The 72,089-nt window shown below is 44.5% G+C and overlaps 1 protein-coding gene across 1 annotated transcript; it reads right to left on the bottom strand.

The window, feature by feature from the left end:
* Positions 1-16,396: 16,396 nt before the first annotated feature.
* LOC139385812 (leucine-rich repeat and fibronectin type III domain-containing protein 1-like protein) lies at positions 16,397-71,699 on the bottom strand. Its single transcript, XM_071131054.1, has 5 exons — positions 71,624-71,699; positions 32,683-34,056; positions 28,266-28,914; positions 17,619-17,672; positions 16,397-17,384 (listed from the first exon to the last, which is right to left on the bottom strand). Exons 1-3 carry the CDS (start codon positions 71,686-71,688, stop codon positions 28,356-28,358), a joined length of 1,998 nt encoding a protein of 665 aa, XP_070987155.1. The 5' UTR covers positions 71,689-71,699; the 3' UTR covers positions 16,397-17,384; positions 17,619-17,672; positions 28,266-28,355.
* Positions 71,700-72,089: the final 390 nt, after the last annotated feature.

Below are 72,089 nucleotides of genomic sequence, written 5' to 3'. Positions count from 1 at the left end.
GTGCTTTGAGAGGCTAGTTAAGGATCAAATCACCTCTACCTTACCTGACACCCTAGATCAACTTCAATTTGCTTACTGCCCCAATAGATTCACAGATGATGCAAACACCATCGCATACTGCCCTATCCCATCTGGACAAGATGAATACTTATGTTCATTGACTATAGCTCAGCCTTCAACACCGTAGCACCTTCCAAGCTCATCATTAAGCTCAGGGCCCTGGGTCTGAACCCCGACATGTGCAACTGTGTCCTGAACTTCCTGACAGGCCGCACCCAGGTGGTGAAGGTAGAAAACAACACCTCCACTTTGCTGATCCTCAACTCAGGGGCCCCACATGACTGCATGCTCACCCACCTCCTGTACTCCATTTTCAGCCATGACTGCATGGCCACAGATGCCTCCAACTCAATCATCAAATTTGCAGACGACACTGATTACCAACAATGACGAGACAGCCTACAGGGAGAAAGTGAGGGCCCTGGCAGAGTGTTGCCAGGAAAATATAACAAAACGAAGGAGCTGATGTGGACTTCAGGAAACAGCAGAGGGAGCATGCCCCTAATCACATCGACGGGACCACAGTGGAAAAAGTGGAAAGCTTCCTCGGCATACACATCACTGACAATCTTAAATGGTCCACCCACACAGACAGTGTGGTGAAGAAGGCGCAACAGCACCTCTTCAACTTCAGGAGGCTGAAGAAATTTGGCTTGGCCCCTAAGACTCTCAGAAACTTTTACAGATGCACAATTGAAAGCATGCTGTTGGGCTGTATCACCGTCTGGTATGGCAACTGAACCGCCTGCAACAGCAGGGCTTCGCAGAGGGTGGTACGGTCAGCGCAATGCATCACCGGGGGCAAACTACCTGTCGTCCAGGACACCAACAGCACCCGATGTCACAGGAAGGCCAAAAAGATCACCAAGGACAACGACCACCCAAGCCACTGCCTGTTCTCCCCGTTACCATCCAGAAGGCGAGGTCAGTATAGGTGCATCAAAGCTGGGACCGAGGGACTGAAAAACAGCTTCTATCTCAAGGCCATCAGACTGTTAAATAGCCGTCACAACCCGGCTACTCAACCCTGCACCTTAGAGTCTGCTGCCCTAAACACATAGACGTGGAATCCCTGGCCACTTTAACAATGTATCACGAGTCACTAGTCATGTTTACATACTGCTTTACACATCTCATGTGTATATACTGTACTCTATTCTACTGTTTTTTAGTCAATGCCACTCCGACATTGCTTGTCCTAATATTTATATATTTAATTATTTTACTTTTAGATTTGTGTATTGTCGTGAATTGTTAGATGCTACTGCACTGTTGGAGCTAAGAACACAAGCAGTTCGCTACACCCAGTAATAACTACGATGTGACCAAAAAAATGTCATTTGATTTGACCTCCTTGATGTCAAGATAACAGATTTAGGAAAACAGGCTCAATGCATTGCCTTCATGCGCTCCCTACAACCCCCTAAATTGGGCCAATCGAGAGTTTAATTTGTGTCTACCTAACTCCTGAGCGGCGCAGCGGTCTAATGCACTGCTTCTCGGTGCTAGAGGCATCACTACAGACCCTAGCTTGATTCCAGGCTGTGTCTCAACCGGCCGCGATTGGGAGTCCCATCGGGCAGCGCACAATTGGCCCAGCATCGTCCGGGTTTGGCTGGGGTAAGCCATCATTGTAAATAAAAAATTTGTTCTTAACTGGCCTGTCTAGTTAAATAACAATAAAATAAAAAAGCGATCCATCTTTGATTAGCTTGAGCCGTTCAGGGTTTCTCCTCGTTAGCTACCATTAGCCTGAGGTCCAGGCATCCTCTCTTCAAGTTGCTAATGATAATTACAGAGGAGTGGCTGTCAATGCTAGCCTTGCAGATGAACGCTCTTAAAATGGAGGCCACTGAGTCACTCCACTCAGAGTTATGCTAAATGTGTGTGTGTGTGTGTGTGGGGGGGGGGGTTACGTTTTTCCGTATTAGTGGACAATGACCTATGAAGGCCTTGCTTTTTTGACTCTACAATACAAATGTAGATAATTATAGGTCAGAGGTCGTATGGTATACCTCTTACACCTTCTCTCAGTCAATGTCACTATGCTGCTGCTGGTGCTGACTGGAGACATCAAGTACATGCAAGTTGATACCTGGCTGGCAACAAGACATATATCCCATTCCCTAAATCAGTGTTTCCCAACCCTGGCCCTCCAGTACCCCAAACAGTACACATTTGTGTTATAGCCCTGGACAAACACACCTCATTCAGCTCATTGAGGGTTTGATAATTAGTTGACAAGTTGAATCAGGTGTGCTTGTCCATGGTTACAATACAAATGTGTAATGTTGTGGGTACTCGAGGACCAGGGTCAGGAAACACTGCCCTAAATCACTCTTTGGTCAATACATTGTGCTTTTGAAGATAAGTTTTAAATGGTCACTTCGATCTAGCTGTATGGCCTAGTCCACAGAGATTCCCTGTTTCATTCAATGGGAAAGACAGACCCTCCTGCCAAGCCTTTTAAACATGCACATATGTCTTCCTGAGAACATCCATGTTCTCTCTCTCTCAATTCAACTTAAGGGCTTTATTAGCATTGGACACAAGTATGTTTACTTTGCCAATGTAAGTGAAATAGATAATAATCAAAAGTGACATAAACAATACAAAATTAACAGGAAACATTACACTCACAAAAGTTCCAAAAGAATAAAGACGTTTCAAATGTCATAGTATGTCTATGGGGTGGCAGGTAGCCTTGAGGTTAGCGTTGGACTAGTAACCGAAAGGTTGCAAGATTGAATGTCATTCTGCCCCTGAACAAGGCAGTTAACCCACTGTTCCTAGGCTGTCATTGAAAATAAGAATTTGTTCTTAACTGACTTGCCTAGTTAAAAAAAATATATACATGCAAATCTAGGGTGGAGTGGTGGGCCAGGTAGACATTAAGTTTTGGGGCACAGTCTTGTAAAATGCTTGCATTTACCTGCTGGAAGGTTGGCAGGGTGAAAGTATTTTCGTGGTAGCAGGGTGCACTTGTGCGTTGGGGAAAGTGGAAGAGGCTTTTTCAATCATTCCCTTGAGTGTTGTGGTCACTCTTTACTCTTTCATTTTTGCCCGTGTGAATGATTATGTGGCTGGGGGACTCAAGTCTGTCCTCTGACAACAGCTCTAGGGCATGCCTAGTGTTTGGGCACCAGATTTTAGCCACTTTGTGGAAAAAGTTTATCCTCTTTAATCTATTTGCCATTTGAGTCAAGGAGGAGCACAATCTCTGGATTTTGTGTCCTCAATGGATGTGTGGGGGATGTCAAGAGAGCTATCAGGGGAGCTGACAGGGGGGCTGTTGGGAGGGTGTAGGGAGTGTTGGGTTGGTGGGTCCTGTGTTGTATGTCCCATTGCGGTGCTGAGGTTGTGGTCTAGGTCTGAGGTGGGCTGTTCTGCTCTCTGTCACACACACCTCTCTCTCTCTCTCTCTCTCTCACTCTCTCTCAATTCAATTTCAATTTAAGGAGCTTTATTGGCATGGGAAACATATGTTTACATTGCCAAATCAAGTGAAATAGATACTAAACAAAAGTGAAATAAACAATAAAAGCATAACAGTAAATATTACACTTACAAAAGTTCCAAAATAATCAAGACATTTCAAATGTCATTGTCTATATTCAGTGTTGAAATGATGTGCAAAATAGTTAAGTACAAAAAGAAAATAAATAAACATACATATACTGTACGTTGCTATTGGTGTTTGTTTCTTCACTGGTTGCCCCTTTCTTGTCACACCATAATTTGCAAATACATTCATTAAAAATCCTACAATGTGATTTTCTGGATTCTTTTCTCATTTTGTCTGTCATAGTTGAAGTGTACCTATGATGAAAATTACAGGCCTCTCTCATCTTTTTAGGTGGGAGAACTTGCAAAATTGGTGGCTGACTAAATACTTTTTTGCCCCACTGTATATGTTTTTGCGGTTTGTTCTTTGTTATAGAGCCAAAAATATTGGAGAAGTGGTTTATCCATACATCTCTGTTTTGGATAGATTTTGTGTTATTTGTTTAGAGTATTACAATTTTCCCTGAAGAGGTTAGATTCTTCAATTACATTGAGCTGATTTCTAACCGGCTGTTCCTGTAACGATTCTCTTGTGGTGAAGGACAGTCGGACCAAAATGCAGCGTGATGATGATTCATGATATTTTAATGAAGGAAAAAACTATACATGAAGAAACTACAAAATAATGAAATGTGAAAACCGAAACAGCCCCATCTGGTGCAGAGACAGGAACAATCACCCACAAACACACAGTGAAACCCAGGCTACCTAAATATGGTTCCCAATCAGAGACAATGACTAACACCTGCCTCTGATTGAGAACCATATCAGGCCAGACATAGAAATAGACAAACTAGACATCTAACATAGAATGCCCACTCAGCTCACACCCTGACCAACCAAAACATAGAAATATACAAAGAAAACTATGGTCAGGGTGTGACAGTTCCTTCTTATTCCGTACTGTATTTCTGTATTGTTTTAGTGATTCACCATAGTGAAGGGGTAGGCTCAGGTTTTCGGGGTATCAATGTTTTTGGTTGGATCGGTTTCTCAATTTCTTTCTTAGGTATTTGCATTCTTCATCAAACGATTCATCATTATTGTTAATTGTCTTAGGTTTTCTGCTTGAATTTTTTAGATTTGATAGGGAAACTGAGAGGTCAAATATGCTGTTTAGGATTTTTACTGCCAAGTTTACACTTTCACTATTACAGTGAAACATTTTGTCTAGGAAATTGTCTAGAAGGAATTGAATTTGTTGTTGCCTAATTGTTTTTGGTAGATTGCCACACTATTTTCCTTCCATCCATAGCATTTCTTAATATTATTAATTTTCTTTGGCTTTGATGCTTCTTGATTGAGCAACGCTCTGTTCAAGTAGAGTGTGATTTTGCTGTGGTCTGATAGGGGTGTCAGTGTACTGACTGTGAATGCTCTAAGAGGCTCTGGGTTAAGGTCAGTGATAAAGTAGTCTACAGTACTACTGCCAAGAGATGAGCTACATGTGTACCTACCACAGGAGTCCCCTCGGAGCCTACCATTGACTATGTACATACCCAGCGTCTGACAGAGCTTCAGGAGTTTTTGTTGGTTATGTTGTCATAGTTGTGTCTAGGGGGGCAAATGGGGGAGGGAATGCTGTCACCTCCTGGTAGGTGTTTGTCCCTCTGTATGCTGAGGGTGTCAGGTTCTTGTACAGTTTTGGCATTTAGGTCACCACAGACTAGTACATGTCCCTGGGCCTGGAAATAGTTGATCTCCCCCTCTGGGATGGAGAAGCCGTCAACGTTAAAGTATGGAGATTCTATTGGGGGAATATAGGTAGTACACACGAGGACATTCTTCTCTGTTGAGATCATTTCCTTGTTCATTTCTAGACAGATATAAAATGTTCCTGTTTTGATACATTTAATAGAGTTGGTTTGGTCTGCTCTATATCACATTAGCATACCCCCTGAGTCTCTTCCCTGTTTCACACCTGGTAGTTTGGTGGATTGGACTACCAGATCTCTGTAACCTAGAGGGCAACCAGTGGGTCCGTATCCTCTGTACCATGTTTCTTGTAGGATGACAATGTCTGTATTTGTTCTGGGTTCCTGCTCTGTAGGCCAAAGGCAGATGACCTCAGACCTTGTATATTCCAGGATGAGATAGTAAAAGCTTTGCGTTCCATAGTGTCTAGTGTAGTGTTTGTGTGGTTTAGGCCCAGACCATTACAGTAGGTCTCTCTCAGTATATCTCCATCTTCTCCCTATGTTTCTAAAACCCCCAGGACATTGAGATCATTGTGTCATTTCTGTGTGAGTGTAGTATGATGGATAAGAACATTAAAATGTGCCTCCCTTGTATGTCACAGTGTGCCTCAGGGTAATGGTGCGTTTGTGAGGCTATGTTTGTCTGAGTGTGTGAATCAATGTAGCCCCACACAGACACACACATGGACACACGTGTAGAATGAGCTCATATTGTCACACCTCTCAAAGGCTCTGCATGTGCTCCACAAACCATCTGTGTGATTGCAGTGTAGATTATAATGTACAGTGCGTCCCTCCATGTGTGTATCACTAATAGGAGCGTGAGTCTGCTGAGGGGGCTGTAGGCTGTAGTCCAATTCTTTGTGTTCTTCAGATGGCGGTTGGCCCCCATACGGGCCCTAACAGGGGGGTCAGGCTCCCGGGGCCAGAGCATCCATCATCCCACTGGTGTTTGAGGCCGGCTCTGTCGACAACACCAATTATTCTGAGGAGCCTATCGACAACACTCGCACACTGGGCCTGTCTATGTCTCACTTCTTTTGTCTTGTGCTCACAGACAGAGAGCAACTGATTACTAATGATGATTTATTAGTTTTTTTTTTCAACTTTGTTGTTTTTGACTGTTTTATGGGCCGCATCTTTTAATTGTCTCTTTTTCGACATTTTGTTTCATAAGGTCTTTGTGAATTAACATGTTCCAACAACGTGCTGTTATTAACGAGTTGACAACAATTGAGAAACGTTCAAATTGAAAGATTTGGAGGCACGGAATTGCCAGCGTATTCCCTCTTTGTGATAGTCACAGAAGTGAAACACTTGTGGATATAGCTCCTCAGAGACCCCCAAAGATGTGGATGTTATTCCAGCTCCCTGTCATGCCCCCTGGGCGTATGGCACGTCACAATAGAAAACATGCACACTTGTGTCCCGTTTCCAAAACACACTGAAATTAATGACCAATTAGCTTAATTATGCCTCAGTCTGCTTGTGGCATAAGAGGAATGTAACAATGGCCATAGTTATCACAGCTCAGGAGAAGACCCAGATGCAGACAGTTTTGAAGTAACAAAAGTTTATTACAAAAACAAGGGCAGGCAAACGAATGGTCAAGGGTAGGCAGAGGTCAGTAATCCAAGGCAGTGTCACAAGCTACAGAACAGCAGGCAGGCTCAGGGTAGGCAGAATGGTTCAAGAAATACATAGAGCACAACAGGTGTATGGGAAAACCACTGGTAGGCTTGACGAGACAAGACGAGCTGGCAACAGACAAACAGAGAACACAGTTTAAAATACCCTGGGGAAGATGGGCGACACCTGGAGGGGGGCGGAGACAAGCACAAAGACGAGTAAAACAGATCAGGGTGTGACAGTAGTGTTTCTGTGCCCTTCTCCTGTGGTATCCAAAATAAGAATGCTGAACTCTTTTGGACCATTTGCAGTTGCTTTCATGTATGATGTGTCTTAGATCTCCAAGGGAGGCAAAGTAATGCCTCTCGCGTTGTTTTCCAATTGGTTTGAGTGTCAAGTTGATTCTTATACTCCTCATTGGTTTTCTTTTTGATGTATTTCCAGTGGTTGATTATTGTTTTAGTTCATTATTTCATCAACTCACGAAATTAATGAAGTACAATATGTTTGAACAGGACTTAAAGTATTATCACGCATACATTAGTAGGTCTACAACCCAGACAGAACTATGTCCTGATGTTAGCTTTCGCAACTTCAATTCCTATGGAAGATATAATAGGAGGGTAGATGCATAGAAATATAATGAATAGAACAGGCTTGGAAGCTCTAAGGCTGGCAATTTGATTGGTAAACTCATGGGTACACTCCGAATGACTGCCTGGTATTGTGATGCAATCATTTCCATGGTAATTTGGAATGTTATATCAAATGACACCATGGTAATGTAGAATTTTCATTCAAACGATGCTAACTTATGTGGCTTATGCAATGGAATGTATTTGTTTTAACGTCAGTCGAGTTGACTCAACAAATCACAGAACAGATTGAAGGGTACACTTCCTGCTTTTACTTCCTCCCACGGGGCTGTAATAAAATGACGCCGAAGAGGATGGCTGACGTTTTACATGCCCGTAACCAATTGTGCTATTTTGTTCGTATTTTTTAAGCTATTTGTAATTTATTTTTAAAACTTATTTCATACATAATGTTGCTGCTACCGTCTCTTATGACCAAAATTAACTTCTGGACATCAGAACAGGGATTACTCACCACAAACTGGAAGAAGCTTTTTCTTTAACGAGTCCGACGAGAAAGATATACTGCTCTCCCTGGAACAGGCCCAGATCCACATCATTTGTGTGAAGAAAAGACATAGGAAAATAGGATGCAAATCAGGCTGCCTTTTGAGAATCTGTAGACGAGTGAGTAAACTCCCACTGCCATCAATTCTACTTGCTAACATGCAATCATTGGAAAATGAAATGGATGACCTACAATTACGATTATCCTACCAACAGGATATAAAGAACTGTAATATCCTATGTTTCACCGAGTCGTGGCTGAACGATGACACAGACAATATAGAGCTGGAGGGATTTTCAATGCACCGGCAGAACAAAGAAGCTACGTCTGGTAAGACAAGGGGTGGGGATGTGTGTCTTTTTGTCAATAACAGCTGGTACGCGACGTCTAATATTAAAGAAGTCTCGAGGTATTGCTTGCCTGAGGTAGAGTACCTTATGATAAGCTGCAGACCACAATATCTACCAAGACAGTTCTCATCTATATTATTCCTAACTGTCTATTTACCACCACAGACCGATGCTGGCACTAAGAGCACCCTCAACCAACTCTATAAGTCCATAAGCAAAAAAGAAAATGCTCACCCAGAAGCGGTGCTCCTAGTGGCCGGGGACTTTAATGCAGGCAAACTTAAATCAGTTTTACAATTTTTTTACCAGCATGTCACATGTGCAACCAGAGGAAAGAAACCTCTAGACCACTTTTACTCCACACACAGAGATGCATACAAAGCTCTCTCTCGCCCTCCATTTGGCAAATCCGACCATAATTATATCCTCCTGATTCCTGCTTACAAGCGAAAACTAAAGCAGGAAGTACCAGTGACTCGCTCAATATAGAAGTGGTCAGATGGTGCGGATGCTACCCTACAGGACTGTTTTGCTAGCACAGACTGGAATATGTTCTGGGATTCATCCAATGGCATTGAGGAGAATACCACCTCAGTCATCAGCTTCCTCAATAAGTGCATTGACGACATCGTCCACACAGTGACTGTATGTAGTACATACCCAACCAGAAGCCATGGATTACAGGCAACATCAGCATCGAGCTAAAGGCTAGAGCTGCCGCTTTCAAGGAGCGGGACACTAATCCGGACGCCTATAAGAAATTCCGCTATGCCCTCAGACGAACCATAAACAAAACAAAGCGTCAATATAGGATAAAGATTGAATCCTACTACACCAGCTCTGACGCTCATCGGATGTGGCAGGGCTTGAAAACTATTATGGACTACAAAGGGAAACCCAGACGTGAGCTGCCCAGTGACGCAAGCCGAGGCAAGCAACACTGAAGCATGCACGAGAAGAACAGCTATTCTGGATGACTGTGTGATAACGTAGCCAATATGAGCAAGAACTTTAACTTCTTGACGCTACCCATCCCCTTATCGGGATCATTTTCGTTAGCAACCGCTGAATAGCATAGCGCATATTCATTATAATATTACAAAAAAATATTCGTATTCATGAAATCACAAGAGCAATATTGCACAACACAGCTTAGCCTTTTTTAATCCACCTGTCGTCTCAGATTTTGAAATTATGCTTTACAGCGAAAGCAATCCAAGCGTTTGTGTAAGTTTATCGATAGTACAGCATAACATTATGTACACTAAGCATTAAGTAGCTAGGTTACAAAAATCAGAAAAGCAATCAAATTAATTGTTTACCTTTGATGATCTTCACATGTTTTCACTCACGAGACTCCCAGTTACACAACAAATGTTCCTTTTGTTCCATAAAGATTATTTCTATTCCCAAAATACCTCTGTTTGTTTATCGCATTATGTTCAGAAATCCACAGGAAAGAGCGGTCACGACAATGCCGACGTATATTCCAAATAATATCCATAATGTCCACAGAAACATGTCAAACGTTTTTTATAATCAATCCTCAGGTTGTTTTTAAAATATATATTTGATAATATATCAAACGGGTGTGTAGGTTTTTCAAAAACACCTGGAGAAACAATGGCCGCTTTACTCTGTAGCGCAAAACTCACTCTGAGAGCCCCCACCTATCCACTTACGCAATGTGATCTTTCACGCTACTTTTTCTAAATAAAAGCCTGAAACTATGTCTAAAGACTGTTGACACCTTAGGGAAGCCATAGAAAAATGAAATTGGTTGATATCCCTTTAAATGGAGGATACGCATGCATAGGAACAGAGAGGCTTCAAAATAAGAGACACTTCCTGATTAGATTTTCCCCAGGTTTTCGTCTGCAATATCAGTTCTGTTATACTCACAGACAATATTTTTACAGTTTTGGAAACTTTAGAGTGTTTTCTACCCTAATATGACAAGTATTTGCGTATTCTAGTTTCTGGTGCTGAGAAAAAGGCAGTTTCAAATGGGTACATTTTTTAGCCATAAATGAAAATATTGCCCCCTACACGCAAAAGGTTAACAGGTTAACATTCACAAAGCCGCAGGGTATGATGGATTACCAGGACATGTACTCAAAGCACACGTGGACCAGCTGTTACTTCACTGACATTTTCAACCTCTCCCTGACTGAGTCTTTAATACCTTCATGTTTCAAGCATACCACCATTGCCCCTATGCCCAAGGAAGCAAAGGTAACAGCTCAGCGTTCAACACCATAGTTCCCACAAATCTCATCACTAAGCTAAGGACCCTGGGACTAAACACCTCCCTCTGCAACAGGATCCTGGACTTCCTGACGAGCTGCCCCCAGGTGGTAAGGGTAGGCAACAACACATCTGCCACACTGATCCTCAACACTGGGGCCCCTCAGGGGTGTGTACTTAGTCCCCTCCTGTACTCCCTGTTCACCCACAACTGTGTGGCCAAAAACGACTGCAATAACATCATTAAGTTTGCGGACGACACAACAGTGACAGGCCTGATCACCAACAACGATGAGGCAGCCTGTATGGAGGAGGTCAGAGAACTGGCAGTGTGCTGCCAGGACAACAACCTCTCCCTCAATGTGAGCAAGACAAAGGAGCTGATCGTGGACTACAGGAAAATGAGGGCCAAACAGGCCCCAATTAACATTAATGGGGCTGTAGTCGAGCGGGTCGAGAGTTTCAAGTTCCTTGGTGTCCACATCACGGGAGCTGTACCGGAGCACCAAGTCTAGGACCAAAAGGCTCCTTAACAGCTTCTACCCTCAAGCCACAAGACTGCTGAACAATTAATCAAATGGCCACCGGACTTTTACGTTGACCCCCCTCCATTTGTTTTGTACACTGCTGCTACTCACTGTTTATTATCTATGCATTGTCACTGCACCCCTACCTACATGAAAAGATTACCTCTTACCTGTACCCCCACATCTGACTCGGTACCGGTACCCCCTGTATATAGCCTCATCATTGTCGTGTTTTTGTGTTACTTTTTTATAAATGTTTCACTTTAGTTTATTTTGTAAATGTTTTCTTAACTCTTCTTGAACTGCACTGTTGGTTAAGGGCTTGTAAGTAAGTATTTCACGGTAAGGTCTAAACTTGTTGTAATCGGAGGATTTGATCTAGGTCAAAAATACACAGGTTAAGACAACGTATTCACAAATCTGGTACCAGCACCATTGCTAACTACCAGCGCCGTTGCTAACTAGCATACCCATTGTTGCAAAGAGCTATGGGATATTATAATAGTCTTAACCTTTGTCATCTTCAACCTATGGGTACACTCACATGGCTGCCAGTCCACCCATTATGCCGTCATTGACTCGAACAGGGATATCTGTTCTATTCATTCTATTTCTATGGTTAGATGTGTCGGTGAAAATGGGTCACCAACAGAAGACAAAAACAGAGAAATTCCAGCCCAGTTCAAAATCGGGAAAACTTCACACCTCAATGAACCTGTGAGAGAGCTAGGCAAAACAAATGCTGTGAAGGGGCCTGTGCTGCTCGTAGAGGGGGACGCCCTAATCTCTCTTTTGTCCCGGTCCAGGTAGGGGTCTCGCTTTGGTATGAAGTTCCCCTTGAAGTGGAGTGAATCAGGGTGGGTATAATGAAGTGTGATGGGACACCACCAGCCCCCTCCCCCACCATCTCTCACCCTGTCCCATACAGCCCAATCCCGTGCCATTATTGCCACTAATGTCCTTCCTGGGTCTGTGGAGAAGCCAACAGATGTTGGCTGGTGTGAAAGGAACCTTGAGCTTGTAAACTAGCCGCCAGGATTTGGAGGGGACGGGATCAAAGGGAGGCCTACTTGAACACCTCCAGAGACACATATACTCTGACCAATCTTCAACCTCAGAATGTAGACAAATGTGTGCACACATGTATTCATACATGGACTCTCACATTGCAAGCCCATTGTCCCCATACCGACACATTCACTAACATGCAATCAAGGACAAATGTGTGCACACATACAAACATGATTTCACGCACAAATTCACAGGCACAAACACGCACTAGTTAACCAAACCAATCCAAAAGGGGTCTGTTTTATGCAATACTTGTCAGTGTAATAACTGAAGAATTCACCATTGGAGGAAGTGAGCAGACAAAAAAAATGTGCAGACAGAGGAAACAAATTGCAGTGTGGAGCGACAGCTTTACTTCGGGTCCTTTTCCCTGATTTAGAGAGCAGAACGGAGGATAAAGCACCCAGGTAGAAATTGTCTGAATCTTCGTTGAGTTTGACAAACCCAGGTTATGCAACGAGTGCTGCTTGCAATGCCAGGTGACAATTAAAATAGCAAGCAGTGAAGTAGGGAGAAACTTAGAATAAATAATAATTTGGCAGGGTGCTCAGGCAACACTGTCTGACAAACATGACAGGAGCATAATGTGGCATCACATAACACAACAGTCCTTCTCCAGATACCTGTTAGACAATGACTGCTCATCTTATCTTTCCTGGATGAATATGCATTTAGGCCAAATGTAAAGGAGGTGGATTTGGTGGATGTGCCAACATTGTAGCTTTGTTCTCTGTTATTCCAGTGGCAGCGGTTTCGTCTCCCTGTCTGACAGCGAAGGCCTTTCATCCATAGGAGATGTCCCTGCTAGTCCTCCCAGAATGTCACCTCAGCAACATCACCACCGCTTTCATCCGCTGGGAACAGGAAGTGGTTTTTACGACTGTTTCCTGGATGTTACACTTCATTGTTTACTCTCCCTGTGTCGTGATGCACTCTATCTTCGTCTCTGAGTTTAAGGTCACCAGGATTTCTATGGTCAGCTAGATCTTGTTTTTACAGCTTACCAATTAAAGTACTACAAAATAACACCTTCACATGTAAAAAAATAATAATAAAAAGGAGAATCAGAACTTTGTCATTAAACAAACCTCTTTCTGTCTGTGGCTTTTTTGGGGGTGGGGGGGGGGGGTGAGAAGAGAGCATGTTGGGTATTCAGCCACCCCTTTTAACTGGCTCATGGAGGATAAGTGACACACACAGACACATGGGAATATCCCTTGCAGTCCAAAATAGCCTTCACCCACACACCAAAAAAAGCATCTCACATACTTGAACAATTAGTTCCATGGCTCAAATCACCAGAAAAAGTCCAACGGTGCTTTTGACTTGAGTACAATGAAAGTACATACTATCAGTGAGGTTTGGGTGACAGTTAATACAACAAGAGGTTTGTATTCACTCACTTAAAGAGGACAGACTAGTCCTTAAAACCCCATAGAGATTATCCAATCTCACAACAGTCACATGTTAGGGCAGAATGACATGTCAAATTAATTACTTTTCCCGAGAATGTAAACTGTCTGCCTGAGCAATTTTGACATTAGCTGTGGGACCAGCAGAGGCCCAAGAGGTCTGTCTGCCTGGGTGTTTAGTATTCTGCACCACCTGTTTGGAGCCTGAAGGACCAATGATGTTAGATTTCAATCCATCTAGCAAAAATGCTGAATCATTGCTCCTCCATTTTGTAAGACTCACAAACATACCATGATTAAAGTAGTGTCACACCCTGATCTGTTTCACCCCCTCCAGGTGTCACCCATCTTCCCAATTTTCCCCTGTGTATTTATTCCTGTGTTCTCTGTCTGTTCGTTGCCAGTTCGTATTGTTTGTTCAAGCTTACCAGCGTTTTTCCTGTCAGCTCCTATTGTTTCCCAGCCTCTCTTTTGTCATCCTCCTGGTTTTTGACCTTTGCCGGTCCTGACCCTGTACCCACCTGCCTGACCTCTCTGCCTGTCCCTGAGCCTGCCTGCCATCCTGTACCTTTGCTCCACCTCTGGATTACTGAACTCTGCCTGTCCCTGAACCTGAGTCTGCCTGCATTCCTATACCTTTGCCTTACCCTGGATTATCTGCCCCTGCCTGCCTTGACCTGTCTTTGCCTGCCCCTGTTGCTACAATAAACATTGTTACTTTGACAGTCTGCATCTGGGTCTTACCTTGAATCCTGATAAGTAGAGGAATCCAGATGTAGGCTAATGTTGTTACCTCATGTTCCATGTTTTTCTTTTGGATCTTAAGCCCCATTTATATCTGCCTCTAACATGCATACTTCGTCCTGATCTTGTTTGTTCACACTTACAAAATCGAATTACAATCAGATCAGAATGTGTCTTTTAATCGTCTATGCCTGTGGGCACATTTAGCATGTGTACAAGATCAGGACGCATCGGACGCATGTTAGCACCAGGTGAGAACGGGTGATGAATGTTTTATTCGCTTTGGAGGACATTGACAAGCACCACATCTGGCAAAATTAGTTCATGACTTTAAGGTTGAAATCAATAGGGCCTCCCCGGTGGCGCAGTGGTTAAGGGCGCTGTACTGCAGCGCCAGCTGTGCCATCAGAGTCCCTGGGTTCGCGCTCAGGCTCTGTCGTAACCGGCCGCGACCGGGAGGTCCGTGGGGCGACGCACAATTGGCCTAGTGTCTTCCGGGTTAGGGAGGGCTTGGTCGGTAGGGATCTCCTTGTCTCATCGCGCACCAGCGACTCCTGTGGCGGGCCGGGCGCAGTGCGCGCTAGCCAAGGTTGCCAGGTGCACGGTGTAGCCTCTGACACATTGGTGCTGCTGGCTTCCGGGTTGGATGCGAGCTGTGTTAAGAAGCAGTACTGCTGGTTGGGTTGTGTATCGTCTCTCCCGAGCCCGTACGGGAGTTGTAGCAATGAGACAAGATAGTAGCTACTACAACAATTGGATACCACGAAAAAAATGGGGAGAAAAAGGGGTAAAATTCAAAAAAAAAAAAGTTGAAATCAATAAAATAGGAGATAGAAGAGCACTCGTGTAGTTTCATTTGAGCTCGAATTGGCAATTCAACAGGTACTCTTCAAAAGGCCAACGTCAAAAAGGTAGGCCTGGTAATAGAGATAAAGGTCATTTTAAAATTAAGGGGAAGGGTTAAAAAAAAGTAAGATCAAAGTTAAAAAAGGGATCCAGAACTTTTTTCTGAATCTAATCACATGCAGTTGATGTGCAGTGTTTTTGTAGGGAGAGGCCTTTTTGACAAGCTCTAGAGCCGATAATCTTTGTGTAAATCAGCACTTGAATGAAAGGAATCTGCTGTAAAAGCATCAGAAACGATAACTGACACATCAATAATGAAGGTTTACCATAATGCAGGCAAAGCTGACAACCACATGTGAGAGTGGAACCACTTCGCTGGTTACCTTGCAAAGCTTCTTTTGGGCTCCCTTATGTAAAACATATGCTAATAAGAAATTACACATGAATCTCAATGAATGTTGTCAATCCTGTTAATGCTTTTTGCTTCCCTAAAATACATATTTTATGTATATGGTTTGTCCATGAACGTTTGCCTAGCACAATGGCAATGCAGTTTTAAACAATGACATGGTTGGACCATCTGACCACAGACTGGAAAGCAGAAGTACGACCTAGAGTTAATCAAATTGAAATAAAAAAATTCACGTCAACAGTGCCTGTGGAAGGGCCTCAGAGATTAGGGGTGTCTGGCTATAACATAACCACTAGCATCTATAGACCTGTTACTTACTCAGTTGCTTCTCTAATATCTTTCCCACACTAATCTATGTCTGAGTTGAACTGAGCTGAGGTGGACTGGTTAAGTCACCATGAAAGCCTCTGGCGACCCTTAGTGGCAAAACCATACTTCTGTAACTGTCATTGCATTGTCATAAGGTCAGTTTGGTTGAAAACTGACCAACAAAGCTGATGAAACTACTGCTTCTAATGCATTTTCTTAAAGTAAAACCAGTTTGACACTAAATGCAATTATTAATCTAGGAATAGGATTCTTTTCAGAAATTGTGTGAGTAATGTTGCTGCACATCTTCAAGAAAAATAATTTTATTTCTTTATAAATCCACATATTTGACCTATGAAAGCATAAAATTCCATCTCACGTTTTTTTCTTATTGTTGCTTCATAATTCAAAGGAAATATGGGTATCAAATCAGAGAAGATTGAAGGTGTATCTCACATACAAATACATACACAGTCAACAGTAAGGGGAAAAAGAGTATTTGATCCGTGTTCCATCTTTTCAATTGGCAAGTGGTATACAATAGGGTCAGTTTCTTCTCTGTAAAGTTTGTGTCAGAATGAAACTTAACTCACCATTTCACCATCAAACCACAAGGCATTGCTTGTGCTGTAGGTTCATGTAATCAAACCAAACCAGGTTTTTGTTTTGTCCTCATCTTGAGAGCCCATGTTTTTGGCCAAATAATTATATTTTTTCCACCGTCATCCAAAATGGATGCATTTGATCTCATAATTGTTGAGTATACTATTCACTTGTCCATATAGACGGAGGGAGAGAGTGGGAGAGAGAGAGGGGAGAGAGAGAGAGAGATGGAGAGAGAGAGAGAGGATTATAAAGATTATAAAGTGCCCTAGAGATCACCGAACAACCGTTTGATATTGGTGCATCGACGTGACATCGATGGGTGCTAACACTTCCAAGGCCCTCGGGGGGGGGGAACAAAACACTGTATCGCCATCTCTTATTGTATTCCTTTGGCATGTGACCGATCGTTAAGGGAGAGTGGAGCTTTATTACGAAACCCACAACATTTCATCAAAACCATCCAAGGGTGTTCCTCTGTAATAGGCAATTCCAATGAGAATCCCAAAAAAGTATTCCGAAAGGAATTTGAGGCGTCTGGGTTGTCAACTCATTCCTCACACAGTGAAAGAAGCCCCAGGTTTTGGAATAAATTTCCCTCCACTCCACAGGGCTGGATTACATCCCAGTTCCAGGTAGAATTGCATAAGTGACGGAACACAGCGATTCCATGGCATCCACCCATCTCTACTCCTAATGCTGTTCTTGGCTTCATATGTATTCTTTTGTGAGTTTGTTTTTCCAACTTCCTTGAACCAGGGGGACTTTACCTAGAGGAGAGAATTAAAGTAAACATCACCAAGGAATTGCCTAAACCCAGATTGTTCATTGTCTACTAGACAATCTAATGCAATAGAAAGAAAACACTATTTGTGTTGTACGTGTCCCTTCTTCCCTTCTCATTTGCCCTTTAAATCAGACATGCGTAACGTCATAACTTCCCCATCTCTATGTAGAACTTGCATATAGAATTGAAATGTATGGCTCTCTGTCCCTAAACTCACCTTTCCATTCTCCCTCCCTCCACCTCAGAAGACGAGCATGGGTGATGTGCGAATCTGGAAGAGACAGGACACAGGAATCAGTGCACGAACCTCATCACCTGAGCTAAGAATTCCTGGAAAGTTCCCGTATGTCTTACCTGACCCCGGGGGGGTTCAATTCTGTAGATATGAATATCACATCTGGCTACGTGATTGCGCCTACTAGTTCCTTTTTTTTTTAGACAGAGACACAGGATAATAAGATGGTGCTCTAGAAGGGCATAGGCCAGATTCAAACCCACGCCAGACCTAGCATATCTGTGTGATCAGAAGGCAACAGCAGTAACCACTAGACCACCCCAGGCCACACACACCTACAAGTATTTGACAGTGTCTTACACATAGGTCTTGTTGAAAATGAGGTGATGAAAGCGGACCAAGACCACGAAGAAGCATATCTAAGAAGCTGGTTCACTGACTGATTTGGATAAGGTCGACCTTTCTCAATAGCAATGCTCACTGAGTCTCTGCATAGTCAAAGCTTTCCTTAATTTTGGGTCAGTCACGGTGGTCAGGTATTCTGCCACTATGTACTCATTATAGTTTGCACAGTTTTTTGGTTAATTCTTTCCAGTGTGGGGTCTGTTAGTGTTTGTGAACAGAGCCCCAGGACCAGCTTGCGTATCTTATGGGACTCCTCTGCAGGTTAATCTCTCTGTAGGTGATGGCTTTGTTATGGAAGGTTTGGGAATCACTTCATTTTAGGTGGTAGTTGAATTGAATGGCTCTTTTCTGGATTCTGATAATTAGCGGGTATCGGCCTAATTCTCCACTGCATGCATTATTTGGTGTTTTACGTTGTACACAGAGGATCATTTTGTATAATTCTGGTTCGTGAGCAGACCCCAGACCTCACAACCATAAAGGGCAAAGGGTTCTATAACTGATTCAAGTATTTGTAGCCAGATCCTAATTGGTATTTCAAATTTGATGTTCCTTTTGACGGCATAGAAGGCCCTTGCCTTGTCTCTCAGATCATTCACAGCTTTGTGGAAGTTACCTGTGGCGCTGATGTTTAGGCCAAGGTATGTATAGTGTTTTGTGTGCTCTAGGGCAACGGTGTCTAGATGCAATTTGTATTTGTGGACCTTTTTTGGAACACCATTATTTTTGTCTTACTGAGATTTACTGTCAGATTTACTGTCTCTCTCTCTTTCTCTCTCTTGCAGTGCATGCTGGGAGTTTTTTGGAGTTTGAGTGTCTGGTGTGGAGGGCTCTATCCTAACTAACTTTCTTGATTATTTTCTTTACATGCTATTTTCTATGGTGGAGGGTTAATGCAAAATTTGTTTTAGCGGTATCCACAGTTTTTTCAAAGTTAGGGTGGAAGAGGACAGAGTAACTTTCCTGGGGTTTGGAAGGTGTGGTGTGCGCGATGGCTTCTCAGCCTAGCGCGGAGGAGATGCTATCCATACGGCATGGATTCAGGTGTGTTCCTGAGAATGGAGTTAAGGAGGAGGAGGTTCTGCTCGCAGTCGGTGAACAGGTAGGAGCTGAATTTATACACTCTGCTTCTAGAATGAACAAAGCTGTGGTTGTGTTCATGAAAAGGGATAATTTGGTTGGTAGGCTAATTGCTAGCGGAATATTTGTAAGGGATGTGTTGGTGTCAATTTCACCTCTCTCTACCCCTTCGACAAGAGTGGTAGTTGCAAATTTGCCTCCGTTTATTATGGATGACCAAATCAGGAAAGAGCTGAGTCGTTTTGGTAAGTTTGCTGGCGGTTTTCGGGTCAGCAGGCTTTCAGGCAGATGCCGTTAAGCACGTTGTTTCGTTCCGGAGGCAAGTGTTTATGTTTCTGAACAATAATGAGCAACAACTAAATGTGCATTTTAAAGTGAGGCACGGGGAGGGGCTCTTTGCAAGGTTTGCCTGCACAGATAGTCTACGGTGTTTTGAGTGTGGGGATTTGGGGCATAAGAGCTTTGCGTGCCCACATAAAGCCTGTAGACAAGGTGAGGGTACAAGTGCCAGTGGGGGAAATCAGGGTCAAAGTGCAGGGGGTAAAGAGATGCAGAAGCTGGGCCTAGTCATGCCAGGGAAGGTGGTGTAGATGAGGCTGGGCCTAGTCAGGCTAGAGATGGTGGTGTAGATGAGGCTGGGCCTAGTCAGGCTAGAGATGGTGGGGTAGCTGAGGCTAGGCCTAGTTATGCTATGGAGGGTGGTGTAGATGATTCTGGGCCTAGTCATGCTATGGAGGGTGGTGTAGATGATGCTGGGCCTAGTCAGGTTATTCTAGTGGATGAGGCGAGTTTAGTGGGGAAGTGTAAGAGATAAGGGGGGAGGAGGAGGGTGTCAAGTGGAAAAGGAAAAAGGGTGTGGACAAAGGCACCATGGAAATTTTGCCTGTTGCTGTGGGAGATGCCCTGACCAGAGAGGAAGGGTAGGTAGTCAGGGTGGGAGATAGAGATGAGGAGGAAAGTGAGTCTGAGAAATAGGATGATGAGTTCTTTTTTTCAGACTCCTCTTCAATGGGCCCGGAGCTGACAGCCAGTCAAGCAGAGGGGTCTAAGTACACGTTGAGAGAATTGCCAAGGTTCCTGAATGAGACTAAGGGGAAAAAAGTTAATCTTGAGGCTTTTTTTTCTGATCCTAGAAAGTTTGTAAGATCAGTACAACATGCTATGAAAAATGAGGGGCATGGTGTCCTCTCACCCAGGAAACGTTTTAGGTTGAGGAAGTGGGTCACAACAGTGCGTAAAGGTTTACCTTTTGACACTGTTTAGATGCATATTTTCTTTCTGACACTGGGGATTTTTGTGCTTTGCTATTGGTCTCTTTTTCTGCTGGCTTTTCTCCCACTTCTTATAGGGACTCTTCGGGTAGGCTCGCTCAATATAAATGGTGCCAGAGATGCGGGAAAGAGGAGTGAGTTGGGTGAATATGTAAAACAAAAAAAAGTACAGGTGTTGTTTCTGCAAGAGACGCATAGTGATGTGTTGAATGAAGTCGATTGGGGGCTCTGGTGGAAAGGGGCAAGTGTGTTGAGCCATGGGACAAATCTTAGTGCAGGGGTGGCAGTCCTTTTTGCACCGGGGCTGTCTATAAAACGTTGCTCCTCAAAGGAGGTGTGTAAAGGTAGGCTGCTTGTTGTTAAAGCAGAAATTAACAACATGGGTTTTGTCTTTATAAATGTGTATGCGCCTAACACAGGGAGAGAAAGAGGGGTTCTATTTGGGAGTCTTAGACAGGAACTCTCACAGGTAGCGCCTGAGGAGACGCTGGTGGTCGGAGGGGACTGGAACTGTACAATGGATTTTACAAAAGACAGAAATGGGGAAGAGCCTCATTCAGTGGGAGTGTTAAGGGACATCCTTAATCAGTTCGGCCTAGTGGATGTTTGGAGAACTAAACATCCAAACACAAGACAGTATACATGGGTGAAGGTTTTTGGTGCTAGGGTGAGTGCAGCCCGACTTGATCGGTTTTACATGTCTAGGAATCGGAGCAATAGGCTGCTGGGCGCTACCATTCTCCTGGTGGGGTTTTCGGATCATCACACAACCATGGCTCGGCTGTCTATCTCACCAGGGCCCCGGCAGGCATCTTATTGGAAGTTCAATGTAAAGCTCTTACAAGATGCCCCTTTTTGCTCAGGTTTCCAGACCTTTTGGGAAAGGTGGGGTCAGCGAAGAGAGGAGTATGAGTCTCTGAGTCAATGGTGGGATGTGGGGAAAGTCCAAATTCGGCTTTTCTGTCAACAGTACACAGCTCTCTCATCCTCAGAGGCTAGGAGAGTATTGGGGGAGGTAGAGATGGTGGGGCAAGGCAATGTAGGCCTCCAGGCTAATTTAGCTGAATTATGTAGCGACCTGGGCAGTTTTTTCCAGGTTAAAGCAAAGGGAGCACTTGTAAGAGCTAGGTTCTCCATGCTCAAGGAGATGGATGCTCCCTTCTTTATTGGTTTGGATTGACAGAGTGGTGAAGCCAAGGGTATGCATTGTCTATGGCTGTCTGATGGGCAGGTGAGATGCGGGAGCGGACTGTGGAGTTTCATACTGAATTGTATAGGGCAGAAGTGTGTGATCCTATGTGTGCTCAAGTCTTGTTCGCAGGACTCCCTAAGCTCTCTCTGGCACAGAGGGATGAAAGGGACATTCCTCTGTTGTCCCATGAACTGGCAGAGGCCGTAACCCAGATGTCCGCCGGTCGTGCACCGGGGGTCCCAGTGGAGTTTTATCAAAAATTCTGGGGAATAATTGGACAGGACTTCTTTTGCGTGTTGCGTGAATGCGTCGGGGTAGGAGAGTTGCCGATGAGCTGCCGTCGGGCGGCTCTGACTCTTCTGCCCAAAAAAGGGGACTTGTGTGAACTTAATAACTGGAGGCCTGTGGCATTACTCTGTGCGGACTACAAGATATTTGCCAAAGTCCTCTCTAACAGACTGAAGTCCCATTTGGACTCGATAGTACATAAGGACAAAACATATTGTGCACCGGGACGCTCAATCACGGACAACTTGTTCTTAATTAGGGACATGTCGGACTCGTCGAGAGGTTCTAATGTGAACTTTGGACTGGTCTCTTTAGATCAAGAGAAGGCTTTTGATAGAGTGGACCATGAGTATCTGTTTAAGGTGATGTTTGGGTTTGGGAAGAGTTTTTTGACCTGTGTGAAGATGTTGTATGCTGGGGCGTCATGTATGGTCAAGGTGGGAGGGGGGCTCAGTAGGCCAGTCTGGGTGAGGCAGGGCATTAGACAAGGATGCCCTCTATCTGGGCAGTTATACACACTAGCCATTGAGCCTTTTTTAGGACTGTTACGCAGGAGACTGCAGGGAGTGTGCTGGACAGGAATGGATGTGGTGACAGGCATAGCAGTGTCAGCATATGCAGATGATGTTTCTGTGATGGTCAGGGATGATCAGGATATGCAGGCACTAGAGACGAGTCTGAAGGTGTACGAGGGAGCTTCATCAGCAAAGGTAAACTGGGGCAAGAGCAAAGCTCTGTTATGTGGGGCATGGGGGGATAGGGCTCCTCCTCTGCTTCCAGGGGGTTTGCAGTGGGGTTGTGAAGGGCTTAAAGTGTTGGGGGTGTACCTGGGCTCAGAGAAGTGGGTAAGGAAGAACTGAGAGGGGCTTTCACAGGCAGTGGTGTCAAGACAGGCCAGGTGGAGGTGGCTCCTGTCCCAAGTGTCATATAGTGGGAGGGTGCTGATAATTAACAACCTGGTGGCATCTTCCCTGTGGCATAAACTGTCTGTCCTCAATCAACCCTGCCGGTCTGCCTGCACCGCAAGCTGGTGGACTTGGACTTCTTGGTCGGACCATCACTGGCTGAAGGCAGCAGTGTTGTACATGACCGCTCACGAAGGAGGACAGGGCCTGGTGGAACTGGAGAGCAGGATGGCTGCTTTCAGGCTAAAGGCGGTGCAGAGACTGCTGTACCATGCTGATGTTGGCTAGAGGGAGCCAGCATGCGTGCTGCTGAGGAGAGCTGGTGGATTAGGGTTGGACCGACAGCTGTTCCTCATGAAGCTGGAGAGGTTGAGTACAGCAGGTCTCAGATTTTTCTCCGCAATGCTGAGGGCCTGGCAGCTGCTAAGGCCCATACGAGAAGGGGGTGTGGAGCCTGGGCTATGGGTGTGGGAGGAGCCTATCTTCCACAACCCAGCCATCCCTTAGAGATCGGTTCAGTCGGCCACCCTGCAGAGGCAACTGATGGCAGGGGGTTTACAAAGGCTGGGTGACCTGAGACTGCTGGGAGAGGAGGGGTGGAAAACCCCGGAAGTCTTGGCACAACAAACAGGAATAACGTCTCTTAGGCTGCTGGAGAGATTCCTGTAGGAGGTCCAGGAGGCACTGTCTGAGCCGGTAAGGGGGATATTTGAGCGGCCAAAGGGAGAGGGGCCACCAATGTTTCCGCCACTGCAGGTGACAGCAGAGACTGGCAAGGGGGTCAGGAGGACTTGTTAGATTTTAACACTCTGAGCCTGGGGGAGTTTGAGGATGTGGGAGGTAAAGCCCTCTACAACCTATGCGTTAAGGTTAGGAACATTAGAAGCCTAACAGGAGTGAAGGCACATCAGTGGCAGGGGGTATGTGGGGCCGAGAATATGGTGGGTTTTAGGTGGAGGGGGCTTTATAAACCCCCAGTACAAAAGAGGTCAGGGGAAACGGGTTGAACCGGGAATCGGGCAGGGGTGTCTTTTCTGTAAAATGAAAGTAACTGTGATTCATGTGTTTTCTGTGTGCACCAGGTTAATGCCTTTAATGTCTCTGTTGGAATGTCTGTGTGAGAGGTTGGGGGTGGTTTTTACTGTTGGGATGTTTATAATGGGATACAGGTATTCGAGTAAGGAGAAAGCCAAATGTGTTTTGTTGAATTTTCTGTTTGCTCAGGCAAAGTTAGCTATTTGGCTAACAAGGAGGAACAGGGTCAAAGGTGGGGAGATAACAAACTCTTTACTATTGTTTAATGGGATGGTCTATAAAATGATAATGTGTAGAGATGTTTGAGGAGATATGGTGTGTTGGAGGGGCAGTCTGTATAGCTGGGAATTATGTTTTGGATATACGGTTGTAGTAGTGGGAATTGTGATGTTGGTTTGTATCATGTGGTAGATAGAAAGGTGAGTATGGTAAATGTATGCAGTACAGGATATTTTTTAATTTTTAAATTTTTAAGGGGGCGGGTGAGTTTTAAATGAAAGACAAAGTCAAGTCTCTCTCTTTCTCTATTTCTGCAGTCCTTTCAATCTCTTCTCCATCCCTACCTCTTTCTCTCACTCTCTTTCAACCCCTCCATGTCTTTCTCTCTCTGTACACCACATCTTCTCTTATCAATCTCTCTACCATTGTCTTTGTTCTCATTGACTCTTAAACTTGTTTCCTCTTAAACTTGTCTCTGCTCTCCAGTCTCTCTCTCTCTCTCCCTCTCCCTCTCTCTCTAGTCTCTCTCTCCAGTCTCTCTCTCTCTCTCCAGTCTCTCTCTCCAGTCTCTCTCCAGTCTCTCTGCTCCCCAGTCTCTCTCTCCAGTCTCTCTCTCTGCTCTCCAGTCTCTCTGCTCTCCAGTCTCCCTCTCTCTCTCCCTCTCTCTAGTCTCTCTCTCTCTCTCTCTCTCTCGCTCTCCACCCCCTCCTTTCCTCCTGTCGCCAGTAACTCTGTCAGCCTCATTGTGTCGCTGTGAGAAACACAGGGCCTCCTGGGAGTGATCTGTCATCTCCTCGCTGGCTGTCTGATGCTCCTAGATGAATTATGGATGCACAGACACTGCAGGTATTTCACAGCTAAACGCTGAGCACGGAGGCTGAGGAAGAATACTACCTCATCTGCCTCATCCAGGCCTGTCACAGAGAGAGAACACTGCCTGCTGCTGCCCACAGCTATAAACACGCAGCCATTCATTGAGCCAACTAAACTGTCTTCTTGAAGAAGACTATGATCGACAGGGTCTAATCACTCGGTCATCTGAGACAAAAATAGCTCTTCCTACTAAATGGATATGTAATGCAACCAGGACTCATGAACTGCTCAACAACAAAAACAACTGATCCCAAATGAGAGCTGCATGGATTGCTTCACTGCTGCAGCAGTTGATGACTCAATTGGCAAGCTTTTACATGAGGTCAATGATCGTAAGGTTGATAATCTCTTAGCTTAGGTCAGGGGTTCCCAAACTTTTTTCGGCCCTGACTCCATTTTGATACCTGAACATTTTCACGACCCCACCCATGTGAAAAAAGCATGTAATTAACAGCCAATGTTCACTTTTTTATTTGGGGCTATGACAGTTAACTTAAAAACAGTATTTCTGATTGTCTTCTCAACTCACCATCACATTATTTTAATGTGGGGCTATATGACAGTCAATTGCAAATTAGTCTGACATAATGTCTCTTATCTCACCACCACTAATGAGGTAGGTGTGCTGGATGCATGTCGCATTGGAGCTTCTTAAAGTCAGGGGGCTGGGTCGACAGTGCGCACCTCATCTCTGCTGTCATCCAACCTGGATCGATATTTGGTTTGAATGCAGAAGAGCGCACTGAATCCAGCTTCACACAGACATGAGCTGGTGAAGGGTAGCCTACCATGGGTTACAGAGCACTTTCAAAGCATATGGGAACTTTGAAAAATAAGAGGTCAAATCATGACGTCAGTGATCTTTAGGTCGGAAAGTCAGAGCTCTAGAATAAAGCCCGAGCTCCCGAGTTGGAATTCCGAGTTGGATAAGCGTTCAAAATGATTTTTCCCCACCTGGAGCTTGTCTCCTTCCGAGTTCCCAGTTGTCTAGAATGCACTGACGTCGGAAGTCTGAGATTTCCGAGTTCCCAGTTGTTATGAACTCCGCACTAATACTCAGAGGGAGATGGTAGGTTATTCCCTTTGAGTCAGGAACCAAAACTCCTCTGTATTGAACTGTGAATGCGTTGTCTGCAGCATGACAGCTCGATCAGCTTTGGACTGTCAACTGAGCCAGGATCACAGTTAAATGGATTGGGAAGTCGGTCCATCCTAAAGTGCTCTTCCTAGCATTGGGAGGTGAGCAGTCATCGCTCGTGTGGGACACCTTACTGATGCTGTTTCTGTTATATTTCTTTTCATTACTCAGAAAGTCAACCAAGTCAGTTTTTTTAAATTTTTTATACATCCATTGTGAATGACAACAGTTCCTCTCTCAATGGGGAAAATCTCTCCAACACTCCCCCTCGATAACCACCAAGCCTCGGAGTGAAATAGAACATTGTCATGCTCTGATGCCATATTTCCACATAGTTTTGCGAACAGGTGTGCACGCAGTGGATGCGGTTTGATATAGTTTCCAATCGAAGTTACCTGTTGCAGTATATCTCCGAGTTCTCTGCTCAGCTTCTTTGCCCCCAGTTGCTCTCGGTGTATCATACAATGCATCCATATGGCAGAGGGAGACACATTCAGAACTAGAGTGCAGAGGCTTGTCCTCCGCCCCGGGACAGATAGAGCCTCATCTGTACAAAAACCCAGAATTCGATCCCATATGGAATATGTTTTTTGTCAATTATAGCCATGCAGCACACTGAACATCCCCTATGCAGTTTCATTCTCGGAAATCGCGAGACACAACACCATGTCCTGTGAATAGCATCGCCCGACATGTATAGTGAACAAAAGTCAATGCTTGAGCATCTCGGCCCTCACAGCTAACGTCCATTTGGAGAGCATAAGCTGGGGAGTTTTTGAGTCGTTCAGTCAGAGTTTCCTCTTTGTTTAACAGTGTTATCTGACAAAGGTATTGATGTGAGTCCCACACATTGTTGTCACCATATCAATTGCGGCCGGCAGTATCAAGGTCTCTGCAGTCGTGTGTGGTTTCATAGCGTAGCAGGCCTAGCCGTTCACCGTGGGAATGATTCAAGTGCAACGGTCAAGTGCGGCCTTTTCCCATGATCTGAGGGCGTTCTCTGGTTGAATCTTTTAGATTTGAATCATTTTCATTTAGATTTTTAAGGTTAACCACATTACAATGATTTTGAGAAACAAAGATACTATTATTTTTTCTCAGAATACATTATAATATCATGTATAACCTTTTTTTGTCATACACATATATATATGACATAAAAAGTTTATACATACTACTGTATTATTTTTTTCTCAGGACTTTTTGAAATTCTCCTGCAACCCAATTTTCATATCATGCCACCCCACATGGGGTCGCGACCCCTAGTTTTGGAACCGCTGGCTTAGGTTAACATTACCAAGGGAATACCTGAACATACCCATAGGGGTCGCTATTACGCATGTGGCTGCCATTTGCCTCTTCTAACCTAACAAGGTTCTGACCCTTGTTTAAAAGTAACTTCCAGCTGCTAGTGACATAGCCTGTAGCTTGCCCTCCAAAAACGAATCAGAATAACACAAATGCCTTAGGAAGCCCCAAAGATGACTTCAAACCCTCGTTAGTACACTGAGTGTGCTAATATGCGGGATGATGTTGGTGGGCAGCAGAGACACTGATGACAGTGTTTAAAAAGCCACAGAGCTGTCCCGGGCCCAGCTCAGTTCATTTGTATTTGGAGAGTGCAGATGTAGAGGAGATTGTGCTATACTGCGGATATTAAACTTACAACAAACATCTCAGGGCCAGCGAAGTCAGCTATGATTGGTTTGTGTGTGTGTGTGGGGGGGGAAATCCCATCGGGCAGTTAGGGAGAGAGGAAGGAAGTAGAGAGAGGGGGGCGTTGAGCGAGTGAGCACAGCTTGCCGTCCTTTAAGTGCTGTGTGATTTTATGATGATTGCCTATTCCCATCAGTCCTGGGGACTTGGCGTGGGGCACGAGCAAAGCCTGCCTGCAGTCATCGCTGAAGCTCAATAGGACTAGTTCACTGTACTATTTACTACGCTTCATTTAAAGAGGAAAATACTATACAGCAAAAGTACTGCACTTTGTCAAGACAAGCCCCTCGAAATAGACACTGCATGCAGATGCACCTAGACTTATAGGAACACAGCATGTACACACACACACACACACACACACACACACACACACACACACACACACACACACACACACACAATCTGTAAACTACACAGCTCTTACAGAAGCAGTCTGCAGAATTGTTAATGAATACAGATGAGCCCTGAGAACTTGCCCAGACTTGTCTGACAGGAATCACCCACCTTGGACACGAGATAATCCTTGGTAAGGCAGAGGGACCCCAGCACCAGGAAATAAAAAGGGGGTGGGGTGGGGAAGTCCCAGATCCTGTGTTATTGTGATATAGCATCCTGGTCCTTCACTGACTTCCCGTAGTCTGGGTTCAAGTCCACTACGGTGGTCCCTTTCAAGGGCCCTCCGAAGCCCCCTTCCAAGGCCTGATGGGGTCCCTCGTGCCCTACCCTGTCCACTGGGCCAGGAGGCATGGGCTTATTAGCCGAGCCTGAGGAGGAAGGGGGGATGGGAGCGCCTCCCCCGCCCGCCGCCTGGCCTCCGTTGGTCTGAGAGCACACGTTGCTGACATGTGCCGCCTTTTGCTTGTAATGGTTGCTGTGCAGCTTGTATTTCATGAGGAGGATGAAGATGAAGACAAGCACGGACGCCACTATGATACCGCCGATCACAATGATCATGGTTCCGCCCAGGAATTGGTCGTGGAGGGAGCGGCACTGACGGTACTCGCGCTCTGTGGTGAAAGCCACGCAGCCCACCAGGCGGGTGCCGGTTAGGGCCGTCACGCCATCGTCGTACACCGCCAGCACACACAGGTCATAATCCCGTTGAGTGGCCAAGTCACTGAGTAGGAAGAATTTATGAGACGCAGGGATCATCCTGAGAGAGAGAGAGAGAGAGAGAGAGAGAGAGAGAGAGAGAGAGAAAAAAAAAAAAACAGACAACCTCAGAGTGAACAATGTTATTGACAGAGTGAACATTCTAGCAGTAATCCGAAAACTGAAAGCTTGTATGAAGGCTGTGAACTCAACAACCTATACTTTCAGTACCTGGAGATTACGTTTAACCTTTACTACCCTGACCACACACTTTCATGCTCTCCTCTCATTCTGCACTCTCCATTGTCAGGTTTACTTTCTGTCTTACAAACACTAGACCACACATTGGCTAAGGTGTGTGAGTGTGTATGTGTGTGTCTGAGCACGTTCCTGCATGTGTGTGTGTGTGTCTGAGCACGTTCCTGTGTGTGTGTCTGCTGCTACCCCGGTGGCTAGCGTGCCAAACTACTCCATTTATCAACAGGGACATAGGGGCCCGGGGGCTCCGAGGTGACGAAACATGGAGCGGAATTCCAAAGCGCGACATGCCCAAGGGGTGACAGCGTGGGTGACAGTGTGTGCATTAAACATTTCTCCTCTAAACGCAGGCGCCAGCGGGGCCAACCTCTACGCTCACACGGCGGGATTCGTACTGTCTCAGAGTACCCTGCTCTGCCCTGCCTTATCCACAGGTTACACCTGCTGTGTCCATTAAACTGACGTACTACCGTTACTACGCTCTTGCCACCCTGTTTATCCACTGTATTCTCTGCCACCCATAAAGTTAGTGTCATATTATGGTCTGGTGTTTAACTATGAAGTAAAAGCTTTGTGACGTTACTTGTATTGCTGCGTGTTATTACTTTCTATTTTATCTCTCTCTACATTGTTGGGTAAGTAAGCATTTCACTGTTAGTCTCCGCCAGCTGTTTTTACGAGGCATGTGAAGAATAACATTAGATTTGATGTGAACAGAAAAACGTATGAACTCTCCATACTGTAAATCGCTCTGGATAAGAGCGTATGCTAAATGATCAAAATGCTAAATGTACGTTTTCAATTCCGTGAACGTTTCCTTGAACGAAAGAAAGGAAACGAGAAGATCAAACTACTAAGGTAGGTGGAATCTCACTAATTAGGGGGAATTGTCTTGATGTTGTTCTACACGCCCCGGAGCATATACGCTCATCATTAGTGGATGTTCTGGATGAGTGGAGGTCACTAGCCGCCCACAGAAGGGTCTGGCCATTTCGTTAGTCCTCAGCCTAGCATGCAGTCTAGGTATAAAAAGGGAGGTCGCCCGGTTCAAAAAATAATAGGCCCCAATATACTGTATCTTCAGATGTGTCGACATTCATATCCTCTGGTGGGGCTTTGAGGGACATGGAGGAGAAGGCTGGGTCCTCTGCATGCAATGGGGAGGAGGTGGTGGGGTGGTGAGAGAGTAGCGGAAGCTCTCACTGATGTAGTCAGACCTGACCTTGCCATAACTCCTGTCACCAGTCTATCACATTAGAGATGGGAATATGGATGCTACAGGCAGGGGGCCAGGAGGGGTTAGGGGGACATGAAGGAATGTGTGTGTGTGTGCGTGTGTGTGTTTAATCTTGCGCGCGCGTGTCTGATCATGGATGTGAGTGTGTGCTGAAATCTCCCTACCACATGCTGCCTATAATGGCTTTAAAATAGGATAGTTCTCATCCTCTCATGTAAGACTGTCTCCGAAGAGGCCATACAAACATAAAAGCAATTAGGTAGGGATATCTGGAGTCAAAAGATGGACAGAGAGAGGGAACGAAAGGAAGAGAAAATAGAGAGTGCAGTCGACTTGATGTATGAAAGAAGAAAGAGACTGAGGAAAGCTGATCCCGTCACAATCCTCTCCTGTTTTCAGCACAATGTTAATGTGTCTGAGAGGATATTAGCTGTCCTCAGTCACCGCGTCCCTTCATTACCCACTCCCTCCATCTCTGACCTCCCAAATTCCACACAACCGTCAGTCCACACAGAGCTGGACTCATGTGTGCCTAATTGATTAAGAAAACGGATTCCGATTACTTTGCAGTGCCATAAACCAAAGGCTTCCATGTGCTTTTTTGCATAATTAACAGCAAATTGCTTCTCCCACGTGTCTTTTTTGTCTTCATCCATCCTCAGGGAAAGGCCGGAAGTTAATTAGGTACTAACAGGGCTGCTTCAACGGAGAATCACGCCACAGTGCAATGTTGAAGAGGGCCGTGGTGTAATATAAAAATCAAATCAATAGATTAATTTCTGTCTTTTAACGAATCTCTCTGTCCGTCCATTATAGGCTTGTGGAATAATCCACTCTGTGAGTGCCGTGAAGTGCTTCAACAGAGAGGTGAATGGATCTGAGCTCGCTGGCTATTTTTGCCGTGGGGTAGGAAACCCCTCCCCTTAAGACTTCTAATGTTGTACAGTACTCTCACTTCTAAATATCTTTAATAACATTAGCTGGTGCTGCAACACTCATGGGGATGTTTTCTACTGCACCTCCTATAAAAAATAATGAGCCACTGAACAGCGAATTTAAAGAAATCTTTGAAAGCTCAAGAGGAGAATATTGCCCTAGGAGAAGAAAGGGGTTCGCAGCCGACTCTGGGGGAATTTAATGGCCGCCGATTTCTCTGGTTTTCACTTTGAGGAGAGAATTCTTTTTTTTCTGTTAATGTTCCACTTGATTCTTAGCAGAGACAAACAGAGGGCTGTAGTGACTGTGGGAGTGACCCCCTTTCTCCTCTGTGTAAATCGGGATGTTTCAGGTGTTTTATGCTCTCTGCCACAGTCATTCTCTGAAATCTATGAAATGGAGGAGGCTCAGAAACCACTGTTCCCAGAAGAACAGATTATTTTCATTCCTAAAGTTGGGGTGAAGAGTTCAACACAACTGTGTCTCATTCAAAAGCAGTTATCAAACACTGCCTTCTGGAACGGATTGCACTTCACTGGGGTAATGTGTTTACATCAGTTTAACTCTGCACTGGGATTCCTTTGGGTGCTATAGAAAATCTTACATATTTTCTCTCACTGAAGTTAATACCTCTATTGTCCACAGCTTACAAATAATCACAATCACTTAAAAGTCTGGACAGTATATTGTTATTTCTGATAGGAACAATACTGAATTACAAAAGCCAAACTCAACACTTTTCAAAACTCTTCCATGACACTTACAGTAAGAGTGAGGCATTACAGTATGAGTGAGGCATTGCAACCTTCAGTCCATTGTGTCATTGAATGTTTGGCCTTTGATACTTGGGAGTCAACCCACCTGAATCTGATATCAGAAAGGTCAATATTGAACTGCATCTCCATCTCAGTTCTATGGAGATGATTGATGGCAACAAGTTCTCTTCTTATAGGCTCTTCACTGCCAGACATATTATAGCTAATGGCTACTGCACAGTAATGCTACATAGGTTGGTGTGGCAATAGATGTCTGCACATTGAGTCATTCCAACACATTTTCTACAGAACTTCTTTGTCGTTTTCCCTGTGGGCGTCATGTTCTAGTGTTTCTGCAGTTCGCTCTGTGACTTCTTTAGCGATGAGTTAAGTCCACTCATGTTGTCATCATTCATTATCAACGTGATTCAGTGCCTCTCTAAACCAGGCTGTTAATGGGGATCAATTTGGAGGCTCATGAACTGTCGAAGTACAACAAGAGACCCACAGTATGCAATGCCACACGTGAAGACCGCCTTCCACACAAAGATACCAGTTGGCTTTATAGGGATAACATTAACCACCCCCCCATAGAGATCATCTTATATGATATTTTTGTAAAAGCATGTAGTTCCCTGCTCACCTGTATATGAGGATGTCGTCGGAGGAGCTGTTGTACTGGATCTGGTACATACGGACCCCCGGAATGTGGTCCTGAGGGGGCCATCGGATGGTGACCGAGGTCGAGCTCAGCTCTGACACACTGACCCTCTGATGGTCGGTGCGGGCGTGGCCCCCGCTGGCGTTGGACTTGATGGAGGTGGGGATGTCAGAGGGGCCAGGCTCGGGCTCCAGCTTGGGGTCAAAGTGTGGCGAGGGGTTAACCACCAGCTCCACAGGCGCCGTGGCCTCGCCGGCGGCGTTGGATGCGATGCATGTGAACTTCCCAGAGTCCTTCACAGTGGTGGTGAGGATGTCCAACGAGCCGTTCTCATAGCACAGGGTGCGGGACGTGTTCCCAATCAGCTTCCCCTCTGGGCTGACCCAATGCGTGGAAGGTTCTGGGTCGCCCACTGACTTACAGCGCAGGCTCACCTCCTGACCCTCCATCACAAACATCTTGGAGGTGTGCCGCGTGATCATGGGTGGCTCGCACACAAACTCCTCCTCACGGATGGTCCAGAAATACTTGCCGGCGAGCTCTCGGGGGGAGGCGCAGGTCTCCAGGTCGTCTTCCCTGGTCAGCCTCCTCAGCCACACTAGCTCACAGTTACAGTGCAGCGGGTTCCCACCAAAGCTCAGCACCAGGGATGTGAGTGGAGAACCTTTCAGCTTAGCGTACACTGGGATCCTCAGGAACAGGGGATCTGGAGGGATTTTCTTCAGCTTGTTGGAGGTCATGTCTAGACGCGCCAGCTTGTGCAGGTTGGAGAAGATGCCCTCGGGGACCATCTCTATGAGGTTGTGGTCCAGACTGAGGGTGTTGACACTGGCCAGCAGGCCAATGGTCTCCCAGGGAATGTTCACCAGGTTGTTGTAGGACAGGTCCAGGTCTTCTAGGGTCTCCAGGAAGTCCTGGAAGGCCCCCTCTGAGATGCTGTGCAGCTGGTTGTTGGCCAGGATCATGTGCCTGAGGTTGACCAGGCCCTGGAAGTGGGTGTCGTCCAGCATGGTGAGCCGGTTGGCGTCCAGGTGCAGGGCGTGCAGGTCCTGCAGGTCGGCGAAGGCATACGGCTTGATCTGGCTAATGGTATTGCGCGACAGCGTCAGGTGGATGAGGCTGCTCATGTTGGCAAAGTCACGGTGACGAAGGGTGGTGATGAAGTTGTCCATGAGGCGCAGCTCGGCAGTCTGCCGGTCAATGTTTGGCGGCACGAAGAGCAGGCCTGTCTTGGCGCAGAGAACAGTATAGGAGGGCATGAGGTTCTGGCAGGTGCAGCGCTTGGGGCACAGCATGGTGGCGACGGGCGCAGCGAGGAGGGCCAGGCACAGGAGCAGGCGCTCCATGGCTAGGCTCCTGGAAGACAAGGGGAAAGGCTGTTAGCATACAACAACAATGAAAACAGCATTGAAAAAAACAACAAATACAATGAAAACAACAACATTGTTATCATTGTATTTCTTGTTTTGGGATGGATAGAAAGAACCTTTACGCTGATAGCTGTAAATATAACATTTCTAAAATGAAATGCTTACATTTTTATCAGGGACCTGAAAACAGAGAATCTATTTAAATAAGGCAGATTTTTTCAAGAATGGATACAGTTCATTACAAATTTTGTTGCATTACAGCCTTTATTAAAATGGATTATATTGTTCTCATCAATCTACACACAATAGCCCATTATGACAAAAAAATTCAAATGAACACTATCAGTCAAATGTTTGGACACACCTTCTCATTCAAGGGTTTTTCTTTATTTTTACTATTTTATACATTTTAGAATAATAGCGAAGACATCAAAACAATTAAATAACACATATGGAGTCATGTAGTAACCAAAAAAGTGTTTAACAAAACAAAATATATTTTATATTTGCGATTCTTCAAAGTAGCCACCCTTTGCATTGATGACAGCTTTGCACACTTGTCACGTTCTGACCTTAGTTCTTTTGTTATGTCTTTGTTTTAGGTTGGTCAGGGCGTGAGTTGGGGTGGGTTGTCTATGTTTGTTTTTCTATGTTGTGTTTTGCGTTTGGCCTGGTATGGTTCAATCAGAGGCAGGTGACCTGCGCCAACTCCCCGTGCTTACCGTGGAGAGAGGTGGACCGGGCAGGCACCGTGTTATGTCGTGAGGTGCACGGTGTCCCCGGTGCGCAGGCATAGCCCGTTGCGTTACATCGCAGCTCCTCGTATCAGCCGGGCTAGAGTGGGCATCGAGCCAGGTGCCATGAAGCCGGCTCAGCGCATCTGGTCTCCAGTACGTCTCCTCGGGCTGGGGTACATGGTTCCAGCCCTACGCATGGTGTCCCCGGTTCGCCAGCACTGCCCAGTGCTGTCTATTCCACCTCGCCGCACTGGCCTGGCTACAGGGAGTATCCAGGCAGGTAGGGTTGTGCAGGCTCGGTGCTCGAGACCTCCAGTGCGCCTCCACGGTCCGGTCTATACGGTGTCTCCTCCATGCACCAGGCCTCCGGAGGCAGCCCCCCGCACCAGGCTGTCTCTCAGTCTCCTCCCTACAGGTGCTCCCACCTGTCCAGAGCTGCCGGAGTCTCCCGCCTGTCCTGAGCTGCCGGAGCCGCCCGCCTGTCCTGAGCTGCCGGAGCCGCCCACCTGTCCTGAGCTGCCGGAGCCGCCCGCCTGTCCTGAGCTGCCGGAGCCGCCCGCCTGTCCTGAGCTGCCGGAGCCGCCCGCCTATCCTGAGCTGCCTGAGCCGCCCGCCTGTCCTGAGCTGCCGGAGCCGCCCGCCTGTCCTGAGCTGCCGGAGCCGCCTGTCAGTCAGGAGCTGCCGAAGCCGGCCGTTACTTCAGAGCTGCCGGAATTGCCCGCCTGTCCGGTGCTGCCGGAATCTCCCGTCCATTCGGGACCCATTGCTAGGATTCCCAGTCCAAGGTCGGCGGCGAGGGTCGCCGCTCGAAAGGCGCCGCGGAGGTGGGTTAAGAGGCGGGGAAAGACTATGGTGGAGTGGGGTCCACGTCCCGCGCCAGAGCCGCCACCGCGGACAGACACCCACCCAGACCCTCCCCTATAGGTTCAGGTTTTGCGGCCGGAGTGGTACTGTCACGTTCTGACCTTAGTTCTTTTGTTATGTCTTTGTTTTCGGTTGGTCAGGGCGTGAGTTGAGGTGGGTTGTCTATATTAGTTTTTCTATGTTGTGTTTTGCATTTGGCCTGGTATGGTTCTCAATCAGAGGCAGGTGTCGTTAGTTGTCTCTGATTGAGAATCATACTTAGGTAGCCTTTTCCCACCTGTGTTTGGTGGGTGATTGTTTTCAGGACTGTTTTGTTTCAGTGTTTTGTGTTTTAATAAATTTGTCATGAACACGTACCACGCTGCGCATTGGTCCTCCGATCCTTGCTACTCCTCAGAAGAGGAGGAAGACAAACGTTACAACACTCTTGGCATTCTGTATTTCAATTAAAACAGGTGTGCCTTGTTAAAAGTTCATTTGTGGAATTTATTTCCTTCTTAATGCGTTTGAGCCAATCAGTTGTGTTGTGACAAGGTAGGGATGGTATACAGAAGATAGCCTTATTTGGCAAAAGACCAAGTCCATATTATGTCAAGAACAGCTCAAATAAGCAAAGAGGAACGACAGTCCATCATTATTTTAACACATGAAGGTCATTCAATCCGGAAAATGTCAATAACTTTGGAAGTTTCTTCAAGTGCAGTTACATCAGCCATCAAGCGCTATGATGAAACTGGCTCTCATGAGGAACGACACAGGAAAGGAAGACCCAGAGTTACCATTAGAGTTAACTGCACCTCAGATTGCAGCCCAAATAAATGCTTCACAGAGTTCAAGTAACAGACACATCTCAACATCAACTGCTCAGAGGAGACTATGTGAATCAGGCCTTCATGGTCGAATTTTTACAAATAAACCACTACTAAAGGACACCAATAAGAGAAAGAGACTTGCCTGGGCCAAGAAACACGAGCAATGGACAGGAGACCTGGGAAAGTTGTCCTTTGGTCTGATGTGTCCACATTTGAGATTTTTGGTTCCAACCGCCATGTCTTTGTGAGAATAAAGGTAGCTGAATGGATGATCTCTGCATGTGTGGTTCCCATCGTGAAGCATGGAGGAGGAGGTGTGATGGTGTGTGGATGCTTGCTGGTGACACTATCAGTGATTTATTTAGAAATCAAGGCACACTTAACCAGCATGGCCACCACAGCATTCTGCAGTTATACGCCATCCCATCTGGTTTACACTTAGTTCCACAATCATTTGTTTTTCAACAGGACAATGATCTAACACACCATTTGACCAAGGAGGAGAGTGATTGGAGTGCTGCATCAGATGCCCTGGCCTCCACAATCACCCGACCTCAACCCAATTGAGATGGTTTGGGACGAGTTGGAGTGTAGAGTGAAGGAAAAGCAGCCAACAAGTGCTCAGCATATGTGGGGACTCCTTCACGACTGTTAGAAAAGCATTCCGGATGAAGCTGGTTGAGAGAATGCCAAGAGTGTGTGAAAAGCTGTCATCAAGGCAAAGGGTGGCTACTTTGAAGAATCTCAATTAAAACAAAATATTTGTATATGTTGAGCACTTTATGGTTACTACATGACTCCATATATGTTATTTTATAGTGTTGATGTCTTCACTATAATACTACAATGTAGAAAATAGTAAAAAATAAAGAAAAACCCTTGAATGAGTAGGTGTGTCCAACCTTTTGACTGGTACTGTATATTAAAACCCCCCGTAAATATCACAATTACCTAAGTAAATCAGACCCTTTACTCAGTACTTCATTGAAGCACCTTTGGCAGCGATTACAGCCTCAAGTCTTCTTGGGTATGACGCTGCAAGCTTGGCACACCTGTGTTTGGGGAGTTTCTGGCATTCTTCTCTGCAGCTCCTCTCAAGGTATTTCTGTTTTTCATTTTTAAATACATTTGCAAAAAGATCAAAAAACCTGTTTTCACTTTGTCATTATGGGGTATTGTGTGTAGATTGACGAGGAAAAATGTATTTAATCCATTTTAGAATAAGGATGTAACGTAACAAAATGTGGAAAAAGGTAAGGGTTCTGAATACTTTCCGAATGCACTGTACCTAGTCCATTCCCAGACCTGTTCCCTAAAGGTGTGCTTGGATATGAAAACATGCACGCTTTACTACAGTTTAGTCAGAATGTCATGATGTGAATTTGTTGCAGGTTCGCCAAGATAACGGGGATATCTGTGGAGGCTACAGAAAGAGAAGATATCAATGCTGCTCCCTTGACACCGCACTTCATTCTACCACACCCCACCACTTCAAACCATTATGACACCCCATCTGTCTATAACACACACTCAAATAGAATTTCACAAGGCAATCCTTTATGTACATATTCAGAAATGCTCCAGAATAGCTAATGGATATCTGTTACGAGATCCTTTGTTTATTGTTTGTGCACACCATTCCATTCTCATAACGTTTACATAGAAATGCATGAACGTAATTATTTCCCACTGCCAGGGAATCCACTCTGAATATCAATGCTCTAACTGCAGGGGTATGAAAGAGATGGACTTTCAAGCGGGGAAGAGGAGGTGGGAGAAGGTGGAGAAAACTTGGATGTGTAGTTACGGCTCTCTGCCAGGTGGGGGAGATATCGAGCCACACAGGTGGTATATCAGTAGGGACTGAGAGAGGAGAGCTGCTCTCTGCTCTGCTAAGGCGAGCCAGATATCAGAGGCAGAGAAAAAGACAGTGCAGTGTCTCAGTGACACGCCCAGGCAGGGCTGAGCTCCTTGCTCTCCATTATAGGGAGGATGAGAAGTAACAGCACCCCCGGAGAGAGAGCCATTACCTCTCGACAACTAACTAAGAAAAACGCAATGGGAAAAGGTACCGATGTCAATGCATGTCAGTAGTGGACTATTTCATGCAGGCGCATTAGCTATAGAGGCCTATCAGTGGAGGTTCCTGAGGGGGCTAATAATAATGGCTGGAATGGAGTCAATGGAGTGGTATCAACCACATGGAAACCAGGTGTTTGATGTGTTTGAGACCATTCCGTTGACTCCATTCCAGCCATTATTATGATCCGTCCTCCCTGCAGAAGCTCCAACTGAGGCCTAGGTACTCGACTTAACAGTAAAGTATGATTGAGTCATGGCATTCATATCGATGAGTAGTCAAGTGCAATTTACATGCAGTACCTACACAGCACATTCTTCGGTGTTAAATCAACACTGAGCGTGTTAAATTTAATACTGGTCCGGTGTCTATACAGGTCCACACTTAAATGAACACACTGCTTAGTGTAAAGCCTTATTTGCATATTTCCCAGAGTGCCTTTTGAGTGAATATTAGAGTTACCACCCATGACTATTTGTTAGTGACAGAGACATGGTTGTTGCATTCATCCTTTTTTCAATCGCGTGGCCTTCACCAAGTGGGATCCTAAGCGAATACAGTAGGTTACCATTAAAATTAATTTTGTTAACACAATAGATAAAGCCTTATTTTGAGGGCCTAGTTTGTCATTATATGCAAAAATAGATTAGAAATATGCACGTGTGGCCAGGGAGGGTCTGGCTGACTTCTTTACAATACAATGCAATATCCTTTGTCCATTAGTTACAGTGAACAACAAAATGTGTCCTCTGCTCCATTCTCACTCCTTTACTGGGTATATACACTGAGTGTACAAAACATTAGGAACCCTAAACCTTCCTATTATTGAGTTGCACCCGTTTTTGCCCTCAGAACCACCTCAATTCGTCGGGGCACGGTGTCGAAAGCGTTCCACAGGGATGCTGGCCCATGTTGACTCCATTGCCTCTCACCTTTGTGTTAAGTTGGCTGGATGTCCTTTGGGTGGTGGACCATTCTTGATACGTACGGGATACTGTTGAGAGTGAAAAGCCCAGCAGCGTTGCATTTCTTGACACAAACCGGTGCGCCTGGCACCTACTACCATACCCCGTTCAAAGGCACTTAAATATTTTGTCTTGCCAATTCACTTTCTGAATGGCACACATACACAATCCATGTCTCAATTGTCTCCATCTTAAAACTCCTTCTTTAACCCGTCTCCTCCCCTTCACTGATTGAAGTGAATTTTACGAGTGACATCAATAAGGGATCATATAGTAGCCGTCACATGGATTCAACTGGTCAATTGATGTCATGGTGTTTTGTACACTCGTGTATATATAACCTTTTTTAGTAAGGTTCTTTAAACTCCTCCAAAGAACCACAAAGTTTCTGTGTAGAAAAATATCAAAACATTTTCTCAGAGTGTATAGACTTCATTTTTATGCAAACATTCAAAACGTAGCCTACAGTGCGAAACTTGAAAGAACTTGTGGTTCTCACAGTCAAACGAAATGATACAATGTATCACGTGTGCACCAGTGTGCTCGGTAATTCCAAAATAAAATATTTAGGGTCATATGACGATCTGCTCTGCCGTTCCTCCCCTTCACACCAGGGCTTCCCACTACCATGAGATGTATATATTTAATTTATTACATGAATGGTGATTACAGCCCTTCCGAAAATACATTTCAATCGTGTTTTAATTAGATTTTGTCCACCCTGCGTCGTGTATTCCATTTTAAATCTGGCTCCCAGCGCAGCTTTACTTCCGGGCCATTATGATGGATCTGGCAGCTCCTTCTCTGTACATACCTAGCTGCAACCTGCAGTCAGACTACCTAAATCATCAAAACTGGATCAAAATTGTACCCATTCAGTAACGGGTACAATAAGTCTAACTAACAGATGGATTAGTTTAGAAAAATTAATGTTATTTATATTTGAGTTGCATAAAATGCATTAATCTATCAATGTACATGCAAAAACTGAGACATTGAAACAAACAATGCTAAAAAAATCTATCTACAATAGAGCATGCTGGGAAATATGATAGATGGGTGTGGTTTTGGTTTAACACGGGTTCTTTTACACCAATGAGTGATAATAGAACACCTGAATCAACACTAGAAATGTTGCATTGAAAAATCAACAGTAGGTAACACTGTCCAATTTGTTGTGTAGTCGATTCTGTCGCTGCATGCATCTACAGTAAGTGTCCTTAAAAAATGCACACAGTAGCACAGCACGTGTAGTTTGTTAATAGTATATGGAATCCATCATTATTTAGTCTCTTGATGCTCTGGTTGGCTCTTATTGTAAGTACAAGTATTGTTTGTGGGAAAATAGCTTAACATGAGTGTTTTAATTTTTTCAAGGGATTTCAATACTTTAATGATGTTGCTATTTGTGAATTACATAAGATGGCATAATTTTTTGTAAAACTGTATCAGCTCAGTACGTCTGGGCAGAGACAAGCAAAGATAGACGTGATTCTCATATGGTACGTATTGTTTCAATCCATTCTCCAGCACTGGAACACACAGGATTGAGCAGCCATCAATATTTTAGTGAAGGAATACTTGAGTGCTTGACAGAGGGAGCAGAGTGGGTAACCTCTTGCCCTGTTAGGCATTTAATAAGAGACTAATACGGTCAAGGGTAAATATACAGTATGGAATCTGTCAAATGGCTGTCTTACAATCACTGCATTATGTAAGGATCAAGCTGTTCATGACATGTTTCTACTGCGTGTTTCTTGGGTGGCCGGTAGCTTAGGGTCATTGTAAATAAGAATTTGTTCTGACTTGTCTAGTTAAACAAAGGTTAAATAAAATAAAATTCACTATGTAAGGAGGGCTGGTAATACATGCTAACTGATAAAGATGCACATGAAAAGGTGGTTAAAAGGGGAGGATGGGGTATGAATACAGAGTACAGCGACTCATCACCCGCAGCCATTGTTGTTAACAGTGGGATTTCCATTTCAATGAAAATAAGAAAGGAGAGATTGTCAGAACATGGAGTAGAGTGGTGGGTGGAAGATTGACAGTTAATAGAAGTGTTCTGAGAATCTAACAGCCACAGCTGTTTAGAGGACATCCTGCTGTTCAAACGGGCTTCCTTTTTCATCAACACTAATCAACGCAATCTCAAAGAAGAGGAAGGGATGGTGTGTGCACGTGTGTGTGTGTGTGTGTGTGTGTGTGTGTGTGTGTGTGTGTGTGTGTGTGTGTGTGTGTGTGTGTGTGTGTGTGTGTGTGTGCACAAATGAAAACTGGAGAGAGGAGCAGTAAGGTAGAGAGAATCTGAGTGAGTGAGAAAGAAAGAGAGAGCGGGATAAAGAGAGACAAAGAGACAGCTAAAAGGAGGCAGACAGCTAAAAGAGAGTGAGATGAAACGAGTGGAGTGAAAGCAGACACCTCCACCATCCACTCCACTTCTCAGCACAATATATCTTGTCTGAGGGTGTATTAGCCATCCACAGCCCTGCATCTTCCCTCCTCCAAAGAGAAAGGGAGAGATGGAGAGATCGCTCGTGCCACCCAATCCCCCCCCCCCCCCCCCCCCCCCCCCCCGACCTAAAAGCATCCCTCACCCAGTGCCTGATGGAAAAGAGGGCAAGCGGCCCACAAAAACAAAGGCAAAGCGCTATCCCTGGGCTCAGCGTGTGGGTACAATCACCTCTGTGATCAGCATTGTAAATATGAGTAAGTAGGGCAGCTGCACTTGAACAACAAGGGCCTGCAGCCCGCGGTGTTCTCTCCCCGTCCCCCTGGGACACAGACTGCTGTCACGGGGGCTTACAGGAGCAACCGGAGCAGACAAGTCACTGAGCCTGGCTTAACCAACCAACGCTCTCACTGAATGCCTCTGCTTGCCTGCCTGGCTGGCATGCAAAGGGCGGGCGGGGTTCACGTCCATACACAACCCTCATGGCGCACACACACACACACACACACACACACAACACACACACACACACACACACACACACACACACACACACACACACACACACACACACACACACACACACACACACACACACACACACACACCTTCCATTAACCCCCTCCATTATGAGCCAGAGCCTGTGACACAAATCAGCTGTGTTATCTGGACATCCTCAGCAGGAGAGTCATTTGCATGCTATCTCCTAACGACAGGGAAAGTGATCAAGAGGATCAAGCTGATTGGTCAATACTACAGTAGAGTTTGGCTGGGGGGGGAGGGTCATAAAGGTCCCCCCTCCATGACTTAATTACCTGGCTTCCTAGGGAAAGCTGGGGAGAGAAACTGTGACTAATTGCAGCCTGATGCCTTTAAAGAGGAGATGGGGAGGGTAATGTTCTTGCTGTGCTGGCAGGCCAATAGATTTTTACTGTAACAGGCGTTCTCCAAAGCTCCTGCCATTCCTGTGTGTTTTTTTTTGTTTTGTTTGTTGTCCATGGAGATTTTATTAACCTGTTATTAATTTTGACATGGTATTTATTGGTGATGCATTGCAGCTGCGATAGCCGTCGCCATGTATTTGTTAATCATTACTAAAGAGTTGAGCCACTCTTGCCCAGTCATTTCCCCACGCTATGTGCCTTGAATGGAAGTCCACCTGGACCGAATGGAATGTCCTAGACATTTTATAATCATCACTTTCCATTGTGCGCCACCAACCTGTAATTGCTAAGTGCAAATTGAAAGCGAGATATTAATGAATGGAGAGCATACCTATTTTTTTTTGTTAATGGGAAACATTTGCTTTTGTTGTTTTGTTTCTTCCTCCTTGCTGTTGGCCGTAAATGTAATTGCCCATTTTGATTTGCATAAGCATCCCTTCCGTGGGATTGTGCATGGCGGAGTAATTTTTGTTCCATTTCCTTTTGAAAACATTTTCTGTGCGAACATGGTGGCACAGTGGTTGAACTCTCCCAAGGGGCTTGTTCAGTGGGACAGATGCTACATTACTGGAATCTATGTCCTCTGCAAGCTCACCGGAGACTTCTTAAGAAACCTATTAAGTAAACAATGGTTATGCCGGAGGTTATAGTGGGTGTACCGTGTACGTGGGAAACGCTTCTATTAACCATCTCCAATACACTTCAATACATTGGATAGTGGATACGCCTGTATCTTACACATTTACTATAGTCAAAACATTTTCATTGAATAATTAAGACAACCATCCACCCACACACATGCATACTGTACAATAGATCTATACGTCTTGACCATAAACACTAAGACATACATGTACATCTTGCATGGTAACATTGAACTTGAACTTTGAACACCTTCATGCAAACATGCATTGAACATACAAGGGTTGCAAAGCTACCGGTAATTTACCAAAGTTACCGGAATCTTCTGCAATTTTGATAATTAACAGAAACTCTATGGCATCTATGGTAACTTTTAAAGTTATACTTGAATAAAATAAAAACAAATGTATACACATATATCTCACATTTGTTACATATGTGTCCATATTGTCAGTGTTTCTCGTAGATAGACCTTATGGTTCAAGAGAAAATAGCCTAATTAGTGGAAATCAACAATGACATCATTTTCAATTAACTCCGCAAGTCTTCCAATTACGTTTTTTTCATAACTGCCACCAGTCTGATGCCAAAACATTGAAAACAAATACCTATTGACATAGTAAACTAAATAAAAGTGTGTAAAAATATCTACCCCGAGTTTACAAAACATTAGGAACATGAAATAGACTGGCCAGGTGAAAGCTTACGGATGTTAAATCCACTTAAATCAGTGTAGATGAAGGAGAGGAGACAGGTTAAACAATGATTTTTAAGCCTTGAGACAATTGAGACATGGATTGTGTATGTGTGACATTCAGAGGGTAAAGGGGCAAGACAAAAGATTTAAGTGCCTTTGAACGGGGTATGATAGTAGGTGCCAGGCGCCCCGGTTTGAGAACTGCAACTCTGGTGGGTTTTTCATGCTCAACAGTTTTATCGGGTGTATCAAGAATGGTCCACCACCCAAAGGACATCCATCCAACTTAACACAACTGTGAAAATCATTGGAGTCAACTCTTTCGACACCTTGTAGAGTCCATGCCTCGGTGAAATGAGGTTGTTCTGAGGGCAACTCAGTTTGTTTTGTAGACTCTGTGTATAAAGGATATTTCATGCTGAAACACTCATATTAAACCCCAATGGTATTCAACAAGTTGATGGTTTACATACTGCTCAAAAAAATAAAGGGAACACTAAAATAACACATCCTAGATCTGAATGAATGAAATATTCTTATTAAATACTTTTTTCTTTACATAGTTGGATGTGCTGACAACAAAATCACACACAAATTATCAATGGAAATCAAATATATCAACCCATGGAGGTCTGGATTTGGAGTCACACTCAAAATTAAAGTGGAAAACCACACTACAGGCTGATCCAACTTGGATGTAATGTCCTTAAAACAAGTCAAAATGAGGCTCAGTAGTGTGTGTGACCTCCACGTGCCTGTATGATCTCCCTACAATGCCTGGGCATGCTCCTGATGAGGTGACCTGGACCAAAGCATCCGCCAACTCCTGGACAGTCTGTGGTGCAATGTGGCATTGGTGGATGGAGCGAGACATGATGTCCCAGATGTGCTCAATTGGATACAGGTCTGGGGAACGGGCGGGCCAGTCCATAGCATCAATGCCTTCCTCTTGCAGGAACTGCTGACACACTCCAGCCACATGAGGTCGGTCTAGCATTGTCTTGCATTAGGAGGAACCCAGGGCCAACCGCACCAGCATATGGTCTCACAAGGGGTCTGAGGATCTCATCTCGGTACCTAATGGCAGTCAGGCTACCTCTGGCGAGCACATGGAGGGCTGTGGCGGAGGTAGTGGTCCTGCTGCTGGGTTGTTGCCCTCCTACGGCCTCCTCCACGTCTCCTGATGTACTGGCCTGTCTCCTGGTAGCGTCTCCAGTTCTTGCCACAGCTCGCATTGATGTGCCATCCTGGATGAGCTGCACTACCTGAGCCACTTGTGTGGGTTGTAGACTCCGTCTCATGCTACCACTAAAGTGAAAGCACCGCCAGCATTCAAAAGTGACCAAAACATAATTCAGGAAGCATAGGAACTGAGAAGTGGTCTGTGGTCACCACCTGCAGAACCACTCCTTTATTGGGGGTGTCTTGCTAATTGCCTATAATTTCCACCTGTTGTCTATTCCATTTGCACAACAGCATGTGAAATTTATTGTCAATCAGTGTTGCTTCCTAAGTGGACAGTTTGATTTCACAGAAGTGTGATTGACTTGGAGTTACATTGTGTTGTTTAAGTGTTCCCTTTATTTTTTTGAGCAGTGTATTTAGGATGTTTTACAGCTTTGTCATTATATTTCCTTATTTCATTAGTACATATGATAAGGCCACACAGAGGGTAAGAGATAATTGCAGATACCTGTGCTAATCTGAGGTACCCAAAATGGCCATTACATGTCATCTTACACAATTCAAAATAAAACTTGAAAGTTACCAAAATTCTGTTAGTTTACTGGTAAACGTAGAACGTTTTCCAGTAATATACCCTCCCTCTGCAACCCTATACCAATCACACATCTCTACACACACAAACACTCACGCAACCAGGCAGCATTACAACAATGTTCAGGGAACACAGTGCTCTATTGGGCCTGTCGTGTTTGACTTCCAATGCAGTGATGGGGGAATTCATCTCCACAGCACCATAAATTAACACAGCAGCGAGTTCCTGGCCTGCAACACATAACCAGGCAGAGCAGACGCTATAACACAGGCCATTCTGTAGCAGATCTCCCCCACAGCCATAACACATACAACGGGAGGTGCTAGGTGGTGGCGGATGGTAGCCAGGCGACAAGTCTGACAGCACACGAGAGAGTGCCAACTAGTTGACAGAAACTTCAACCCTGTCTCCCTTTAAGACAATGGCAAGATCGCTGGCGGAGTGCCTCCGCCACTCTGATTACGCAAGCAGGCAAATGCACCCCACCTCCTCTCTCCTTTCCTCGCTCCATCCACCCCCCAGCCTTCACTCCCATCACGGGACACCCTCCACTCCCGAATCAGATTGGCAACTGTTGGCAATGGTTAATAGGATTGTGTTGCTGAGGTGAAGCAGCAACATGACAATCCACTCCCAGTGCCAAAACAGTTAATGGCATTAGAGCTTGTAATTAGCCCATGATCCCTCTGTCATACACTTTAACAGCGTTGGCCTTTCCCTAAGTAAGCTGTAGATACGCCCGCTCCCTCCCTCTACCTCCCTTCATCTCTCTCCATTTCCCTCACTCCATCTCCCGCCCTTCTCCCTGTCCTCTACCCTGACTGTCAAAGCAACATGATGTATTCAGGGGGCGAACTGCAGGGCTGTGGCACAAACTAATGCAAATACATACAGGCAAGCAGGCACACACGTACCAGTATGCACCCATGCACATACACACTAACTACAGTCAGACAAAGCCACCATGACAGTGGCTGCGAGCTGCTCTGTCTCTTGTGACATTAAAGGCTGTCAAAGTTTACACGTTAACTAGGGCTGGGAATTGCCAGGGACCTCACAATATATGACGATACTTAGGTGCCGATACAATATGTATTGCAATTCTCATGATTCTATATGTACTGAGATTCAATACTACGATTTTATTTCAATTCGATGTTCCAAACATATCGCTCACCATATGTCTGCTTCAGAGGGACAAGAGAGAGAGCCATGAGAAAACCAGTTTGATCAGTCCTGGAAATAAAAGTGCTGAAAACAAACTGGCTCCCTATTTAAAAAGAAGATGGAGAAACCGCTTTGAAGGGAAAATACTGGAGTTTTGGTGCAGGTACAGCCAACTAGCTCAAAAATGACACTGCGATATTGTCAAAACGATACGATATGATATATCGTCAAAAATAACATCCCAATATGTAACTGTATAGATCCACCCCCCCCCCCCCCCCCATCACTAATGTTAACAGCTAAGTGCCTCCCGCCCATTAGAAACCAAACTCCAGGCTCTCTCAAACAAGTCTTCTGCTAAACGTGAGCCTCCTTTTCAAAGACGAGCTGTTCAAAGACGTCGGCCAGAAGAACCCTCTACACTCTTCTTAGCTGTGTAGACCTCCACTGCGTTGACGCAGGTCTTGCTGCTGTTGTTGTTGTTGATGTTGATGGGATAGTGGTGGTGAGGACCGGAGACCTGATGTGCTCATGGAAACGAGGCTCTGCCTCCAGGACAAAAGGCAGCCGGGGTTGTAGTCCACACCCGCCTGGCATGAAATAACAGAGTTGCACGTCTATCTCCACTGGACTATGATTACTGCTACCCAATTATGACACTATATATTGGTGGTAAGATAACACATTGGTAAAAATCAAGCCTCGTATCTTGAACTACACAACATTGCATTTGAGCTGTATTTCATCTCATGCATCATCATTCTGTAGCAGTGTGAGCATATTCTGTACAGGTTGGTAGGCAGTCTTTGCCGGAACACTCACCAATCATCAGTTATGGAAGTCAACAGGAAGGGGATTGGATTAATACTCTGGGAATGTGGCCATGACACATCAGTGCAGTGTGTTGTGTGTGTGTGTGTGTGTGTGTGTGTGTGTGTGTGTGTGTGTGTGTCTCTGTCTGTCTGTCTGTCTGTCTGTCTGTCTGTCTGTCTGTCTGTCTGTCTTTATGACCACAGAATATATCAGGACATTGGTTTTGAAGGCACACCCGTCCCAGCTATGATGCCCTTACAGCACTGTGTCTGTACAACTGCAATGAGGCTTTGGATCTTCCATAGGAATCTCCCATACTGGCCCACTGAGACACATTCCCAAAGATGTCTCCCATCTAAGCACTGGCCAAACCTCACCCTACTTAACTTTTGACTTTGTCTGACAGTGACGTGCTTTTTGTGATTAATGCTACAAGGGTTTAAGTGCTTTTGTTATGGTGTGAGGTTTGTCCCATTTTCTGAGTGCACATCTTCTAAATCCGTGGGGTATGGCCTAGCCTGCCGCCTGACAGAAAATAAGTTAGGATGTGAAACCGGGGCAGCTGGAAATATCACCTCTTAAGAGGCAGCAGTGAGAGTCTACTGTCAGCATTATTTTCATCATGGTGCAGAGGTTTTTGCTCAGCAGTTTTGGCAGTGAACTTACGGACGAGCGCCCCTCAGCCAGGAAGAGGACGGCTGCTACATGTTGACATCCTGTACTACCTTCAGAGGCTACTGCTGCGCTGTGGTTCATATAGACGGTAATGCTAATGTGTGGCTAGCCTTGGAGTCAATCGGAGCGAGAAGCTCAGCTCAAAAAGCCCCTACCTCTCTCCCTCGCTCTGCCTTGGAAGACATTACACATCCCTTTTCATTCCCGTTCCATTCCCATCCTAAATTGAAGAGAAAAAGTCCCAGGCGTTTTCTTGTAGGATCACTTCTTTTCAACTATATGAAACAGAATTTATGCAGAACAACTGGAGAAAGTATGACAAGAGCAGAATAATCGGGTAGTTATACTTTACTGTTTGCTTACGAGATTGAGGTTTAGGCACACAGGCGATTAGAGTGGCCAAGTTTTATTTCTGGACCAGTTCGAGATGTGTGAACTGGAAGGTTTGGGTTAGAAGCAGGGCTGGTTAAGCTGGTCCTGGACCTGCTCCATTGCAGTCTGCTGAGCTCTCTAGTCTTACTGATAATAGACTGAGGTGACTCAGAGCCCAGTCAATTTGTGTCTGCCTCCCCACACTGCTCAACGCCAGGGAGAGCATTACATCTCCACCAACACACTCAGCCGAACCAACACTCTAGCTTATGAAAACAAACACTAGACTATACACACACACACACACACACACACACACACACACACACACACACACACACACACACACACACACACACACACACACACACACACACACACACACACACACACACACACACACACACACACACACACACACACACACACACACACACACACACACACACACACCATAGGAATCTCACCTTTCTTTGAAGAGGTGTGTGCTTAGACTCAAAGTAAAGCTCAAGAGGCTCTCTTAGATGGAAAAATGTAGGATATCGGCCAACCTTCGGCAGCCTTCAGACTATAAGCGTCATTATTTTCCCAGCCGTTCTAGGATATCGTGTGGGGGAGGATAGGATAGCACCATGATTTGGATACCTCTCTGCCGGAATTCCCACTACAGGGGGTCAAAGTGTAAACAAGAACAAACAGCATTCCAACAGAGGCACCTTCTGCTTTCTGCTCCTTAATGAAATGGACTCATGCTCCATGCCTACCCATGGTAGCGGATTGATATGTACAAATGACAATGAAACAACATGAATGCGACCCACATAGGGAAGTTATCATCATCAAGAAAAATGAACAAACCTCTCCTCTATTGAGAATACCTCATAGCAGGGGTTGATTCCTGTCAAGGTATTTTCCTAAGAGAGTTTTGTATGAAGCATTCAGCCGACAAATTGTGTTGTAAAAGGTTCTCTAAAATTCCCATTGTATTGTTTGAAGGCTTGAAATCGAACAAAGGACGTCAATGCTAGCATGACGTGAAAATCAGCCACAAGACTGAATGCCAGCATGATGTGAACATCAGCCACGAGACTGAATGCCAGCATGATGTGAACATCAGCCACAAGACTGAATGCCAGCATGATGTGAACATCAGCCACGAGACTGAATGCCAGCATGATGTGAACATCAGCCACGAGACTGAATGCCAGCATGATGTGAACATCAGCCACGAGACTGAATGCCAGCATGATGTGAACATCAGCCACGAGACTGAATGCCAGCATGATGTGAACATCAGCCACGAGACTGAATGCCAGCATGATGTGAACATCAGCCACGAGACTGAATGCCAGCATGATGTGAACATCAGCCACGAGACTGAATGCCAGCATGATGTGAACATCAGCCACGAGACTGAATGCCAGCATGATGTGAACATCAGCCACGAGACTGAATGCCAGCATGATGTGAACATCAGCCACGAGACTGAATGCCAGCATGTTGGAAATACAGCATGTACTGTATGTATGTACTTGTACTTCAGCCCAGTGGGTTCCATGACTGGTGAACGGATTAAAACATCTCTAAGCGGATGAGCAGAAGATTATCAGCCCACTGACATGTTAGCTGCCATTATCACTCCATAGCTGTAGCTACATGATCAAATTAGTCTCTTTCTCATATTCTCAATAAGCAAAAGTTGGCACCCTTTGAACATTGGTGGTATTTTGTCATAACAGTTACATTTTTACAGTAGCAATGCTCTGTGGATTCTCTTTCCAGTGGTTACACTTTGCACAAAAATTATTCCAGAATGTATTGTACATAACATGTTTACACTGCAGGATGTTGTGCAAAGTGAACCACATTCATCATACCAATGTTCAGTTTATCCCAGGTTCATTTTCTCACATAATTCTAGCTAGTTAGGCTTCTTCACACATTAATTATGCATTCATGACCACACACTGATTCTCCACACAATTTCCCCATGCAGTCCTCAGAGCATGTGTCCGAGGTTTACAGTATGTGGCCTTCCTGGCAAATGTTTTCGTGAGTGCTTCAGAGCCCCTGGACAGTACTAGAGAGACTCTACGCTCCCTTGATTCTGGATCATGGAGATGATAGAAATACGATAGTGATGGAGACACTTGAGATTGGCAAATCTTTTCCTAGTACACTAGGACCTCATCTGGGATAAGTGAAGAGTCGATGCCAGAGGGGTTTCTCCCCGGCAGGCAAGGCAGCGGCAGGGATCTCCCTAACGCATTATCCGCCAGAAGTGGCCCTCCATATTTGCCGTAGATTCTCAGAGAATCACTTATATTTATCATCCGCCACCCAGGGAGAAGCTTGGCAGCTATAAAGCACAGAGTGGCTTGCAGGTGGGAAAATTCCCCGGCGGTACAGTTGCTACTGTGTGTAAAGTACGCTGCGCTACATCCGGAGGATGGGCAGGAAGTGTTAGCGGTAGTATAAAAATGTTTTTTTCTCGAGACATGACAGCGTGTAGGTAGAGGAACATATGGATGCGGAAAAAACAACAGCATGACGCGGAGGCTTTGACCTTGGCGAGGCAGGCTGGCGCTGCTGCAGGAGGCCCACGTTGCTGACAGGTGCCACACAGCCTGGTACAGCGCCTTGTTTCGTCTTCCCCCGCACTCACGCACACGTCCAGAACACAATACTGTATGTCCCAATCAGGTATGCCGCACTACATAGGCTGCATTCCAAACTTGGATTCTGTATTAAACATACTCCTTATACAACGGTCTATCTTTGATTGACGAGATAACAGAAAAGAGTGGGACCTTTTAATAGCTCATTTGTTATGCAAAGGCCCATCCCCGAATTTCAACTTGATGTATGTGAGAGCATTCTAGGGCCAGTCACGTCGACTTCAAACGTACTGAATCGGATTCATTTGGCAATCACAGTGATACAGTGCTTTCAGAATGCATTCACACCCCTGGACTTTTTCCACATTTGTTGCCTTGCAAAGTAGGATTACAATGGATTTAATTGTCAACAATTTAGAAAAAACACTCAAAGTGTTAGTCAATACATGTTAGAATCACCTTTGGCAGTGATTACAGCTGTGAGTCTTTCTGGATAAGTCTCTAAGAGCTTTCCACACCTGGATTGTGCAATATTTGCCCATTATTATTTTCAAAATTCTGTCAAATTGGTTGTTGATCATTGCTAGACAACCATTTCATGCATTGCCACAGTTTTTCAAGCAGATTTAAGTAAAAACTATATCTCAGCCACTCAGGAACATTCACTGTCTTCTTGGTAAGCAACTCTAGTGTAGATTTGGCCTCATGTTTTGGGTTATTGTCCTGCTAAAAGGTGAATTAATCTTCCAGTGCATGAAAAGCAGACTGAAACAGGTTTTCCTACATTTGTTTGCCTGTGCTTAGCTCCATAATGTTTATTTTTTATCCTCAAAAACTCCCCAGTTGTTAACGATAAGAAGTATACCCATAACATGATGCAGCCACTTCTATGCTTGAAAATATGGAGAGTGGTACTCAGTAATGTGTTGAATTGGATTTGCCCAAACATAACACTTTGTATTCAGGACATCCTCAGTTTTCTCCTATCACAGTCACTAAACTCTAACTGTTTTAAAGTCACCATTGACGTCATGGTGAAATCCATGAGAGGTTTCCTTCCTCTCCGACAACTGAGTTGGAAAGGACGTCTGTATCTTTGTAGGTACTGGGTGTATTGATACAAAGTGTAATTAATAACTTCACCATGCTCAAAGGAATATTCAATGTCTCCTTTTTTAAACCCATCTACCAATAGGTGCCCTTCTTTGAGAGGAATTGGAAAATCTCCCTTGTCTTTGTGGTTGAATCTGTGTAGTCATTCAAAAATCATGTGAAACACTATTATTGCACACAGAGTGAGTCCATGCAACTTATTATGTGACTTGTTAAGCACATTTGTACTCCTGAACTTACCTCATAACAAAGGGGTTGAATCATTTTTGACTCCAGACATTTCAGCTTTACAATTTTAATTAATTTGTAAAAAATGTCAAACAAAACATAATTCCACTTTGACATTATGGGTTATTGTGTGTAGGCCAGTGACAAAATATCTCAATGTAATTATTTGTTTTAATCCAGGCTGTAATAAAACAAAATGTAGTCAAGGGGTGTGAATACTTTTTAAGGGCACTGTATGTCTTATACAGTGTTGTCAGACATACGGTCGGCTAAAGATAGCTAGCTGATGAACATACGGCACAGAGCAGTACAGTGCAGTGTCAAGGGTAGAGGTCTATCCTGCAGCAAACCTTTTCTGGCTAGACAGGTGTTGCGTGTGTGTTGTGCAAGCCCTCAGGCAGCTGGGTAATTACCCAGCCCTGTGATGCCTTGAATCCATTTTGGGACGCCTAACAGTTTTTTGCTGACTCACTAAAAAGTGTTCAACGGCTAACAAGAGGATTTTTTTAGTTGAAAATGCCTCGTTCAAAACCTCCAGACCTTCTGATGTCTGCAATTTCAATTCCATCTCCAGTCCATTTAGCTGAGCACAGATGACTTCCAATATAACGCCCCAAAATGCGGCGAGAAAATGGTAATAAAATATATTTTTTAGATCCATTCAAAATGGCTTGCCCAGCAAAAGGCTGATTTGATTAGCCTTCCAGAGTAATATTGTATGTACTGCCTTCTCTGGGGACAGGGAGGTTGTGCCAGAGAGACAGACCCAGATGACCCAGAGTGCCATCCAATGTGTGAAACTCTCAGCTTCTCTTTAAAATTGCTGCAGGGCAGCTCCCATCATGTCATCACATTCAGGCAGACTTAGTCGTAACGTGGCCAAGTGGTGTGTCATTGTCCTTTGGCTTTTGTCCTCTTTCCCCCGAACCATCTCATTAAATGAATTAGCCAGCTTCATTCATCCAAATTACCGGGTACTATAAAAAGTACATGAGCGACAGACAACCTTGGGTGAATATGCTACTACCCTATAGCTAGTTATTTATTTAATTCCAAGCGTATACTTATCTCTCCTCTACTTTATCGGATATTTGAAACTGAGCTTTCATAAAGTTTCCTTATGATAGGGGCGTCATTCTTTGCAAGGTTTCATTGTGATAGGGGCGTCATTCTTTGCAAGGTTTCATTGTGATAGGGGCGCCATTCTTTGCAGGGCCTTGAAGAGGCCTCTCTACAGTATAGAGCCCCTTTATTAAACATTCTACTTCGTCTACGTAAAGAGGATCATTCGCCAGTGAAATAATGCGTCTGATGAGAACCATTATTCCTATTTTAAGACCATCCCATGATATTTCACAAGCACGGCAGTGCATTTCCAAACATGTAGTCTATAAGCTCATATACCGCCCATTCTCACCTTCCGGTCTGTAGGTATCCACCGTAACCTTTTTATATTGCCAATTGACTCGGATACTTTTACCAAGCGACATGCCCTTGACGAGTCCTGACAGTCACTTTGACTTGTCAATTGTGTATTCAGTATGAGGATGTCTGGCCTGTATGCAATGAGCATCGGAGGCAGCCAGCCCAGCATCGGACCATAAACTACACGCCTGTCAATGAGACACACTGGCTTGTTTGTCCCCCCCCCTGTCTGTAAGCACTCAAAGTCACGACAGGCTCGTTAAGCATGTCATGTTGACACCTTCATAAGGAGATGGCTCAATTTTTATCGAACGGAGAAAGAGGAGCGGCCTATAATGTCCGCCTTCCTGCAGAATTATAGCTAGTAACAGGTCGGTTCGATGGAGAGAGAGAGAGAGAGAGAGAGAGAGAGAGCAGGGATAATCAGTCCTCTGTCCGATGACTGGCCCTACACACCCTGTCCGCCTCCTGCCATTCCCATTCATTTTTGAGGTTTGGGGGCAGAGACTTATCTACAATTTCAGGACTTAATTGAATGTTGGAAATTAAACATGTGTCTGCCCAAGGCATGGTGACAGCTCCAGAAAGCACAGACACATTGAGTAGGCTCCGAGAGATTATGACAATGAAAGGAGGGGGAAGAAGAAATTGAGACAAATCCTATCGAGTTGTCTGTTTTAAATCAGAGAGAAGTTGCCGGAAATAATGAACATTTGGGTAAGTCACACAAACATTTCCGAGGGCGGAAGATAAAAAAACTTTCACTCAACTAAAATGAGTGCTTTTATTTCAATTACAAAATGACGGCATCATTTATAGTATGTTATTGATCGCCTCAAACAATATAAAAAAAAAGTAGCCATGGTAATTAAAACTTGTTAAAAAAGTTGTGTGAATGAAACGGATATTCTTTGTAACATGTATGGTAAGTAGTTTCTAACTTCTTACTGTCTTTCATGATTAACTTTTTATAAGAACAGTGCATTCAGAAAGTATTCAGACCCCTTCACTTTTTCCACATTTTGTTACGTTACAGCCTTATTCTGAAATTGATTAAATGTACGTTTTTTCCCCCTCATCAATCTACACACAATACCCCATAATGAAAATGCAAAAACAGGTTTTTAGAAATGTGCGCAAATGTATTCAAAATAAAAAAACTGAAATATAACATTACATAAGTATTCAGACCCTTTACTCAATACTTTGTCGAAGCACCTTTGGCAGCAATTACAGCCTCAAGTCTTCTTGGGTATGATGCTACAAGCTTGGCACACTTGCATTTTGGGAGTTTCTCACATTCTTCTCTGCAGATCCTCTCAAGCTCTGTCAGGTTGGATGCGGAGCGTCGCTGCATAGCTATTTTCAGGTCTCTCCAGAGATGTTCGATCGGGTTCAAGTCTGCACTCTGGCTGGGCCACTCAAGAAGATTCAGAGACTTGTCCCAAAGCTAGATTTCATCAAGGAGCACTCTGTCCTTTGCTCTGTTCATCTTTACCTTGATCCTGACTAATCTCCCAGTCCCTGCCGCTGAAAAACATCCCTACAGCATGATGCTGCCACCACCATGCTTCACCGTAAGGATGGTGCTAGGTTTCCTCCAGACGTGACGCTTGGCATTCAGGCCAAAGAGTTCAATCTTGGTTTCATCAGACCAGAGAATCTTGTCGAAGTCCTTTAGGTACCTTTTGGCAAACTCCATGTGTGGTGTCATTTGCCTTTTTGTGAGGAGTGGCTTCCCTCTTGTAATGTTTGTCGTAGGTGGAAGAAGGTGAAGAGGACCAAGGTGCAGCGTTGTACGTGTTCATGGTAAATTTAATAAAGAAACTGAACACTAGAACAAAAAAACAACAAAGCGGAACAAACAAAACAGTTCTGTCTGGTGCAGACACACAAAGACAGAAAACAACTACCCACAAACACCAGGTGGGAACAGGCTACCTAAGTATGGTTCTCAATCAGAGACAACGATTGACAGCTGCCTCTGATTGGGAACCTACCAGGCCAAACACATAGAAATACAAACATAGAACAAAACAGAGAATACCCACCCACATCACAGCCTGACCAAACTAAAAAATAGAAACATACAAAGCAATCTACGGTCAGGGCGTCACACCTCTGGCCACTCTACCGTAAAGGCTTGATTGGTGGAGTGCTGCAGAGACGGTTGTCCTTCTGGAATGTTCCCCCATCTCCACAGAGGAACTCTGGAGCTCTGTCAGAGTGACCATCGGGTTCTGGGTCACCTCCCTGGTCCTTCTCTCCCGATTGCTCAGTTTGTCCGTGCAGCCAGCTCTAGGAAGTCTTGGTGGTTCCGTAGTTTTTCCATTTAAGAATGATGGAGACCAATGTGTTTTTGGGGACCTTAAATGCTGCAGACATTTTTGGTACCCTTCCCCAGATCTGTGCCTTGACACAATCCGGTCTCAGAGCTCTGCGGACAATGCCTTCAACCTCATGGCTTGGTTTTTGCTCTGACATGCACTGTCAACTGTGGGACTTATATAGACAGTTGTGTGCCTTTACAAATCATGTCCAGTCAATTGAATTTACCACAAGGGAGCTCCAATCAAGTTGTAGAAACATCCCAAGGACCATCAATGGAAACAGGATGCACCAGAGCTCAATTTCGAGTCTCATACCAAAGGGTCTGAATACTTACGTAAATAAGGTATCTGTTTTTTATTTTTAATAAATGTGCAAAAAAAATCTAAAAACCAGTCTTTGCTTTGTCTTTATGGGTATTGTGTGTAGATTGATGAGAGACAAATATATAAACCAATTTAGAATAAAGCTGTAACGTAACAAAATGTGTAAAAAGTCAAGAAGTCTGAATACTTTCTGAATGCACTGTAGATAGCTGAACTACAAATCACAGAAAATAATGTGGCAGTAAATCCAGACTTCAATATGTCTGGGACAGGGCCCATAGAGAACACTTTAGTGAGATAGAACAAGGGAATCAGTCTAGCCTGGACACGCTCCTCTGGACAGATGATGTCAATTATCACTCCAGGCTAATTATAAAATACATAGCAGATAGGCTGCTTCAGTGGCAGGCAGATTTCTTCGTGCCAGAACAATGTTCACACATTCATCTTGTGGAGGAAATCCCCCATGGTGTAACGACGCTTTGCCTCGAATGGTAATGCCAATAATGAGGGGACAATATAAGAGAAGATATTAATTGAATTATGGAAATGAGACGTGACATTTTTTATCTTCTGGGCTCCCCAAAGAGCACATTCCGCATATCTCAATAGAGTTTTCTCTCTGATTTGCACAGTAATGTCTCTGCGTGTGAAGTTGGCAGGGGGTTTGGGGTGGTATGCTGGCCTAAAATTAGGCGATGTGCCATAGAGGAGGAACGGGGGAGGAGGAGGGTACAAGGCTGTAATTACAAGGATCTGTGCCCCTGTCGGGACAGCCCCGATCGAATCTGGGCAGGCTGGGAACACTGTGCTGTAATAATGACATACTGGAGCTCTGTCAGTGTTCCTGGAGCACAGCCAGGAACTCCTACCAACAGCACAGATGATGTAAACAGAGATAAATAATACAATAAAATAAACATAAAAACTGCTGTTGTTTTTGACAACAACATTAAGCTTAACCAGTCATGAATGCAGAGTTGTTGACCCTGAGTGATGAACATCTTCTTTGGCGCCTCACCTGCTTTCATAGCCTACTTGATGTACCACGTCATGGTTTTTGCCTCGTTTTGTTTAACACACACACACATTCAACCACCAATGATGGCATGTTACGTAACCTTTGCAGGTGGCCCGTTAAATAGCACAGAGCATCATAGACATCTCCCTGGGATCCACAGAACAGCTTCTGCCTGGACAGATGCTGGGCTAGTGACTCATCCCTGTCTCTTGTCTGTGTGATTGTAATGATTATATTAAAACCCTCCATGTCTCCTCGACGTGGAGATAATATGCACATGGCACCACCCCAAGTCTGAAAATAGTGTCACTAATGACAACAACAGCAGCGCAGCAGTGGTGTGGTGAGGGGTGATAAGACAACGGAGGGAAGGAGGCGAAGAGGCTTTGCAGAAAACCAGTCACATCGTGAGAGGACGTCGACACAGAGGGCCTGTACCGCTGGCCGCTGCCCGCCTCTCAGCCCAGCGGAAATCTCCCAACTCCCAGATCAAAGCTCGAACACGCTCCAGAAATCTCCTCTGCTCTCTCTCTCTCTCTCTCTCTCTCTCTGTGTCTGTTAGGAGAATAATTGCATAAGTGGTTTCAGCTTTCTGAATTTATCTCCCACAAGCCAACTTGTCTCTCACACACTTTCCTCTTCTTTCTCTCTTCTTGCGTCTTGCTTCACTCTCCTTTGTCTTTCTTGCCTTTACTCTTCTCTTGCATCTTCATCCATGTCTATAGCCCTCAGATTTGCCACAGAGCTAAACCCGAGAGATACGCTTGACAGACGTGAGAGAGAGATGAGGACAGGGCCGAGGGCAGGATTTCGAGTGCCTGTTCTCTAAAGATGACATCCTTCAACACAATCTCAAGAGGGGGTCTCTTGCCATTTTATGTTTCATTGCTGACCATGGTTATCGTCAACGTTTATCTTTCCAATTTTGTTATGATTAAAATATCACAACGCAAACCCCTGCTATGATGCAAGTTGACACAATGACACTCTCCCACCCATCCACTTACCAAATGTCTTGGTAAACTGCTCATTAAGACTTCCCTGTGGCAAAGCACTGGGTGGATCAATGAAGGGAAAATCAAGCCTGACGGGCTGAGATGAAACTGGCCTCTCCCGGAGAGTGGCCCGGCCCCCTGCTCACCCACCGGCTGTCAATCTGAAGAGTACCTCATCCACACTCCCTCCAAAAACACTACAGCCACCCAGCAAGAGCCCTAAACCCTGCCAACCCCAGGACCAGTAAGGGAGGAGAGGGGAGGAGAAAGGAAGGTGGGGGGGAGGGGACCAATTCCCATGTGGCCTTTGTTGTTGTTGTCGTCAATATGGGAGATGAGCACATCGATGTGGAAATAGTCCGCTAGAAGGTACAGTGAAAGCAAAGGTTGCCGGCATTGAGTACTTGCACGATTATATGTGTAGATATTACGCGCACATACACATGCACACACACAAACGGCCCCATACCCAAAACTCTGAGAGCGCTGGAGTGTCATGTTGCCTTGGCAGGACGGCTGTAGTGGCAGATGGACTGTGCTGATTCCTTGTCCCCTATGGTTTCCCTGGTAGTGCCAGGCAGAAGGGATGATCTTTCTGCCTGTAAGCCAGTCTAAAACGTCTCATGTCGGGCTTCAGAAAGCAAGGAAACATCCCTTGACGGCTCTTCTCATCCAAAGCTACTGTCTGCTCATCTCTTTGACTTAATAGAAAAAAAATGATTGTTTTGCAGCATCTAAACACTCTAAATAATTTGATTTCCCAAAGGCAAAAAGAAACCTGCGCGGAACCTTTAATTTGATCCAATATACACTTAACAGTTTTAATAAATGGTTGAGGGAAATTCACATCGAAAGCCTTCCAATAACTCACTAATTGTCCAACTGGCCCTTAGCTGACATAGACAATTGGTGTGATGCACTCAGTGACAGGTGAGTTTTCTTGCACTTTTTTCGTTTTTCTATTGTGTCTGATATGGCAGTTGTCTCACTATATGCCGTGAGACATTAAATATTCCTCTTGGTAATCTCTCCTGTGTGATAGCACTGATTGGATCACTAATGTCTCATTCCATTTTTCATTCACAGCTATGACAGGACATTCACGCTGAAGAGCAGACATTAGGCATAGCGTTGTCAGAGAGCAGTGACGGCCCGTTAAGTTCCTCAAGGGTAGCTGGCTTCTTAAGTACTTATTCTATTAAGGTTACTTAAATTCCTCAAAAGAACCAGACTTCAGTCAATCCAGCCAATATCCCAGTTGAATGATTTGTCCCCTGATTCCTGCGGGACTTATACCCTGAAGACTCAGAGCCACCGTACTCAAGAGCTAAAAATCTATACAAAGACAATAATCTAGTACACCTATTGCATTTGAATTGTCAAACGATGACAAATGTGTCCTTACACAACATAGGAAAATATCAACGCTGGTACAATTTTTTCAAATGAGGACTATATTTTCTCCACCAGCAGGGTGTCAATGTGGTTATAATGACATTCACCTCGGAATGAACCTGCCTCGATTTCCGACTGAAGGAGAGATTGACTGGCAAAAGGAGACCATTATATGTAACTCCTCAGTCCTCAAGACAAGAATGTCAGTCCATTTGATTTAATAGCATTCTGTTTCACATTGTTCCAGTATTCCACACCTTGATGTTTACTCCCTTTGAAGCGGGCAAGAACAGGTACCAGGGACAAAAAATATATAGAGTGGTCGCTGTCACTGCTCACTTCAAAAGAGCCATTTCGAGCATCAATCAAGGGTTTGTGTGATTCGACATGATGGCCGTGTCAAAACCCTGTGATTTCTGGACCGGTTGGTGAAAGATGAATCTGTATTGATTTGCCAAGTTCGTCTGAGGTTGTAAATCATCGGGAGATACTATTCTTCACAAAGTGGGCTACAATGTTGTGAGAGACAGAATGCTCTGGAGTCTCGCTATCCTCCATCCATGTCAATTTGATCAAACTACAAACTTAGACGGTGGAAACAGTAGGTTTAAAACTGACTTCCTAGGCATAGTTATGTGCTACATTTGTATATGTGCACTTGTATATGTGCACTAGATGAACATACTTTATGTTCAACTGGATTGTAGATTAAAATGGTAAACTCCACCATATGATAAATCTGTGTTCTACACCAAAACCCAACAACTTAACGGCTAAAGAGTTGTGATTTCTAATGATTAATCTATACTGAACAACAAATAAACTATTTTACTGAGTTACAGTTCATATAAGAAAATCAGTCAATTTAAATAAATAAATTAGGTCCTAATCTATGGGCTGGCCTAGAAGGGCCCACCCACTTTGAAGCCAGACCCAGCCAATCAGAATTAGTTTTTCCCCACAAAAGGGCTTTATTACAGACAGAAATACTCCTCAATTTCATCAACTGTCCGGGTGGCTGGTCTCAGATGTTTCCGCAGGTGAAGAAACCGGATGTGGAGGTCCTGGGCTGGCGTGGTTACAAGTGGTCTGCAGTTGTGAGGCCGGTTGGACTTACTGCCCAAATCTCTAAAACAACGTTGGAGGCGGCTTATGGTAGAGAAATTAACATCCAATTTTCTGACAACATCTCTGGTGGACATTCCTGCAGTCAGCATGTCAATTGCATGCTCCCTCAAAACTTTAGATATCTGTGACATTGTGTTGTGTGACAAAACTGCATATTTTAGAGTGGCCTTTTATTGTCCCCAGCAGGAGGTGTAATAGTGTAATGATCATGCTGTTTAATCAGCTTATTGATATGCCACACCTGTCAGGTGGACGAATTCACTTGGCAATTGAGAAATGCTCACTAACAGGGATGTAAAAGATTTTTGCACAAAATTTGAGAGAAATAAGCTTTTTGTGCATGTGGAACATTTCTGGGATTTTTTATTTAAGATCATGAAACATGTATATTTTTGTTCAGTATATATTGATCAAACATTTTGTTCAACATCTAATCAATCAAAGTCATCATGAAAGAAATGACTTCAAACATAAAATAAAAATCCCACACTCCCTACTCCCCAGTGTGGCTAAAAGTGTACTGTGGGCTTGAGAGCCGTGGGCGATGCAACACATGGGCTGATCAATAGTCTTTAGGGAAGTGATCACTGCTGCTACCTCGCTTTCCAACCAAGGTGCATGAATTGAGGCGCAAACTGAAGGAGAGTGGAGATTCAGCAACACTAGGAGGACAATGGAATTCAATAAAAAATAGTTTATTTTGATCAAAGGAGAACAATGGTCTTTGTTGAGGCTCAGATTGGAGATCCTTTAGTGATCTCCAATGAGCAGCACATTTGGCCAGGACTATGATGGCTCTAGGGGGCAAAGTAGCACACAAGGTAACAAGCTCATCTCCCAACACGTTACACACCGTTTCCTCCATCCAGTCAGAAGGTTCTGAAGGTTGAATCTACCAAGACCCAAAATAAATCCCTCCAGACTGTCCCTATGGAGATAAAGAGAGAGAGAAAGAGCGCGAGAGAGAGCATGAGACAGTGAGATAGATGAAGTGAGAGAGGAAAAAAAAGAGAGTGAGAGAGACTCAAAGGTTGTTACTGGCCAGGGGGTAGTGTGGAACTGTGAAAGGTATTAGCGCATTGGGAGAAATCTACCAATATTATGCCATCTGCCAGCAGATGCCGAAAACATCTTCCTCTTATCACCTAATCCAATTCCTGCTTGTGCAGGTGTTTCCCTGAGCGTGTCTGTGAAAAATGCCAGAATTGAGCTGGATCAATTCTCTCTTAGTGTTCATCTTGGCTCTGTGATCTTTGGAAAGTGGTTCATGTATTTTACAAAAGAGCAGAGGAAACAACCCTTTTAGTGGAGTTTCGACAGGTCTTATGACTCCATTTTCAGTCCGAAATTGATAGCTTTTTCTTCGATGCTGAAGCCTGTCCATAGCACACATCCCTTTTTCATGGCTGAAAGTGAGGCTTTAAATGGAGAAATTATAGACTCGAGGAGAGCCCCTTCTTATCGACTGATTATAATCACCATTAGCCAACATTCTGCAGATGTAGGCTATCAGTTAACTGACTTTGTTCGGCTGGGCCTTAAGCAGGCCCTCAACAGTTTTGGATATTTATAGTAAAAGAAAAAACCCACTCTGAGCAATATAGTATAATCTACAGTGAATAGAGCCATCTGCTTGGAGACAAAACAGTAATTATATAACAATTATGAATTGAATGTGTATTGTGTAACAACATGATTGGACATTATTTATGAAACAGGCGTTTGAGAGGGAGGCATGTGATGTATTTTGACTTAAACAGACTGTGAAAGGGGCTAGACCTCACTGACGCACGCATGCATGGACACACACACACACACACACACACACACACACACACACACACACACACACACACACACACACACACACACACACACACACACACACACACACACACACACACACACACACACACACACACACACACACACACACACACACAGTTCAGTAGTTGGGTGGAAGGAAACACACTCTGCCTAAGTGAGATAGCTTGAGATAGCTAGAGGGAAAGCTCAGAGGGACGTTGTTGGAACACAATGGTGTTTCAGAGTTTCAAGTTTTATATAACATTGCTTGAGGGATGGTCATGATGGTTAGACTGACATTGTTGTGACACAGCACGAGCAGAGAAGAGAAGAGGGATGTTGGCTTGATGGTGACATGTACAGTGTCTGTCTGAGCAGCCCTGCCTCAGTGGGGACACGGTCGGGATTGGGGGACTAATCCTAGCCTGCTTCACAGAGTGTTTAAACAGATGGGCCCGGCTGCTGTGAAAGCCTCACTCACAGATTGCCTTGGAAACCGTTTGAAAAGAGAAAAGAACAAGTGAAAGAGAGTGAAAAGTAATAGATGTCCTGGGTGGCTAACTCTCTGTAGCGGTGTTGCTAGAGCCAAACAGAAATATGTATAAGATAAAGTTATGTAGGATGGAATATGTGCACAGAAATGTGATGGTTATGCCACTGGTTCCAGGTTTGTGGTTATTTTACTTCTGTAGCTTTTGTTCTGCGTTAAAGTCCCTGTATTCTCGAGAATGTAGGTTTTAGGGTATGCCCAATAACACAACTATGCATATTGACATGTCAGCTAAGACTTGGTGTCCTTACTTAAGACTTAATTCGTTGTAATGATACTTGTGATAATGAATTTACAAGGACATTTTCCAGTCAGCAGTCATCAATCAAGCGATCCAAAATGTGGGCTTAAACAATCCTTAAGAGTCTAAACGACACACCCGTGCGTCTTATGAACACAATACAATAAAATGCCCATCTGTCGGTTTAAGCGAGTTTAAGTGACATGTGTTTTTTTTTGTGTGGCCTGTCGGAATCCCCTGCATCAGCCTATGTCGCCCTTCTGCATCGGTGGTGGAAAGTGGCAGTGCCACAGCTCTGATTGTCAGACCAGATAGGACCACTCTAGGAAAAGATGTTCTCACGAACAAGATGGCGTTCTCCCTTTTGCACTACAACCCCCACAAGTGTCATGGGACTCGAAGGTAACCCATACTAAAAACGAATGGAAGTGCTGTGCGGAGATAGTTTTGTGCCTTCTAGATATAGGACAGACACTTCAAAAACCTTGTTTCTTAGGTTTCTTTATTTTTTAACCGTCTTTCTGAATGTGTTTCTATTGGCTGTAGCAGCAAAGGCCAAATTCAATATTTTATCAAATAAATTGTAAATATATATTTTTTGATGAACCTAAATGGGATCTAAAATTCTAGATGAAATGGTAGAGCACCCCTCACTCCAGCCGCTTAGACTTTTTGAGGTTAAAGAAGAATTTGCTTTTATTCATGTGCAAATTTCTGCAAGCATTCCAAATGTTGTCGTCAGGAACATACTGGTTCAGAGAGATAAACAAATGGACTGCATTAATAGTGGCAACTGCTGCACAATGGACAAGGCCACCACACTGATACTGGAAAACAGAGAAAGTAGAGCTGCGAGCAGATAGGATTTGAAGTATTATTCAAATCATTTGAAATGTTGGAAAGCTTTCTTAGAGATGCATTTGTTCCGCAAAAATGTAGACATTTGCACCCTGTTTTCGATTCCAAATGCTTGCTACAGAGTCACCATGTTTTCAATCAACACCATATTGTCTGTGTGGGTGTGGCATGTGGCCTACTAGCTTCATTAAAAAAAGTACTACTGTATGTGTGAAGTTATTATGAAACAAATACATTAAAAAAAGGCAGATGTTGGTTGAACAACAATGCAAAACAATTGTTGGAGTTTGGGCAGCTTCATTGCTAGGCACTTAGAAATCCCACACCGGTATCTATAAAAGAGCACTCAACAACTAACTTTTGATTTCAAATTCCATCAATGCTCATAGAAACAAAACAAAGACTATTTCAAATACCTTATTTCGAATTCTTCTCCATACCTGACTGACTCATGCCAAAGGAAAAGAAAACAGTGAATCTCTGTCTTTCACCTGAGAGGTTTGCTATGTTTTTGTTTATCTTTCTCCATTTCTACCCAGAGCACTCTGTTCTCTTCATTCTCTCCGTTTCTCTCCATTCTCTCTGTTCAGAAAGGGCTTGGGTTTTTCATCTCCTGTCCACAACTCTGCGGTCTCGTTGTCTCCCTGATGGGGGAAATGTTTGGTCTTCCAGTTTTATCCTTTCATAACCAAGCACTTCTTCCTAGCTCCATTATCACAAATACCTTCTGTTCAGTTCTGAGAAAACCTGACATGAGGGGGCTTTCCATTCTTGCATTGTGTAAGAGGTGTTACCATAATGCCTGGTGCCGTTTATGTGGTTGAGAATACAGGGACGTTCACGCAGAACAAAAGCTACAGAAGTAAAATAACCACAAACCTATTGAGGACATGAAAATAACATCCTGTCCACGAAAACAAAACACAAACGAGGCATATATGTCAGCTACTCCAATAATCACAGAACGCTAGAGACAGGGAGTGGCACATGAGAGAGAGAGAAAGAGGAGGAGGAGGGGGGGGTGGACAGAATGCGAGAAAGGGAGAGAAACAGAGAGGGAGGGTGAGAGAGAGAGAGAGAGAGAGAGAGAGGAGGAGAAGGGGGGGTGGACAGAGTGCGAGAAAGGGAGAAAAACATAGAGAGTGAGAGAGAGAGAGAGAGAGAGAGAGAGAGAGAGGGCGAGCCGACAGAAGCTCTGGCTGTGAGGGACGTGGTTGGCATGGCGCGCTTAGCGCTTTGACACCTCGTTACGGTCTGCCGTGACACTGACACGTCACAGGAGGAAGACGGAGAGAGAGGATAGAGGGAGAGGAGGGGGTCCTATCAGAGCTCCCAGGCTCACAGGCCTGGCATGTGGAAGATGGAAGACAGAGGATGCCCCCACCAGCAGGGCAATCAAGCTCAACAGATGGCGCCGACGTCTGGGAGCCTGAGACTGTATACGCCCAGCTAGAGCAGGGCTGATGACAGAGACGCATAGGACCTATCTGAGCATCACATGAGTGGGTACAAGGAGAGTGGGGGGGGGGGGGGGGGGGTGTGTTTGTGTGTGTGCGACAGTGTGATTAACGCAAATGTGATTAATTAGCTTGTTTAAAAAAAAATTATAATACAAATCACACCTACTTCAAATGGTAAAGATTTTGTGTGTCACTGCTAATTCTTCCAATTGACATTCACGAATTCAGTCTTATGCTTATGGTGAAAACATGACCGTTGCTTTCATTTATCTTTTTTTATTCACAAATACAGAGGGTAAAATAAAGTGCGAGGGGTCCAGTGAGTTGCACGTCAACTAAGTAAAGATTTGAATGGAGTAGGAAAGGTAAACCGTAATAAAGGATGCAGGTTTACTACAGTACTGACATAGGAAGAGATATATAGAAGGGGGAGGGAAGGTTTTTCAAATGGGCTCCTTTTAAAACACACGCACACACACACACACACACACACACACACACACACACACACACACACACACACACAAATCAAATGGGCTGCCAATACATGAAAAGCCTTCAAAGATGCTCATCTTGTCTCTGAAGTAACATTCATGCAAAAACAGTGGGGGGTGGGGGGTGAAGAGAAAAATTCAGCATGGGCTTCTTTACCAAATCATTGAGGGACAAAGATATTACACCTATTTTTATAACAAAGGCTCATGATTTCAACAAAACAAAGAACAATTCAACCCAATGGTAACCGGGTTAAGCAAGTACCCCTAAGTCCTCCCAAATGAAATGTGGAAAAAGAACCAGAGATTGAACATATCTCAGACAGATGAAATACTATGAAATAGTACGATGTGCAGTGGGAAGTGGTTCAAACCCTAAAAGCTTGACTACTGAAAGGGTTTTGGTTACATCTGCCTTTTCTAAATAACAGTTTTCCTTCTTTCAAGCCAAAGATAATTCACAAACAAATTGATAGACTGGTGCATTGACGTGTATTCACATGTATACGTCATCGGAGTCCAGATTACGAGCACTTAACAGTTCTATTCTGCAATAACATATCCTCTTACCATCACCATTAGACCGTCACCATCCAATTGAAACTCTCAATAGCCTCACACTTATTTCTACCTCTGCCCATAAAAATGACACTGCATAACTCCCCCACACCATAAAACATGAATATATATTCCTGTCTTTATTGAGATTCCATGTTCGCTTCTGGGTGGGAAAATTCCATTGCAAACTTAATTTATTCTTCACACTAAATAGATTACCAACCCTATGCAAACCATGAGGGATACCCCCTTTTTCCATATCATTCACAGAGAATCCATACTGTATGTGATGGGGACAGAGGGTGTAATCAAACATTAGCACGTTCATGATGATCCTCAACACGCGTTATAACACTACCGCTTTTAATGCTGCATGGACATTGGCTAATGGCTACTGGCCCCACTCCGCTTCTTGTGTTCTCTTGAATAGCCAGCCTTGTTTCCCAGCGGTCACTATTACATCCGGTCCTTTTCCCCTTAGCACTCCCCAGACTGCAATGAGCACTGATGGGGCCCCAGACATTACACAGGCGTGAATATGAACCAACAGAGTGAGTCCATTATCGGAGACGGATGAGAAAAATATTGTCCAATAAACTGGTGTGGCTGCGCAGTGAAACCAAAACACTTCTGCTCCAGTGGTGTGTGGGCATCGTGGAGCAGCTGTCAGCACCAAGATTAAATTGGAACAATCCATTTTAGTGAAATGAAGGCTCTTGGAATAGAGCCCTCCTGACACATGCAGGTTTATATTAGTTTACCAAACAATGTGGTTAGACTAACTGAACAAAAAACCCAAGAACCACCAAGATTGATCTTTGAGTGCCTGGTATGGGCGTTTGGTCAGCGGTTGGTTGAGGTCGGTGGCCATCTTCCGAGGCCTTGTCAGAGTGTCCAGTCACAAATTACACTTAATTGATATCCATTGTTTTATATCCACCTTCAGAAGTAATTCTGCCTCTTCCATCCACACCTTGGTTCCCTTTTATGCATAAATGAATAGAAAATCAAGGACAGTGGTAATTAATGGAAAATTAGGGGGATTTCAAACCATCCCAACCATCCCATTTCCATATACAGCAGCTGGCGTGGCAGTGGAGGAGAAAAGAGATGTGCATTGGGCTTCATTATGATTCCAGCCGGACACATTTGTCAGGGATTATCTCTGAGTGTCTAACACCTAATTACCGTTGGGCCACTGTGCAGGGCGTCCCTCTGAGAACTCTGCTGGCTCTTGCTGGCCGGCTGGTTGGCTGCAGCTGGCACCTCTGGGGTGCCCTTCTGACCCGCTTGCCCGGTGGTACTCTTGGTCTGCCACCATGCCCTCACACCACGTCCTTGCCAGCCAGCTGCCCAGTCGACCGAAGGGACATCCGGTGTCATCTTCGATTCAGGGGATGCGCCAAATATTGAATATAGATGGTCATATTATTCAGAACTACATACAAATACCACTTTCTATGTTATTTCACCTAGACTACCGGTGGATTTGCCTGTAAGAATATAGATTAAACAATGTCCATGCATTTGTTGTTGCTGTGCTTCTTTGTTTTATCACAGTGGAGCCAGAAAACACTTGCTATTTACTTTGCCCTTAGACTAAATAATTCCTTAATATGATCATTCCACCCTGCTGCTCACACATTTCATGGCTCTTAACCTTTAATAGATTTCTTTGATATGTAGGCTGCAGTGCCCATTAGATAATTAATCAAATAGAGTCCAGAGATTGTATTTTCTATTTTTTCCATTGAAATTCATGGTAAATGTCTGTGCCTATGTATTTGAGTGTTTAAAGAGGATTGTACGCACATTTTAATCAGGAAAGTATATGGACATAGCTCACGATTCAATAATGACAGTAAGTTGTTGAGGCAATGAAAAAAAAAAAAAAAAAACACCTTCTGATTGCTGAGTTTATCAGGAAAATAGCTCTGAATGTATCACACACACACACACACACACACACACACACACACACACACACACACACACACACACACACACACACACACACACACACACACACACACACAGTAAATCAGTAAATACTGCAGTGACAGTCACAACAGGTTCACATCTATCTTTAGGGCATATTGGTAATGCAGGCAGAATGCATTATACTGTAAGAAACTTCAGGAAAAATGGGGGCAAATAAGATTGCTTACACTTAAAAAAAGGTGTTATTTAGATCCCTTTGAAGAACCCTATATGGTTCAAGATAGAAGGAACCATTAGGCACAGACATTGGGCTCCCGAGTGGCGCAGCGGTCTAAGGCACTGCATCTCAGTGCTAGAGGCGTCACTACAGACCCGGGCTAGATTCCAGGCTGTATCACAACCAGCCGTGATTGGGAGTCCCATAGGGCGGCGCACAACTGGCCCAACGTTGTCCAGGTTAGGGTTTGGCCAGGGTAGGCCGTCATTGTAAATAAGAATTTGTTCTTAACTGACTTGCCTAGTTAAATAAAGGTTACATTTAAAAAAATTAAAAATAATAAAACGGGCTATTAGCTGCTTGTTACATGATGTGTCTGCATTAAGGCACCCGGTAATTGATGGTTAATGCACATTCTGGATACAGCCTCTCGTATTATACTGTACACACTGCCAGGTAAACACCCTCATTAGCAGGATGAAGTTATGTCTAGGGGAGCATGCCAGTGACAAGTGGGTGCTTATTTGGAAGATAATTTTTCACAAATACATGCACCAGAACTTAAAACTCCTAATTAGAGTATATATCCCTCATATTAGGTAGCAATAGTGCCTTAATTCCTCTTGAATAGTGATTAATGTCACTGGAGTATACAGTATGGTCTAGAGAATAAGACTGATATCAAAATGTTTTATGGGCCTGTGTCTGAGAGCACTCCCAACCCAGTCTCCCTGGGCATGCCAAGGGCAGCTTCACCTCAGCTGGTGAGTGCCGGGCCGGTTATAGGGATGGTTGGGACAGAAAGGCTGTAGACGAGGGGGTTACATGGCTGCTTCCCTCCCAGCGAGAGTTCCTGGCGTCTCCTTAGAGAGGCTCCTCTCACCCACTTCACATTGATTAGAGTCACGTTAGATGGCAGAGGCAGAGCGACAGCTTGGAATCTGAACATAAAGTCCCCACCCAGAGTCATTCGATTTCAGGCTCTACAAAGAGACAATGTTCTTGAACTTTTTCTAATGTGATTTTTTACCCCCACTTTCCCCAAGTGTTAGTGTGTAGGGTACACAATCTGCAGAGCAAGGACAGAGCACTGGAAGTCAACATGCAGTAGTGCAATGGAATTGACAACAGCATTCATTCATTGGTTTGTTCATTTGGCACAGACAGTGTTGGTAATGTATAAATATGAAATCATTTAAATGCAATTCATATTTTTTTAATGTATCCTTGAGGTTTCCACATCAAGCTACACCGTTAGAAAAAAGGGTTTGAAAAGGGTTCTTCGGCTGTCCCCATAGGAGAACACTTTTTGGTTCCAGGTAAAACCCTTGTTGCTTCCAGGTAGAACCATCTGTGGTATTTATTTTCATTTTTTATTTTTGTTTACCGTTTATTTAACTAGGCAAGTCAGTTGAGAACAAAGTCTTATTTACAATGACGGCCTACCCCGGCCAAACCTTAACCCGGACCACGCTGGGCCAATTGTGCGCCGCCCAATCACGGCCTGTTGTGATATAGCCTGGATTCGAACCAGGGTGTCTGTAGTGACGCCTCTAGCACTGAGACAAGCTGTGCCACTTGGGAGCCCATATCATGTTTACACATTCAATTAGGGGATATCAGGGTAGAGCAAGTCATTATTTCATCAACATTTCCTAAGTTAGTCGGCAGCAGCTGTTCGACATGGGGTCAATGTCTCCCACAGACCGTTTTGAAGTCAACACTAGCATACGACCGTACCACTTAGAATGAAGAAATCTTTTGGCCATGATTTCTAAGTAGCTAGTATTCTAGGGAAGGTATCGGAACACAGCCTTGTGATATTCTCCACCAAGGCCATGATATTCAGCGTACCTTAAAGACGCGGAGGCGAAGCCGCCACTTGGCGTTGTCCACGAGCCGGCGGCCAGGGCTCTCATCCGTGGGTGAGTGTGTGTGGGTAGCCTCCACTCTATGTGGACAGCCTACGTTGGCTGGACTCAAGTCTGCCCGCCGTTAAGACTCCTGGCCGCCTGTCATTGGCTCAGCTCGGGCCACCTGCCAATCTGCCTGTGAGTGACAAGGAGAAAAAAAACACAGATGAGGAAAAGAAAAACACACACAAACTGTCCCTTTTACAGGTACATTTACGTATAAAGGTAATTAACTTGACAACGACAGACAAGTGATTACATCTAAGAAGAGACAGAAAAACACACATTTTCCACCAGAGTTGAGAAGATTCCGAAATCTGAAGATTGCTTTTCATTCATCAGTATACGGTGGCCTTGAGCAGTGTGGGAGATAAATGATAAACAATTTCTGTTGATTTTAAATGAAA

The sequence above is a fragment of the Oncorhynchus clarkii genome, chromosome 27 (genome assembly GCF_045791955.1).
Source record: "Oncorhynchus clarkii lewisi isolate Uvic-CL-2024 chromosome 27, UVic_Ocla_1.0, whole genome shotgun sequence".
In the NCBI taxonomy this organism is placed as follows: domain Eukaryota; kingdom Metazoa; phylum Chordata; class Actinopteri; order Salmoniformes; family Salmonidae; genus Oncorhynchus; species Oncorhynchus clarkii.
The sequence above is the reverse complement of the archived record's forward strand: the minus strand, read 5'-3'. Positions and strand labels throughout refer to the sequence as shown.

Bases quoted from the DNA above. Each gene is read 5' to 3' on its own strand.
- LOC139385812 (XM_071131054.1), bottom strand. From the start codon at position 71,688: ATGAGAGCCCTGGCCGCCGGCTCGTGGACAACGCCAAGTGGCGGCTTC. The intron at 34,057-71,623 runs GTACGCTGAATA...CTTGTCTTCCAG, and splicing joins TTCGCCTCCGCGTCTTTAAG to GAGCCTAGCCATGGAGCGCC. The intron at 28,915-32,682 runs GTGAGCAGGGAA...TCTCTCTCTCAG, and splicing joins GACGACATCCTCATATACAG to GATGATCCCTGCGTCTCATA.